This window comes from the organism of the source record quoted next, unplaced genomic scaffold (assembly GCF_019419815.1).
Source record: "Pyrus x bretschneideri cultivar Hongxiangsu unplaced genomic scaffold, Pyrus_bretschneideri_v1 Contig145, whole genome shotgun sequence".
Taxonomy (NCBI): domain Eukaryota; kingdom Viridiplantae; phylum Streptophyta; class Magnoliopsida; order Rosales; family Rosaceae; genus Pyrus; species Pyrus x bretschneideri.
Window position 1 is genome coordinate 137,990 of NW_025999441.1, and position 69,452 is coordinate 207,441.

General features: G+C 36.0%; 4 protein-coding genes and 1 pseudogene across 4 annotated transcripts; 2 read left to right on the top strand and 3 right to left on the bottom strand.

Annotated features, from left to right (window-relative positions):
• Positions 1–2,449: 2,449 nt before the first annotated feature.
• Positions 2,450–3,677, top strand: LOC103936011 (F-box/kelch-repeat protein At3g06240-like). The gene has a single exon (XM_009345847.3). The coding sequence runs from the start codon at positions 2,475–2,477 to the stop codon at positions 3,675–3,677; it is 1,203 nt and encodes a 400-aa protein (XP_009344122.2). The 5' UTR covers positions 2,450–2,474.
• A 24,417-nt stretch (positions 3,678–28,094) lies between these two features.
• LOC103933349 (F-box/kelch-repeat protein At3g06240-like) lies at positions 28,095–29,285 on the bottom strand. Its single transcript, XM_048580117.1, has one exon. It carries the CDS (start codon positions 29,274–29,276, stop codon positions 28,095–28,097), a length of 1,182 nt encoding a protein of 393 aa, XP_048436074.1. The 5' UTR covers positions 29,277–29,285.
• Positions 29,286–37,983: 8,698 nt separating this feature from the next.
• On the bottom strand, positions 37,984–39,207 carry LOC103936013 (F-box/kelch-repeat protein At3g23880). Its single transcript, XM_009345849.3, has one exon. The coding sequence runs from the start codon at positions 39,205–39,207 to the stop codon at positions 38,002–38,004; it is 1,206 nt and encodes a 401-aa protein (XP_009344124.3). The 3' UTR covers positions 37,984–38,001.
• Positions 39,208–42,988: 3,781 nt separating this feature from the next.
• LOC125475395 lies at positions 42,989–44,171 on the top strand (annotated as a pseudogene).
• A 10,456-nt stretch (positions 44,172–54,627) lies between these two features.
• Positions 54,628–56,099, bottom strand: LOC103933351 (F-box/kelch-repeat protein At3g06240). Its single transcript, XM_018644018.2, has one exon. The coding sequence runs from the start codon at positions 56,097–56,099 to the stop codon at positions 54,912–54,914; it is 1,188 nt and encodes a 395-aa protein (XP_018499534.2). The 3' UTR covers positions 54,628–54,911.
• Between the last annotated feature and the right edge of the window lie 13,353 nt (positions 56,100–69,452).

Below are 69,452 nucleotides of genomic sequence, written 5' to 3' on the forward strand. Positions count from 1 at the left end.
TACGAGGGGTCATCTGTAAAATTTCTAGCAGCATTTCAAGATCACCGAGGGGTCCTGGGACCTCCCAAGTCCCTCTATAGATCCGTCTCTGAATATGGGAAAGAGTGATGTTATTCCCATCCCAATGTCTTATCTTTCCACCCTAAGGTTTGGCATGGGAAACAATTTGTCTACCTTAAACCCTAACTCATATTTTCATGTCCTTTCAATCAGAGAAAGTAAAAAATAGCAATGGACTTATAAGGTGACTTTTTCATTGAACAGGTAGAAGATGACGCTTTTATGGAAGAGGTAGAAGATTATGTTTCCATTGAAAATGTAGAAGAATAATTTGTGTGTAGGTCATTTGAATTTGTGCATCGTATTTTTAAATTTGTTGTTGTCGAATTCTTTTGAATTTGGATACCTCTGTCGTTTTCATTTGAATTTGCAGACTTTAGTGGTTTTCATTTACATATTATTTGTTATATTTTTTAAGAGACAATTTTATAATTTCATATGTATGTATATATTAAAGGTTATTTTGGGAATAATAGTGGGTGGGAAAATAACATTTTAATTTTTAACTTTTTATGGTGGGTGAGATTATAACGTGGTTGGGAAAATAAGACAATAGGATGGGTCTAGTAGCTCTCAAAAATAGCCCAACTTACTTATAAGTCCTTGCAAAGTTTCTCTTTTCATAGATATGGGACTCTTTAACCTTCACATACTCACATGCCCCTCACGTGTGGCGAATTTTCAAACCTAACCCGTGGACAACACAACTCCGGTGACGTGGATCACGTGTGGCCGTTGAGCTCACACTTGAGACAACCTGCTATGAGACCATAAATAGAATTGAGGTTCCTTCATAAAACCAATTGGCAATATAGAAATCCTTGCAAGGTTTCTTCTTTCACCAATTTGGGACTCTTCCACCTTATGTTTTTCTATAGAAAAAAAAAATACACGGAAAATCCTCTTACACTCTATTTGGATGAGGAAATTTAAGATTTTTAAGGAATTTTATAATGATGGAAATTGAAATGACGGAATTTTATTTTCTAGAATTTATGAATTTTATTGTTTGGTTAACCTAACAGAATAATAGAATTTGAATACGAAATTTGTTATTTTTAAGCTCTCACTCATATAAGTTGAGAAATGATATCTATTTACATGAAATTTAAACTTGAGAATTGGAGGTCCCAAATTCCAAGCTTTTTTTTTCCACGCGAAAATTTTAAATTTCTATGTTTATGAATCAAAACAATAGAATTGATGCATGTCAATTTATAAATTCTAATTTTTTTTCCGAAATTTCATACTTATTTCCCTCATTCAAGCATAGTGTTAAATGACTAAAATTGAAATAATCCTAGAATCAAGTTGATCTTGCCTCATTAGTCATTAGGAAGAGTCAGTTATATAACAATCCAACAAGAAGAAGACATCAGCCGTAGCTTCTGTCACAAAGTTTGCTTCTGGTAAATATGATGACATTCAATGGCAAATGAAAATGGTACCGATAACAACACCAAAAAGGACTTCAAAATCTCCCTCCACTTCCAAGTTGGTATATATAGATATATGGTCCATCTTATGTTGCCCTATTTCTTGTCAATTGTCATGCTTTTGTTTTAGATTTACCAAAGGGATTTCCTTACTGTAGATAGATATGCTAGAAGATGGCATTAAGAGGTTGTAACAACTTAATCACAAATTCAAATCTCATTTGGAAGATAATACTTTCGAAGATGGTTTATTACTAAAGAGATGGTGAAAACTTGGGGCTAGTTTAGTTATACTTTTGAAAATACTTTTCCAGTAATCAGATATAATAATTAGTGTAAAATGTATTTGGCTAGTAATTTAAAAAGAATTAATTTTGAAAATGAAGAACACAATATTTAAGAAAATCCATTAACAAGCCGAGCTCAAAACAAGTTTTTCACGTCATGTACATAAGTAAGAGTGCGAGTTATATAACAAATTCTTACGAAAAGCCTATGAGTATTCTATAAGAAAATGACAAATAGGATTTTTTTATTTATTTTATAATTTAAGAATGCTTTTGGTTATTTAATTTGAAAATGATTTATGAGAAATAAAACATTGAAAATGTGTCTAATATCAAAATCTAAAAGAAAAGATTAGGGTCCCATTCCTCAATTTTTTTTGTTTTATCAATTTAATGTAGAATTAAAAAGTAAAATTTGAATGGTTAGTTTTGTATCAAATAAAATAAAAAATAGTAAAATTTGAACATAAGATCCTCCATAAAACTCGAAACTGACTCGATCACTCCTAGTTTTTATAGCTATATATGTTGTGGTCTTGGAACTCCAAGTTTATTTAGTACTGTTGAAATTGAATCTCGATCTACCAGGTCTTAGGGACTTGTAGTTTGATTTAGTCTGGCTCTCAAATTGGTGGTTTTCTTTCCTCTGTATATATACGTGTGAAGAATTCTTGTGGAGCAAATTGCCAAAATGTCCCAAGTGCGTGAAAGTGAAACTCCTGAAGATAGGGTGGTCGAAACACTATCTAGGTTGCCGCCCAAGTCTCTGATGCGATTCAAATGCATACGCAAGTCTTGGTGCACTCTCATCAATACTCCAAGTTTTGTTGCCAAACACCTCAACAATTCTATGAACAACAAACTATCGACCTCCACTTGCATCCTTCTCAACCGTTGTCAGAATCGTGTTTTCCCGGATAGAAGTTGGAAACCAGAAGTTTTCTGGTCCATGATTAATCTTTCCATTGATAGTGATGATCACAACCTTCATTATGATGTTGAGGACGTCAATATACCGTGTCCATTGGAAGGCCATGATTTCGTAGAGATTGGTGGCTATTGCAATGGGATTGTCTGTGTACTAGCATGGAAAACTCTTCATTGGATATATGTTATTTTATGCAATCCTGCAACTGGGGAATTTAGGCAACTTCCCCATTCATGCCTTCTTCAACCTTCCCGTTCTAGGAGAAAATTTCAGTTGAACACGATCTCTACATTATTGGGATTTGGTTATGATTGCAAAGCTAAAGAATACAAGGTCGTGCAAGTTATTGAAAATTGTGAGTATTCAGATGCTGAGCAATACGATTATCATCGTATTGCTCTTCCTCACACGGCTGAGGTATATACCACGACTGCTAACTCTTGGAGAGAGATCAAGATTGATATATCAAGTGAAACCTATTGTTATACTTGTTCAGTGTACTTGAATGGATTTTGTTATTGGATTGCAACCGATGAAGAAAATTTCATACTTTCATTTGATTTAGGTGAAGAGATATTTCATAGAATACAATTGCCTTCTAGAAGAGAATCTGATTTTCAGTTTTCTAATCTTTTTCTGTGTAATAAATCGATTGCTTCTTTTGGCTCTTGTTACAATCCAAGTGATGAGGATTCTACATTATATGAAATATGGGTAATGGACGATTATGACGGAGTTAAAAGTTCATGGACAAAACTCCTAACCTTTGGACCCTTAAAAGGCATTGAAAATCTATTTACATTTTGGAAAACAGATGAGCTTCTTATGGAAACCTCTGGTGGAACAGCTAGCTCTTATAATTCCAGTACCGGAAATCTCAACTATCTTCATATTCCTCCTATTCTCAATCAAGTTAGAGCTTTTAAAGCTCTAATTTATGTGGAAAGTATTGTTCCAATCAAGTGAGTTGAGGGCAAATCAAGTTCCATTTTCTCCTATATATTTGAATGCATAATATAATATATATAGATGGAACTTTGTTTTGTTGAGACCATATCCACAGTAGTAGTACTCATAGCCTAGCACTGTTCTAAATCTCATCTTCTGTTACATTTAACTTTCATATATGAATTTTTACTGTCCCCCGTCCTGTATGGTTTTATTTTATTTTATTGATCAATTGAATGTCTTTGTTTGGTCTTCTAAACTCAAACCGTAGACATAACAATGTGTCTTTTTTTTTTTTTTTTTTGTTAAATTGCTACAACTCGTACTTTTGGTTTTAAAAATCAATAGCTTAATTAATAGTAGTAATTGATAACAATGTCAAAGAACTAGAAATGATGAACTCAGAAAACCAAAAATTGATACTAGCTTACAGAAATGAATATTGAGAGAGAGAGAGAGAGAGAGAGAGAGAGAGAGAGAGAGAGAGAGATGAAAGAACTATTTGTATTGATTTGTGAATGAATGAATGAATTGCACCATTTGTGTTTACAGTGCTATATGAAGAGTCGATGTTATACTATATATTTCACCGTAATCTTAGTATTAATTTATTGGTGAGCAAGAGCCTTATATTATGCTTCTGTTAAGCTCTTTGAAACTGAACTTTGCTTTTTGGATTGCCAAAACACTGGATTATTTCCCAAATACACTACATATCTTGTAATTGATCTTCTTGTATTAAGATCAGCTGTCCAATTTGCATCTAAAAATGTAGTCAATGTTGTTACTGTATCAATAGATCCCATTATGCAATTTTTGTTGTAGATACCTCAACATTCTCTTTACTACTCCATAATGCATTTTTGTACGAGAATTCATAAACTGGCACAGTATATTCACATCATATGAAATATCTGGTCTAGTGAAGGTCAAGTACTGCAATGATCCCGCAATGGTCCTATAAAGAGAAGTATTTGATATTATGGGACCATTCAAATTCAACATCTAATCATGTGGTTTACAAGGATTGGAGGCATGATTAAATGAATCCATACCTGCCTTGTGGATCAAATCTTTTATATACTTTAACTGGTTAACAAATATAACACCACTTGGTTTATATAAAATCTGTAACCCCTAGAAAGTATGTCAATTGTCCCATATCCTTGAGTTCAAAAACTTCAGACAATTCATCAATCATTTTCTGCACTTTAAGAGAGTTAGACCCTATGAGTATGATATCATCAACATGTAGGAGAAGAATGACTGTCACTGCCATCTTTCTTGTTGAACAAGCTTGTATCAGAAGTTGAAGAATGAAATTACATAGCTGCTAAGTACGATTTGAATTTTGAATTCCATGTCCTTGGAGCTTGCTTTAAACCATATAGAGACTTGATGAGTTTACACACATGAATAGGATGAGATGCATCTACAAACCCCTATTTTTGTTTCATATAAATTTCTTCTTGCTCACCATGCAGAAATGCATTTTTTATATTAAGCTAAGTTTCCAATGGTTAATTGCAGCTAGAGCTAACAATATTCTCACAGTGGTATGTCTAACCATTGGACTAAAAGTGTCAAAGTAATTAGTACCTTGCATGCTCTTGAGGTAATCCTTGATCCACAAGCTTTGCCTTATATCTGGAAGCACTACCATCAAGATTTTTCTTCACTTTATAAACCTATTTGCTACCAACAATGGATCTATCATTAGAAGAGGTGACTAAAACCTATGTTCCTTGACTTCTGAGAGAATCATATTTTTCTTGCATAGCTTGTTGCCATTGTGTCCTTGAAGCAACTTTTTTGAATGTAGATGGTTCTAAGACATCAATAATTTCATATATAAAAGTATACCTAACAAATTGATCTTCTTCAGTTAACTACAGAGACTGTAACTTAAGAAAAGAAGCTATGAAAGCATTGCAGTCCTTTTTCTGAATAATGTCACTCTTAATCTTATTACCATTTGATGCATAAAACTAGAAGTATTCATATTAGTAGAGATGTTAGTGCCAATGGTGATTCATTTTGTGATGAGATAGCTGCTTGAAAGGATAAACATCCTCATCATGAATAACATGTGTTGAAATGATGAATTTACCACTGTGAATATCATAACCTATTAATCTTTTATATCCCACTACAGAACCCAGAAAAACATACTGACTTGACCTTGGTTGAAGTTTGTTGTCATTGTAAGGTCTGAGATAAGGGTATATTGCAGTCCCAAAAACTTCAAGACAATGAATTGTAGGATTTTCACCAAATAGTAACTAATAAGTGATCTGTTTTCCAGAGTTTGACATGGCATCCTATTTAACAAGAATGCTGCATATGAACAGGCGTGATACCAAACTAGCTCGAAAATGAGCTTCTGTCATTAAACTTGCTGTTTCAACAAGATACCTATGCTTTCTCTCAGCAAGTCCATTTTGCTGAGGTTGTGAGGACATGATACCTGATGTATGATACCCTTATGATCCAAGAAATTCTTCATCATTTTATTCAGATACTCCCCACCTCCATCATATTGTAGACATTTAATTTAAGTATTAAGCTGAGTAATGACAAAAGCATGAAACTTGGCAAAAATTTGGAACACATCTGATTTATTTATCATTGGGAAAATCCATATAAATTTGAGTAATCATTTACAAAACTCACATAATACATATACCCTTCTATAGATTTCTAAAGAGGTGGACCTTATACATCTGATTGTATCTTTTCAAACATGAATGTTTTCCTAACTTATTTTTACAGAAAATGACAATTTACACATTTTACCATAAATTTGAGAGGCAAGAATCACTACTAACTGATACACCTACATTCTTCAACATTATAAATAATACTTCCTCAAATAGAGGCCCAAACTTTTAATGCCAACTTTTAAGGCTAAATTGAGACTCTTACTTTCTTTCCAAGAAATGCAGCATAATTATCTAACTTTGCAACAAATGAACTTTTGAACACTTAAACTGGTATCTTGAACAATATGCCTATTATTACTCTTTCCTTCGTACAAAATCACCCGAGTTGCCTTGTCTTGTATAAAAAAACACTAAATCATAACACATGAACCAACAACCATCATCTCTACATAGTTTCTTAACTAATAACAAAATCATTGCAAAATGAAGAACATACAACACATTATTTAATACAAATGTATGATTATCTATAATAAGTTTGGATATACCATTATTCTTGACATTCAAACTTTTACATTGCCCATGGTAATTTTAGCTTCACCATTATAAGGAGTGACATGTTAAGATGTTCAAGATTTGTTGTCCATGGACATTCTAAGCCATTTGAGTTGTATTGGATGATTGAGTTGCCATTCCAATAGATGACTAAGTGAGTGATGGAGGTGGAGGAGACCCATGATAGGAATACTTATTCTTATGATGGCATTGTAGAGCAGTATGGCTTTTCTTTCCACATATTTAACAAACAGTTGGCTTTCTAGTAGCTTGATCATTATCAGTCTTGTAAAAACAATTTGGTGCAATGTGTGACTTCTTTGAGATACATTCAGGAGAACCAGAAGACTTTTAATTTGTATTCTCATTTTAGTTGCTTCATTACTTAAATCCACTTCCACTAGAAAAATTATTAGAACTACCATATTGATTCTGAGACCGCTTGGTGTTATTATTAGACCCATTAGATCCATTACAATCATAGAACCATGTTTCCAAAGTTGGAATAAGTTCTTGAGTTATTGTTGTTTCCATTGAACCTTATGTTATTGAAATTTAATCTCTGTTGTAATTGAAAAGGTCTTCCACCATTTCCAACAAACCCAAACCCACCATTGAAACCTCCATGAAATCTTTGTGAGTTGGAACTCTCTCGTTGCAAAAAATTCTAGTAACCACCTTGAATACCTTGTGCATTTGATGATTCACTATTTATATACATGGCATACATTAACCCAGCAAGACTATTCTGAGCTATGAAATCTTTCAAAGAGATGGATGTTTCCCTTGCAAGAATGACGGTCTTTATGACTTCAAATTCTGGTGGTAATCCTGACAGCACATCAATCATCAAACCATTCTCAGTGATTTTCTCCCATGTAGATACCAACTCATTCCTAATAACCTTCAATCTCAGTAAGAATTTGTCCACTGAATCAGACATTTTTTGTGCAGTGTGAAATTCAGTCTTTAACTAATTTATCCTCACAATAAAAACAGAGGCAAATCTTTCTTGTAAACTCTCTTAACCCTCTTGAGCAGTCATGTAGCCTATCATATGATCCTTGCTTCATCAGTTAATGTAGCAATGAGCAAACTCAGCAAAACCATATCTTTCTAAATCCATTGCTTATAGGCCTATGTAATTTCTTTTGTGACACCACTTTCATGAGTTATTACAATACTTTAGTGGACACTGGGTTCCCCATTGAAGTAATCGAACAAATCATACCTTCTAATAACTGATTGAAACTGGTAACTCCACTTTACAAAGTTATCTTCTTGCAATTTGACTATGATCATACCAAGTAACCCCTCAATCTTGACTGAATTCACAGCCATTGTAATGGATACAAAACAAACACTTATGACCTAAATCTTAATTAACAGAGAGTATAACATCACTTTTGGCTTTGGCCTTTTATGAAGTGACAAGAATCAACAATCTTGAACAATGAAGAGCATTTCAACAATCATCAGGAATTGGCATCGACCTTTTTAATTCCTCATAACAATCACATACATCATTACACAAAAAACAAGAATTGGCATCGGCCTTTTTAACTCCTCACAACAATCATATACCTCATTTACACATACAATCAAATAGATCATGTACACAAAATTCAAGAATTTTGATGAATCGAAGAATGAAAATACCAGCAACCCAAAAGAACGAACTTATATGCCAAAAAAATTTCAGCGATCGCAAACTGAACCTTCAATACGAGAAAACTCAAGGGAAAAGCTGGCGAAAGACTGTCCTAGGCGATTGATATCATGATAACAATATCAAAGAACCAAAAATGATGAACTCTGAAAACCAGAAATTGATACTAGCTTTCAGAAATGAATATTGAGAGAGAGAAATGAATAAACTGTTTGTATTAAAGTATGAATGAATGAGTTACACAGTCTATGTTTACACTACTATATATCAAGCACATAGCTTGGCTAGCAAGCTGTCTAACTAACTAACCAACTAACTTATTGATACATCATCCAATCCTTTGTAACCATAAAGCTGAGCTAGCATATTTTCTATTAAGTTGAACAGTGAACTGGCAATCCATTTGACAGTGAGTTGGCTGTCAATCAATCCATTATATTCAATAGTAATGTATTCTTGTATGACACGAAGGAGGACAAATCCATTAAGGGACCTGGATGGTCCTGAGACCACCCGAACCTTGGCTAAGTGGTTGTGAGGCCCTCCAAGGACCACCTAAGTTTGGGCTGTGAAGGAGAAGCCTGCAACATGATCTGATCATATTTTCATTTATTTTAATCATATGGTTCCTTGGATTTTGTATATTTGAATGGATTAAATGCAAAATGTCTTGACCTTATTTATTTTTTGTGTACTTTTATATCTTAATTTGCATTGTTTCGGCAAAAATATAATCTTAAATGGTGGTCGCGTGATCCGATAATTTTGCTGTTTGGCCGACCTTCCATCAAATCCACAGTTGCCTTTAGTGCTTCCAATATGGTACACTTCAATTTCTGTGCTTAATCACTTTACTTTCTATTTACATTATGATCGTCAGCTGATATTCGCAAACTAGTATGCTTTGTGGTTATACAGCCTTACAATCTCTACATTGCACTTCACTATATCATATGGATTCGAAGCTGCTGCAAGGTACCACTCTCATCATGTTATTTTTAAGTGCATTTTGTATTTTAGATCAATATACGTATGACTCCTCAAGAAATATTTGAACACCCCTCAAGACTGCTCGAGTAGCGCTCAAACCTAAATAGGATTGCATATTAATAGTGTGTTTTAATGCTAAGGGCCTGGAGGTAATAACTGAAGTAAACCTAAACATCAACTTTTTTTATAGTATTTGGGTGTCGAAAGAATTATGAGCTGGAAATCCATAAGCAGCTTGAATGGCTATATGTGACACGCCTGACTCCAATATCTTCCAAAAACTAGGGTAGGCACCTGATGGCCGACACCCGAAGGTGACGAAGCCATACTAACATGCAAGAGAACTACGAAGAAAGAACGAACATAAATAAAACTCGTAAATTTAACTGTAATGAATATGAAATTGTGGGACATGTTCAGAGCATACAACTAATCCAAAACATTGTAAAAGGAATATTATAAAACTGTACGAACAAAGGAATGGGTCCTACGCTGAGAGAACTTGAAGATACAATGCGGGAATGCCTTGACACCGAGATTGTACACCTCGATTCTAAGTCCTAAGGAGGGCGTAAAACAAAACATGAGTGGACCAAGTTTATATATAAGTAATACTAAAAACAGTTATTCATCAACGTACTAACCCCTAGGTTTAGAAAACTCATACAACATAATAAGTAATAAGTTTTCAGAAAACCCTAGCATGCCATAAAACATTTCATAAAACATATATCATATATAGTGTGCTTAGTAGTTGTATCATCATTCACCCGAAGACCTTTAACCACCCAACCGAAGTCATATATAAGTATCGTTCCCCCGAAGGCCCTTCATCACTTGACTGAAGCCATATATAAGTATCATTTGCCCCAAAGCCTTTCATCATTTGCCCAAAGGCCCTTCATTAGCCGACTGAATCCATATATAAGTATCATTCACCCGAAGGCACATAGTATGAATAACCACTAAGTAAGCACAAAAAATCATGAACTTAATCTTTCCAAAGTATATCTCATCGGAGCTCAATAGCTCAAACATCATATCATAAATCCATAGGAGCGTTCTAGCTCAAAACATCATCACCATGTTCATAAGTATATATAATCATAAATATTTCAACAAAGGCGTAAATTCAATAAAGCATGATATTTCATAAAGTGTAAATCCGATTTACTCATAGATGTTCCATAAAACGTAGTCATAAAATCATGTTTTTCATGTATGCATTTCTAATCATAAAATCATGCATTTTGGAAAGGGTCCACTCACAGATACTCCACCATCAAAGAGTCGTGCAAACTAGAGAAGACGAAAACGCCACAAACAAATGCACCTAAGCACATAAATGGAGAACTTAATTAAACTATACTAAAATGATTGAATTTGGAAAACGGATGTCGTAAACGGATTCAGGTCGTCGAAAAACCTAAGGGGGGACCTCGGGTACCCTACACGCCGCTGCATGAGTTGTCATGGGATGGCGGCCCGGGAGGCCACGCACCACCGCACGCGCCAAGTTTAGTCCTTGGAAAGTTGGCCGGAAAGTTGTCGGCATCACCGTGGATGGTAGTAGAGCACAGTACCTCTGGTGAAGGCGCATGTGGTCTATGCACCGGCCATGGCAGTGCCCATGCACGGACTGACATAAGAACCCAAACGCTGACCTGGAAACTGAAAACCGGTCCAGGTCAGGTAGAACCCATGTTGGATCTAGGTTTTGGGTCGCTGAGTTAGGCTTGGTTACTCAGTTGGGTTTTGGGCTGAGTTCGAATCTAATTTTAAATTTAGGTTTTGGGTTTAGGTCGGGTCGACCCAGTTTCAGGTTGTAGGTCGGCCAAAATCTAAGCAGAGCTTCTAGAGCTCCGTTCGAGCTCATTTTTTCACCATTTTCGACGTACAAGCTATGAAAATGAAGCTAAGAAAGAGAAGAAGATATTTGTACCAATTTGGAGCCGTGTGGTGGCCGAAGTTGGCTAAAAAATGGCTTGGAAGTTTCGAGTTCTCTTTTAAAAATTAGGAAAGTCTCCCTGAGTTGTTTTCTATCACAAAACATCAACAAGGCATACCTATAGTTTTTAAAACCAACCAAGACGTTGAAAAGGAAGAAGAAGCAATGGTATTTCGAGTCTAACGTAGTCAAGAAAAGGTAGAACTTGCCGGAGTTCCCCATTGCACCATCTCGGTGCTTGTCGAGGAAGAAGTGAGAGATAGAAGTAAAGAGTGAGGGAAAGGCCAACATGGCGATGGTTCGTGACTAGCCTAAGGTTATGGTGGGTGTGCTCGCAGCTTCGGCGAGGGTGGTGTGAACTCAGTTTGTAGAGAATGAGAGAAAGAGATAGCTGGGGGAGTTTAAGAGAGAGAGCTGTGAGACTTTTAGATGGAATACACGGAGAGAGGGAGAGGACAAGAAGGAGGGGGCCAGGGACAAAACCAAAAGAGTGGGCCCCCCTTGAGCATACCAATTAAGACCATAAAGCAAACATGACAAAATATCTCCCAATCAAAGTGAATTTACAAATTTGCCCTTGACATTCTGTAAACTTCAAGACGAGTCTTTACAATCTACCCCCGTTAAGAAAATTTCATCCCTGAAATTTGAAATAACTTGCTATACATAAAAAAAAAACTCGAAGATAGGAAGAAGAATATATATATATATATAAAAGAAATCAATTCAGAGCGGTTGCATCAAAGAGAATATGCCACACCATCGCAATCAGGTTGCAATGATTCATTTTTCATGTCTGCAAGCTCATAACTTTTTCCCCCATCAGTATAAAAGTAAAATCATACTTTATAAAGATAGAAAGTCGAAAATATATAATAACATAAGGTCAAAAATATGTACGCATAAGAAGATAACGTCAAAATAGATATGTACTAACATAGAAGCTGAAAACTCGTATTGAACTTAAAACTGAAAGTGGAAAAGACTCACCCAAACATTTGTAACGTCAAAAATACAAATATATATAATTATAATAAAGTATCTTAAAATACTTGCACTAAGAATTAAAACCGAAAATGAAAATGGGTCTCGCCCAAGCATTCGTAACGCCATGTACCCCAAAAATAGTTGTTTGTGTCTTTGGGTTGAGCCCAAACAATAACTAATCAGTATCAACTACCGTAGACAGGTCTACCTGCCCACTTTCTTAACGAACCCAACGAATAAGCCATTGATATTATAGTCTGTAGCCCGCAATATCGATAACACATTGTTGTCTCGATAAACAAGTAGTAATTTCCGAAGTGCACAAAATTATCATTTTGTCCAACTCCAAGGTGACATCATCTGAAGCATACAGTTTCCCATATCGAATTTAGATCCTTCAAATACCAGTTTCACAATACTTTTCTATCTAACAAGTGTTGCCGGTAGAATCTCTCATACTACGTCTCAAATAGTGCCATACCCAAATCAAAATTAAAAACTATCGTCGTAAACAACTCCAAAAGAGATCAGTGCAAATTCAAATCATGTCGAAACCATAAAACGAATAAACATAACACGTCCTCCAAGGTCTAGAAAGCTCGTTTAGCCTGTCTAACAGTTTGAGAATGAAATGCAGTATTGGACAATAACTTAGTACCTATGGCCTTCAAGAAAGCTTCACAAGACTTAGAAGTGAAATGTGCATCATGATAAGGTACAATAATGACAGCACGCCTTATAACCGAATAATGTGATTCACAAAGCCTAACTGAGCTGATTCATTGAAAATTTCTCTCGAATTTAGCAAATGGCTCTACCGAGAAGGCTAACAGAACACTCAAGAATTTAAGGGTCAAAACAAGTCCAACAAATCTAAAGTATAAGATAACTGGACTTAATGCGTAGCTTTGATGCAAGAACTCGTGTATGTACCTAACTTGATTGTGTGGTGGCAAGTTGAGATGGTTAAGCGTGGACTCGACTCGATCGGTACTTTAAAATAATCTGATAGGTTGTAGCTTAGACCTTTTTCCCATTCCAGTATTCACAACAACTATTACAACGATAATCTCAGGGATATTCAATCACTAGTAATAATGATTCACTCAATAGGGTGATAATAAGTGATTAAATGACTAATGGTCTCAGCTAAAATTTTCGAATCTCAATGGTTTTCTTGAACAGTCTATTTTCTTAGAAATGATACGAAGTGTTTTAGGGTAAACATGAACTCGCAGTTGACTAGAATGCCTTCTAGTACCAGGAGGTGAATCTGGGATTACGGTTGAAATTGATGTTAATCGAGACGTCGGTCTAACAAAGTCTAAACTGAAGAATTATGCCAAGTGATTGAAGTATAGTCCTCACAGGCTGGTAGATAAAATGACGAGTGAGTTGATTACCAAATACTGAAACGTCGTCATAGTCTCCATGTGTATAAGGTGGTTTGTACAAGAAATCTATGGTGACATTCACCAATTTCCATTCACATCCTCAGTGGGTCCCCAATAACCCAAGAAAGACAACCATGGGAACTTTTTCCCACCTCCAAACAGGAATAAAAAGAAATTGAGATAAGCCTGATGGCTTCCATCTCATAGCTTTCACTTACCAGTAAATCAGACGCTACTCACATATTCATCGATATCCCATTCATACAATACCAATAATAAAATGGACGAAAACAGTGGTACAATTTAGTACTGCCAGCATGCATGGCATACATTGAAATTTGAGCTTCATAAAGAATTTTCCTTTTTCATAGCTTCCTTACCCTTAAGCAAGAACAATTTTTTTCTTATCAATAGAGTTCTAACTCCTCAGACTTTCAAATCCCTTCTCATGTCATCCGAAAATACTCACTGTGGATCGGATGCCAAAGTAAAGCCAATTCCTCGAAGAGAAAATGATAGTGGGACATGGATAGCTCGGATAGAGGTAAGCTGTCCATGGGATTTCTGACTAACAACATCAGCTATGACATTTACCTGACCAAGATGGTACTCAAAAGTGCAAACAAGATCACCGATGAGTTCCATCCACCACTCCCATCTCAAACTTAACTCATTTTGTGTGAAAACACACTATAACTTCTTTGGTCAGAAAGGATGCAATACTTTTTGCTGTAGAGAAAATATTGCCAAATTTTACAGCAAGGGAAATTGTTACTAGCTCTAGGTCATGAATAAGATAATTCCTTCCGTGAGGTTTGAGATGTTTGGGAGCATAGGCGATGACCTTCCCATGCTACATTAGAAAACAACCCAAATATGAGAAGGATGTAAAACCAGCGGCTTAAAACTCACCACTAACGTCAAGAAAAGCAGGGACGGAAGCATGAGTAAGACGATGTTCCAAACACCAAAAATTTATGTTCCCAACCTTCGTACCACAAAATTTCTACGAAGAAAGGGTGTCATTAGATTTTCAAGTATGACGATAACCATTGGCTCAAGGTAAAAGATAAGGTGGTTCACTTCATACGGTTCTAACCGTCAAGAGGCACATGCATTACTTGGTCATGTTGCATCAGCGTGTACCCAAACATTCAATAAAACATCACCGTAACATTCAAAATTTATCGATATCATCAAAAAGTGTAAAAACAATGATCAAGTGTGATAATACTTCTGTTGTCAAAAACTTCATTCACCTCCAACATCTGAAACAAGATTGACTTGTTACCTAGCCAGAAATTAATAGCACAAAGAATCGTTAACTGCCGACAGAAAATGACAAGACCAAAGATATTTCATATTTCACAACACCTTGTGAGGATTTCAATTTCCAACGGTCGCAACCTTTTCGGAAATTGATAAGAATGACATCTGCTACAAAGGAGTCTCCCAAGAAAAGTATCTACTCTAAACAAAAACAACGTTCGAAGAATTTAGTGTACATCTAACTGTCGAAATTTAATGATCTTGACCACATTGTTGGAGTAAGCAAGAAGGTTACCGATAGAACAATTGCCGAGATTTGTTCTAAGGGTCCACATAAATTTCCTCAACCAGAATGACAAATTCGAGAACATTGGTTCGATCCTACCAAACTAACACTTGTTAAACTATGCTTACAACTGGTGCTTCCTTACTTTCTCCAACATAAACTTCAGATATTTCAAGAAATTTCCATATAGATATGACTATGCTCGCCAATCCTAGGGAACGCATATCACAGAGTAATATCATCGTTTTAGATCTTCAACTAGTCTTATCCAAACTTTATCCCACTAAGATTTTTCTGTTTCACAACACTTCTATGTAGATCTGACTTAGCCCGCCATTCCTAGGACACGCATGTCACATAGTAACATAACATTTTTGGACCATCAGCTGGTCTTAACTAGACTTTCTCTTACTGAGATTTTTCTATTTCACGTCACTTCAATGTAAATTCGACTCTGCCTGCCATTCCTAGGGAACGCATGTCGCAGAGTATCGATCCATTGTTGAAAGTCGTCCAACAATCCATTTCGTCACCGATGAGGCATAATCTCGACATGAAATTTGTACTTCAAACAGAATGTGACAATTCAGATAGGAAAAGGTTTGCATAACTGCATAGAATGGTACCAAATCCGGAAGTTGTGACATCCAGATGATTTCAAGGTCGACACACTACAACAGTAATCGAAGATCCTAAGTATGCTCTTAACAATCCATGCTCTAATACCAAATTGACACGCCCGACCCCGATATCTTCCAAACACCAGGGTAGGCACGTGCTGGCTGACACCCGAATGTGACGAAGCCATACTAACATGCAAGAGAACTATGAAGAAAGAACGAATATAAATAAAACTCATAAATTTAACTATAATGAATATGCAATTATGGAACCTGTTCAGAGCATACAACTAATCCAGAACATTGTAAAAGGAATATTATAAAACTATACGAACAAAGAAATGGGTCCTACGCCAAGATGACTCGAAGATACGATGTGGGAATGCCTTGACGCCTGGATTGTACACCTTGATTCTAAGTCTTGAGGGGGGCACAAAACAAAACATGAATGGACCAAGTTTATATACAAGTAATACTAAAACAATCTTTCATCAACGTACTGACCCCCAGGTTTAGAAAACTCATATAGCATAATAAGTAATAAGTTTTTCGAAAACCCTCGCATGCCATAAAACCTTTTATATCATATATGGTGTGCTTAATAGTGGTATCATCATTCTCTAGAAGGCCCTTAATCACCCAACCGAAGCCATATTTAAGTATCATTCCCCCGAAGACCCTTCATCACCTGACCAAAGCCATATATAAATATCATTCGTGCAAAAGCTCTTCATCACCTGACCAAAACCATATATAAGTATCATGTGCCCAAAGGCACATAGTATGAATAACCACTAAGTAAGCACAAAAAATCATGAACATAGTCTTTCCAAAATATATCTCATTGGAGCCCAATAACTCAAACATCATATCATAAATCCATAGGAGTGTTCTAGCACAAAACATCATCACCATGTTCATAAATATATATAAGCATAAATATTTCAAAGAATATAAATTCAATAAAGCATGATATTTCATAAAGCGTAAATCTGATTTACTTATAAACATTTCATAAAACGTAGTCATAAAATCATGCCTTTCATGTATGCATTTCTAATAACAAAATCATGCATTTTGGAAATGGTCCACTCACAGATACTCCGCAGTCGACAAAACCAAAAGGGTGGGCCCCCCTTGGGCACACCAATTAAGACCAAAAAGCAAACATGACAAAATATCTCCCAATCAAAGTGAATTTACAAAATTGCCCTCAACGTTCTGTAAACTCCGGGACGGGTCGTTACAATATGGGCCACAATGTTTCTATCACTCTATGAGGCAATTATTATGAGCACAACTGTCTTCTACCGCTGCTACGTTTTGGGGCATGTTTTTAGTAGTGATAAGCCAGTCGTGGATTACATTACGGTCATGGCACCTCTGATTTGTATCTCAGTATTTATGGATAGCTGACAAGCTATTTTTTCAGGTACATTCCATCATATGTTTTCTCATAGATATGCTTGTTTATTGGGTGCAAGTAATGCTACATGGATTGCCTATGTATACAAAAAGTGTTTTTTTTGCCATGCTTTTTGAAGAAGTACCAACCAAGTGTTCATTCGAAAATCTCTCGCAAACATAAAGCAGTTATGCTCGAAGCACTTTTTATAAGAAGTATAACAAAAAATAACTAAAAATTGTTGAGAATGAATGGGAGGAGAGACCTTACATGTGCTCATAAGTAAGTTGAGCTACTATCCATATTGCCAATTAGTTCTATAGTGGAACCTTAACTTTTTTCAGGAATCCAAATGCTTTGAAATATTACTTTCTAGTGCTTCCAGAAGATAGCTAAATATGGTCTTCATAACTCATAAACATTGCTAGTTATTTATGTCAAACGCTTCCAAACATGTTTTGATTATTTGAAAGTGGTTTTTGCAATTCCAAACATACCCTAACTTGGGACACAAATATATAGGAAAAGTGTCACAATCCTATGCTTTGGATTGTTAGGTAGTTAGGAGCTTACTTGGCTATTAAGTTTCCTAGTTACTATAAATAGTAGTAAAGTCACAAGTGTAAATATCTTCAGAAATATCCATCTTTCTCTCTAGTATCGCTTCAACTTCCATTACTGCAACTCTGAGTTTTCTTCATTTCTTCACTATTGTTGGATTGTTAATATGGTATCTAGCTCAAGTTTGTCTGTTACTTGGGATGTGAGGTGAAATAGGCTGATTTCTGAAGGATATCTGAGCTTTGTGATCTGCATCAATGCGGTAGGATCTTCAATTTCTTATCAGTGATCAATCTCAAGTGTGATTTTTCCTGAATTTGAGTTGAATTTGGCTAAATGATTCCAAAATATTTCAGTGTTTTGATGATTTTTTTAACGCACGAAGCTGATTCTTATTTGTTTGATAGTTGAGTGTGAAAACTTGCATCTTGAAATTTGTTAAAGGCAAGAAGATTTAAATCTGTGAAGTTGCGAAATCTTTGCGCAAAGTTTTGAATTTGATTGATTATTAGCTATAGAATCTTGAATCTCGAAACTTTTTTTTTTTTTTTTTTTGTGATTTGATCTGAAAAATTGAAAATTCGATTGTATATGTTTGAGATTTCTTGAAGAGTATCTGATTACTATTTCATTGATAATACAAATGGCTTCTACACCTCTTCGAATTGATGGTATACTAGGCATGGTCACTATCCGTTTGCAAGATGATAACTTTGCAAAGTGATCATTTCAATTTCAATCTATGCTAGAAGGATAAGTTTTGTTTGACTATTTTGAGGGTGCAAATGTTTGTCCTCCAAAATATGTGATATCTCTAGAAAGTGGGTTTACCAAAGAACTTACTCAGGCATATCGTGACTAGATCAAAACTGATAAAGCATTGTTAGGTCTGTTAATTGCTACACTTGGTGATGAAATAATTGAATATGTTGTTGGTAGCAAGACTGCATATGAAGCATGAACTTAGCTATCTGATCGTTATGCCACTGTATCTCGAGCCAAAATTAATCACTTGAAGACTGAACTTCATACCATTAAGAAAGGAGATGATTCAATTGAGAAGTACCTTATTCTATTGAAAAATCTAAAGGATCAGTTACTTGTTGCTGGCTGAAAGCATATAAGATAATGATCTTATTGTTGCTGCACTAGCAGGGTTACCTTCTGAATATAACATGAAGAGGACTGTAAACGTTGATAGAGAATCTCCTATAACTCTTAAAGAGTTTCATGCATAGCCACTCAGTGCAAAGAAGATAGTTGGAGAACTTCAAACCTTTATGCAATTTCCAATGACTGGAATGTTTTGTCAAGGGGAATCCTCTATTGCTGGAGCTAATATACAATTTCATCAAGGTGAATCATCTATAATAGGAGCAAGCAGACAACTCTACCACGGACATGTCTTTCCAGGAAATTTTCAAGGTGGACAACAATCAAATAAATGATATGGTTTTGTTGGACAGTCTCAAAGATTCAATGGAAATAGAAATGGCCCTTCTAGAGATCACTTTACTCAAGGAAAAATATACCTCAACAGTTTCATTCTCAAAGAGACAATGGAGGATACAATGGTCCTAGATACAACTCAAGGCCAAGGTTTTGATGGAGGCAATGGAGAAAATTTTGGAAATAAAGATGGATCTTTATGGGGTTCATAGAATGGAAAGGGCAGAGGTCTAACATAATTCCGGAGTGTCAAATATGTAGCAAGAGAATGCACACTACTCCTAACTGCTACTCATGAACGAACAAATGCCTGCATCTGTGGCAAACAAGGACATGTTGTACTCAGTTGCTTTCATAGGAGCAATAATACCTTTGAGGGAGCACAACCACTAGTAACTATCAATGTAATGAATGCACAAGCTTCACCAGATTGCAAAACCAGTCAAGCATGGCTAATGGATAGTGGAGCAACCTACCATATAGCAAGAGATATGGCAGATCTGAGCTTAATTACACCATTTGAGGGGATCAAAAGATAACTGTTAGAAGTGGAGAGTGTCTTCCTGTGAAGAATACTGGTTTTTCCTTAATTCAAACTTCTTCAAAACCTTTACATCTCCATACTGTCTTGCATGTTCCGGAACTTGCTGCTAGTCTTTTATCTATTTACATTTTGTGTAGGGATAACAAATCTTATGTAATCCTTGATGAGTATAATTTTTGGGTGTAGGACAAAGCAACAAAGACAATTCTCATGAGATGAAAGAATAGTGGAGGCCTGTATTACATCTCCAAACAGTTGTTCTTCAAGTATAATGAACTGCTGCAGTCTACACCAAAAATTTTTCTGGGACAGTTAATAAAGGCATTTTTGTGGCATCATAGGCTTGGGAATCCTACTAATGAAGTTAAATAGTATGCTTTCGAATTCCAAGATTACTTACACATGTGATATAAATAAACATATTTGTAGTTCCTGTTTGAATGGTAAAATGTCTAGACAAGTCTTTGAACCAAGAAATCATGAGTCTGTAAAACCTTTTGAAAGAATTGGTAGTGGTGTGTGGGGACCATCATCTGTTGTATCCATTGATGTGACAAGCCATGTTTAGGCCTACTCACCCTTATTCTTGGCTCCTCTAGGATTTTAGTGGTAGAGTTCATGTGATGACGAGGATTTCTGGCAAAAGCTAATATGAATGATGTTTCTCATTACGGTATAAATGCTATTAACCCAGTGATAAGGGCTCGACCCCGCTCATATGCTTACTCTAGTATTAGTTACTTTAGGTTTTAATTTACTCGCACTTTCCACAACACCATCACTTTACGGCCGTTTCACCTTTCAGACTATATGCCTGCGAATTCGTCCATAGGTCAAATTGGATATGTAATTATTGGAATAATTGTTGGAGACTCAAATGATGGATATGCAAGCATGATAACTTATATGTTGTTGTCGATCAGCATAGCTTGATGTGGGTGTCCAGGTGGACATGGTGGACATACTGGATCGAGATATTTCCACTTTTATAAGAATATAATTGAAGATAAAAAAAAGTTAATAAATTAAAATTTGTATTAATAAATTCAAAATATTTAGTGGGCGATACTGAATAAAAATATACATTAAATATTAAAACAAGAGTGCTGATAAACCCACCTCATTATCTTATTTCTTCACCCACATTTTAATGAAAATATTAGAGACACGTTTATCCTTCTAGAAAAAGACTTTTAAACCCTACCCATTTTCTCTCCCTCACTGTCTCTCTCTCTTTGTCTCCAGTTTTCTCTCTTTTGTTTCATCTCTCTCCTCGGCTTCAACCGCCACGACCGAGCCACGACTCAAGTTGTTGTTGTTCTAGTACTTTCATTGTAGCCTCATTGTAGGCTTCCTTTGCCCTTGTGTCATTTTTTCACTAAAATTCATTTCATGTTCTAATACTCAGATACAATTAAAACTTGAAGATGAGGTAGGTTTGAAAGGTTGGCGAGGTTGAAAATAGAGGCGGAAGCGGGAAAGGGATGGGATGATAAGGGGGATGAAGCTTAGTTGTCCTTCACGGGCTACTCTTTCTTCCCTACGTTGTCCTCTTACTCACAACCTTGGCTACCAATTAACAGATTTTGCTGCTAAAGGAAGTTGAGGGAAGGATTGGGGTGCAAAAAGTACAATGAAGAGGTGGTGATGTGATATAAGGCTATTTTAGGAACAATAGTGGGTGCGGAAATGAGATTTTAGTTTTTAAATTTTTTATAGTGGGTGAATTATAATATGGGTGGGAATATAAGACAATGGGGTGGGTCTATCATCATTCTAAAGCAAAAACGGAATTTGAATTTGAATTAAATACACATCAAATGACTAGAATCAAATATGTAACCTACCACATGTTTTAATAAAACTTCAATATTTTTTAAGTCAATCTTTTCACTGGAAATACGATCACATAATCACTTTTTATCTAAGTTTACCCCAATTTTTATCTACACTCCATTAAGAATTTAAATTTAAACCTTTTCTAATTTCACCATGTTTCTTCTAAAATTACCCTCAACGACCAGCACCACAAACACCCTAACGCTGCCTCCCATGAATCACTAATTTCTGAATTTCACTATAGTCCAACATCTTTTTGTCTCTTCTGTACTATTCGATATAAACCAACATGTTGGTTCTGAATAAAACTCTTCTTTTGTCTTTTGACACAATTAAAAGTTATTTATTTATTTTATTTTATTTTTTATTTTTTAAGTAAACCTAAGTGATGGGGTTATATATATATATATATATATATATATGAAAATGGTCATCTGGAGGGATGCAATTGATCCTAAATACTGTGCTGACTGTTTGAATTGGCGGGGGCAGCCTATGAACTTCGTTTCGTTGTGATCGCTGCAAAGAGTGACCTCAACCAATTCAGTCATCCCGGCCCAGTCTTAGTTGTTTAATAAAAAGGCTACTCTTATCACATTTTCATACCACCTCTCTAATGGAGATGGGACACACATGTGTTGGTGGTCCTCCCCCTATTAGAGAGGTGGTACAAATGTAGTATGAAAAGTGTGGTATGTGTAGCATGACTCGTTGAATTGGCACTTGAGTTTTTGTACCTTATTTGGTACCTTTGTGTATAGCATTTTCAGTGCAAACCGCCTCAAGGGACAGTCGAAGGCCACCAACCAGAAATTGCAATTACTACTAGTGCCAAATGACTAATCTACCATTGCTCAAGCTTAGCGAGATGATTGAGGTTGCTTCTTCTGCACTGCCTATAAATAGAGCAAGAGGCCTTCACTATCTATTGGGACACATAATCCTCACACAACCTGCCCCTGAAAGCGAGTGGTGAACTCTTGTTACCACAAGGGGCCTTAGTCAAGCCTTAAATAGGCCCTTAGGCTCTCTTGTAAAAACAATGAGTTTGTTTAGGCATGCCACTGTTGGCCAATATAAACGGATTGTTTTTTTTTTTTTTTTTTTTTTTTTTTTGAAGTTGTTTAGTGTGCCATTTGCCTGCACCGCAAGGAATTGGCCTTCGTCTTAAGAGCAACTCCACCCCTAAAAACTTTGCACCAGCACCCAGTCCATTTATCCACTTCAGTGAACAGTAATAGGCCAAAGCACCTCCACCCCTAAAAAAATGTGCTGGCACCTAGTCTAAAAATGCGCTGGCACAAACGATCTCCACCCCTACAAAGTGCGCTGACACCTAGTCCATTTAAAATATTAATAATTTTTTTATAAAATAATAAATTAAAAAAATAGTTTTAATTTCGGATAGGATTTTTAACCAATCTCGTCATGCCACGTGTCATTATCCGAACATACTATTTTGTGAATAAATTTCCGCTAAGATTTTCAACCAATCCTGACAAGCCACGTGTCACTTCCTGTTTACAATAATATAGGCAAGATTTCGATAAGATTTTCAAGCAATCTTGTCACGCCACGTGTCATTATCCGAACGTATTATTTTGTGGATAGATTTCTGATAAGATTTTCAACCAATCCCGACACGCCACGTGTCACTTCCTGTTTACAATAATTTAGACAAGGTTTCAATAAGATTTTCAACCAATCACGTCGTGCCACGTGACATTGTCCAGAACCTTATCTTTTCTTTTTTTGTCCATATAAACCCTACATCCCCACATCCATCCTCACACTGAACTCAATCATTTTTTTTAGCTCAGAATCCTTCTTTATCGTTTTCAAATCTTGAGTTCTTACAATGTCTTCTTTAAGGAGAGTGTATAAACAGTTGCAAGAGCAGCAGAAAAGGTTGTTGGCACAATAGGAAGAATTGGTTAATCTTGACGAAGGTGGAGGTGGAGATGAGGCATTCGCAATGGAGGAGGATGAGGATGATCACCATAGAAGGCGGAGGGCCTCACATTCCTGCTGTATCATAGAAGCTGTGGGTCAAATAGCCAAACCCAGACATGCGGCAAACATCGATAGAAGAAGGGAAAGACAAGGTAAAGATCTCTTGGAAGATTATTTATTCCCAACAGTGTTTCCCTGATCATGTTTTTAGACATCGTTTTAGAATGCAACGAAGTTTGTTCGATAAAATCGTGAGTGCTATTTGCAACCATGATCCATACTTTGTGCAAAAAGAGGATGTTTTTCATGTTCTAGGTTTTCTTCCTGAGCAAAAAATTACAGCTGCCTTGCGAATGCTTGCATATGGAGCATCTGCATATTAAGCGGATAAGATCGCAAGGATGTGAAAAACAAATGTCCTGGAGTCCTTGATGCGGTTTTGCTCTGCAATTGAAGCCCTCTACACTAATGAGTACCTTCGGAAACCCACGCCAAGGGACATGCGAAGGCTTCTAAGGAAGGGTGAGATGCAAGTCTTCCCTGGCATGATTGGAAGCATCGACTGCATGCACTGGACTTGGAAAAACTGTTCAAGTGCGTGGCAAGGAGCTTATTGGGACAGAAAAGGAGCCAAAAACATCATTTTGGAAGCAATGGCTTCATTTGATACATGGATTTGGCATGCTTTTTTTGGTGTTCCAGGAACTCAGAATGACCTAAATTTCCTTGCCCAATCTCCAGTGTTTGACGAACTGCTACAAGGAAATGGGCCGAGATGCACATATTAGGTTAATGGTAATAAATACGAGGGACCATACTACCTTGCAAATGGCATTTACCCAAGGTGGTCAACATTTGTCAAAACAGTACCATATCCACAGAGTGAAAAAGAAAAACACTTCGCAAAGTGTCAAGAAGGGTGTAGGAAGGATGTCGAGCGTTATTTTGGTATCTTGCAAGCTCGTTGGGCGATTGTCAGGGCTACAGTTAGAATATTTAATGTCGAGGCTCTTCGATCCATCATGATGACGTGTATTATTCTCCACAACATGATTGTTGAAGACGAGTATGATTATGATGCCGTCGATGAATACGAGCTGGATCCGATGAACAACTCAAGAACACAAATCTACTATGCTCATGACCAGACCGAATATCCCGTGCAACACGAGCTATTGGAACAGGATGGACGTTATAATGAATTGATCGTTTAGCGGTACACTTCATTGCAAGAGCTATACTGGCACGTAATCTGCCAGAATGACTTGATTGACCACCAGTGGGGATTGCACGAAGGTGAAGATAATTAAAATAAGGCTTGTCGTTGAAGAATAAAATGTATTGTTTTTTAAGTAATCTTATTTAGTGTGTGTGTTTTTTTTTTTTTTAAGTTTATATGGTAAGGTTATGTAATTTTATTTGGTGTTTTTTTTAAAAGTTTATTTGGTAAGTTTATGTAGTCTTATTTGATGTGTTTAAATAAAGTACAAAAAATAAATATGAAATTAAATAAATTTCTAAAAATAAATAAGAAATTACAATAAGAAATTAAATAAAGTTCTAAAAATAAATAAGAAATTACATAAGAAATTAAATAAAGTTCTAAAAATAATAACAAATTACATAACAAATTAAATAAAGTACTACAAATAAATACGAAATTATACAAAGTCTGTGGAGTTAGGATATGTGGTGCTAGGATCTTCGTTGCTAGGATTTCTATAGCTAGAACCCTTTCAACTTGTTTTGGCATCTCTTCCATGCCTCCTTTGCACAACATCTCTTTTTTCCAATGTCCAAAAATATTTTGAATTCGGAGACAGTCCTACTAGAGACTTGTTCATAGTGTCACGATCTGCTTGAGCCATCATTTCTTCTCTAAGCATCTTATTCTCTCGATGAAGTGCTTCTCTAATAATCTTGTTCTCTCGATTAACTATTTCTCTTTGTCACTTAGCCGCCGCATCACGAGCCTCAGTAGCTGCTATTATTGCTGCCACAGCAGTAGCTTTTTCCTCATCTCTAGCCATTTCCCACGCCATGTTCAGTTCACCATGGCGAGCAAGTTCCTCCATATATTTAATGTAGTCATTTTTGGAAGAATTACCTTTTTTCTTTGATGCCTTTTTACCTTGAGTCCTGAGGGACTGACGAGTTGGTTAGGTCTCCGGCACTTCTTCAGGCGTCCCTTCAGTGTCTTCAAATGTGTTGGATTCTGGTTCGGGCGTGTCTGCTTTTGGCGAACTGTGTAGACCCATACCGTGCATGACAACTTCTGGACCGGTTGCCACAATTTTGTATCTAAGGCAATCTTTGACAATTTGCCAACATTCCCATTTGTTGAATGATTTGTTACGGTTCTTTATATTGTAGAATGCTTGTGCTTGTATTGTCTATAAAAATATGGGATAAGATAGTATTAAAAAATACGGGTGTAACACAAATAAATAAATTAAAATATTGATGCGCGTGGAATGCATATAAATTACATAAGAAATTACATAAAAATTACATAAGAAATTAAATAAATTAAAATATTGACGTGGGTGGAATGCATATAAATAAATAAAAATATTGTTACCTGATCCGCTAAACTTGTCCCACTACTCAGATTACCGGAAGCATAAGAGATGGCATTTTTCCAACAAGTAAAGGATGCGTTGAGTTTTTTCCAACGACCTTGAAGACCTAGATTAGATCTAGCATCTTTTTCATGTACATCGCAAAACACTTTCGTAATTTTGCTCCACATTTCTCGCTTATCCATCTCATTACCCGTAATCGGGTCATGAGTAGTATGAACCTAACATTCACATAACATAACATCTTCAATGAGCTTCCACGAAAGTCATTTTTTTTCTTCAAAGTGTACAAAATATTCAAATGTAGAAAGTGTAGAAAGTGTAGAAAATATTGAAACGTGGTGTAAGGTGGAAGATGAGGGTTAGGTATTTATAAAAAAAAAAATTTAATTAATTTTTTAAAATTTTTCTGTATTTTAAAAAAAAATTAATAATTTTTAATTAAATTTTTAATGTTGTTAATTAATCTAGACCGTTGGATTTGAAAAATATTCAAATCCAACAGCCAACGAGCTGCCACGTGGCCAGCGGTCAAAATTCTGACCGTTGGGCCTTTTTTTTTTGTTTTATTTTTTTTGGGTGAAAAAAACGTGGACCGTTGATCTGTGATTGGACGGTCCATTTTAAAAGTCAAATTTAAATTTTTTTTACCATTGGAAATCCAACGGTCTACAAAAACTAGCTGTTGGAAATCCAATGACACTAAGGAGGGCCACATAGCCCTAATCTGGGTGAACACAAGTTGGCTGACAAGCGGGCCCCGCCGCCTGCACCCTTGTCTCCTACTCGCGCCCAGTCACGAGTGTGCTGCACGCACCAGCCAAATAGGCCGGCCTCTGGGTCTGTCCGAAATGGGCCGGTTGTTGTCTGGCTTGGGTTGGGTGCCAGGTTGTTTTGCCGGCTGGAGCACTTTGACAGGGTGCTGGGCTATTCCACCTCCAGTGGAATTGCTCTAAAGGAATGTTATCTTGGAGGAGTTAAATCCATACTTAGGTCCTTTTATGTGCCTTGAAAACAAGGAGTTTATCATTTTCTTGTGCTAAACACCCAAAAAAAAAAAAATAAATAAATAAAAAACCCAGGATCGCAAATTGATCAAAAAGAGATTTTGAGCCAGTGAACAGCCTTTGAGTACTGGGGGAATGCAGGACAGTAAAGCAAAATGAATAAACAAAGGGATATATCAGCAAATATTCAAGAAACATTGATAACTAAGCGAAACATAAAGACAATAGCGTGAAAGTAAGTAACAAATACGAGCCATCGAGCAAGTTTTTAACGTAGTCGGGCAAGTTCTTCTAGTTGTGGGCAATGTACTAACAAAGGGCTTTTTTTTTTTTTTTTAAAAAAAAAAACAAAGAAAATCAATAAATCAAAATGAAAGTAGCAAAACTAAAAATACAAGAGAATGTCTTGGTTACAGAGGGAATGCTTGAAAAGTAAGCGGCAAAGCTTTAAAGAAGTCTTTTGATTTGCGTTGAGCGTCTCTTTATCTAATCCCCTTGCCGCCTTTTATAGAAGCCTTTTTTCTTCAAAATTAAGTCCTTGTAACTCGGTTCATTCCCTTTTCTTCAATTGTGATGTGATGTTTGTCAGAGGATTAGTCCTTATTTGGATACTCGAGCTCGGATCCTCTCCGATTTACAAGTTTTTCCACGGAAACTAAAGTGTTATACCATGCATCCAAATTAAATAGGAGACAATGGAACTTTGTCCTCAACTTACTTGATTGGAACAATAGTTTCCACATAAATAAGAGCTTCGAAATCTATAACCTCACTGACAGTAAGAGGAATATGAATATACTTGAGATTTCGGGTACTACAATTATAAGAGGTGGCTCTTCCATCGGAGGCAAGCATAAGAAGCTCGTCACTTTTCCAAAATGTCAATGGTTGCTTAATGCCTTGTAAGGGTCCAACGGTTAGGAGTTTTGTCCATGAACTCTTAACTCCGTCATAGTCGTCCATTACCCATATTTCACATGATTGAGAATCCTCACTTGGATCAAAACGAGAGCAAAAGGAAACAAGGGATTCATTACGAAGAAAAATATAATCAAAACTAAACCCGGATTCTCTACTAGTAGGGAATTGTATTATACGAAGTATCTCATTACCTAAATCAAATGAAAGTATGTATTCCTTGCCATCCGTTGCATACAAATAAAAAAATCCCTTCAAGTACACTGAACAAGACCAGGAATAAGTTTTTCTTGATATATCAATCTTGATCTCTTTCCAAGAGTTGGAAGCCATGGTATATACCTCAGCCGTGTGAGGAAGAGCAATCCGATGATAATATGTTTGCTCATCATCTGAATACTCGCAATTTTCTATAATTCGCACAACCTTGTATTGTTTAGCTTTGCAATCATAGCCAAATCCCATTGCTTGAAAGGTTGTTTCCAATTCGAATTTTCCCTTGGGATGGGGTAGAAGAAGGCAAGAATCGGGAAGTTGCCTGAATTCCCTAATTCCAGGATTGCATAAAACAACATTTTTCCCTGTTATTACACAGACAATCCCATTGCAACAACCGTGAATCAGTACTGGGTGATGGTCTTCCATTGGAAACGGAATGTTTAGCTCCTCAACATCATAATGAAGGTTGTGCTTATCACTATCAATGGAAAGATTAATAATGGACCATAAAATTTCATATTTCCAACTCTCGTCTGGGAAAATGTGAGCCTGAGAACGATTGAGAACGATAGAAGTTGAGGACGAGAGGTTATTGTCCATGGAATTGCTAAGGTGTTTGGCCACAAAACTTGGACTCTTGATGAGAGTGCACCAAGACTTGCGTATGCATTTGAATCGCATCAGAGACTTAGGCGGCAACCTGGACAGGATTTCGACCACCTTATCTTCAGGAGTTTCATTTTCATGCACCTGGGACATTTTGGCAGTTTTGCTCCACTGGAATTCTTCACACGTATATATATACACAGGAAAGAACACCAGTTTGAGTGACAAACTAAATTAAACCCCAAGTCCCTAAGGCCTGGTAGATCAAAGTTCGATTATTAAACATATCACCACATAAGATGCCAAAATCTAACAGTACTAAATAAACTTGGAGTTCCATAACCACAACGTATATAGCTATCAAAGAAAAGATGGGCGATCCACAGTTGGCGTTTTTTGAGTTTTCCAAAGAAAACAAGGGTGATCCATTTAGTTTCGAGTTTTATGGAGAATCGTATGTTCAAATTTACTATTTTTAATATATTATTTTTTATTGATACAAAAATAACCATTCGGGTATTACATTTTAATTCTACATTAGATTAACTAAGGAAGAAAAATTCACATGATACCCCTACATGGGCCCGCATGTAACATGATTTTAATTAACTAAGAAAAGAAAATTCACAAATTCATGCAAGAGTTTTAGTTAATCAAGTAAAAAAATTTCATTAAAAATACAATCACATAACCACTTTTCATCTAAGTTTACCCCAATTTTTAATTACACCCCCAATTTCTGAACTTCATTATAGACCGACATCTTTTTTTCTATTCTGTATTATTCAATAGAAACCAAAATGTTGGTTTTGATTAAAACTCTTCTTTTGTCTTTTGACGCAATTAAAATTAAAAAAAATAAAAAAATAAAAAAAACGTAAGTGGTTGGATAAACTTAGGTGAGAAGTTGTGTTCATTTAGAACTCACAACTAATTTAATATATATGAAAATGGTCATCTGGAGGTATGCAAGCGACCGTACTGCATATACAAGCAGCAGTACTAGCTAGGCCCGCTCTTAATACTGGATACCTTTGGCGGGACATAAATATTGTGCTGATTGCTTGTGTGGGCGGGGGCAGAAATATCCTAAAAATTCTGGAGACGACATATAGACTTTTTCTAAAGAAAACAAAAATGCCCTTATTAAATGAGTAAGGTGCACAAATATTCTCATGCGTAATTCAACATCTATGGAGGCTTAACCAGCAAACTACAACATCACCAAGCTCAAATCTTTGTTTTAGAATTCTGATCATGGTAAATGTAATTGTTGCTAAGTGTGAAGACAGTTGCTTAAGTTATATGAAGATTACACGCTATGTTAGTGATGAGTCCCAGGTGGAAAACTATTGGGAAGGTCTCAAAAGCCTTTTTTAACAAATACATGCAGGCTCTGAGACTAAAGGGTTAAATAAGATTAGATACATGTTCCGACTGAATAACTAAACTAGGATTTGGGAGATTGACTAAGAGCAAAACCTGAGATTTAGCAGAAATTTCATAGAAGCATCAAGAAGAGAAGCAGCATTGGAGCTCTATGGTTGTTCAGGTTATCATTTGGACATTAGGATTGAATTAGAATTGAGAACCCTTTAAATTCAAGCCATATTAGGGTAGAGGAGAATGAAATTTCACTTTGAGGGGACTAGACGTGAAAAAAATCCTCCGTTTCTAATCCGACTGTTTTGAAAGGGATTGGAATGGATAAGTTTTCGACTGAGTAATCCATCTTCTACCTGCAAGTTGAATTTTTTATTTCTTCCATCAACAAACGTTAAAAATTGTACCCATTCATGTCCAATACTATCCTCTATACCAAATGAGGCCTATTTAAGTTCATTAATTTGACATTTAACTTTTGCATTCACTACTACAGAAAACATCTTTCGTGAGAAAACAAGTTCATCGTGCAAAGCCGTCGTGCTAAATTTGGGGCGACGAAACCTTCATCGCCTAGAACTCGTCACGCAAAGGTTGAGAAGCAAACAATTGTGCAACAAAGGAGAAAGCTTTGTCACGGAAGACCTTTTCACGACGCGAACTAGCGACAAAGGTACTCTTCGCACTAAAGTTTAAGTGAAGAAGGAATGTCGTCAAGTCAAGTTTAAGGTTATGACAGAGCATCGTTGTGTTTAACTTTAGGCGATGACAAGGCTTCTTTAGGTAACACATTGTGCGGGGACGGGGCTTCGTCGGATAAAGGGATGCAACAAATTTGTCCTATCATATTCGGTTTTCAAGTTTTTTTTAATTTTTTTATTTATAAATACGTCGTCATTCCAACTTTCTTGCGACGAAAGAGTTCCAAGCTTTAAATCTTAGGTGACGAACGTTGTTCAATGTGCAAAAATTTTTAAATAATCTTTATGAAATTGCAGATTAATTAATTTTTTTGTTAAATTACATATTTTAATTTATTTAAAAGACAAAAAGAATAATTAGATTAATTATTATTTATATTATATGTATATGTACGTACAAGCCAAAAAAAATATCCTAATACAAAAAATAAAAGAATAAAAAAATAAAAAACATTAAAAGCCAGTGGTCGGGGTTTGTTGAGTCGAATGGCTGGGTATGTGCTGTATGGAATGGCTGGGAACTTGATAACTGAGCTAGCTGGGAAGCTGAGGATGGCATGGGAAACTGAAAGCCGGACAATTGGAGGGCATATAAGATTTGGGACATCTGATGGCCTTGGACCACAAGCTACTGCTTCAGGTCATTAACTTGTGTCGTCAACGTGGCAACCTGTCCCAAGGTCTGCCCGGAAGAAGATGAGGCAGCAGTATCATGGCGTCGAGCATTCTTCATCCTCTGATAATCCCTACTAGACCTACAACTGAGTGTCTGATCCAGAGTCTCAGCCATGATCTTAAGACTATCCTCGGTCAGAATTATGTCCTCGATAAGGGTGTCCAAGGAAAGCTGTTATGCTTATCCACCATAGTAGAATGTAATAAGAAAATACATATTAATATTTTAATATTTATAAATGTAAGAATAATAACAATTACATAAACTTATATGCAATTGCTTAGTTGTCTAATTGTCGGGTCGAACATAAACTTCCTTGAACATGTCGGTCTTCTAGAACTTAGAACCCTCCTAAAGAAAGAGTTAAAAAAAATTTTATTAGTCCTAATAGAAATTAATATGTATTACAATTTAAAAAGGGAATTGTTATTGGCACTCCAAAAATCTCATTCTACACTCCAAACTTTCTATATTTGGAAAGAAAAATACACTTGTGAAGAGTGTAGAATGAGATTTTTGGAATGCCAATAACATTTCCTTTTAAAAATGATATACTTTTACCTGACATTGTTTCTCCAACATATAGGAGAAGGGCCTCGAATTAAAGTAGCAGAGAAGTTTCTTCTTCGACCTATTGATCATGTTGCCAAAGTCAAGTTAGTGAATGATTTTAGACTCAAGCAGTGGGTAAGAGAATTAAACTATTTAGATTGCGTTACCAGAGATGAACCCTAGATGGGTTTATTTATACCGTGGGGAGGAGGACCTATTTAGGATAAAATCATTGTTCTAAGCCAGGAGAATCCTAGAGGATATCTAGAAGTAGATATTGCACCCTCTTAGGAGTTGTGATTACTTGTGGTGCACGCTAATTCTGATATTGTAAGAACTCTAAGACTTAGAGGATATGATTATGTCCATATCCAGATCAGATCGCATGTCTTATAGAACAAACATGGTCATCTAGTGGAGTTCCTAGGACACAGCCTATTGCCTCGAGGTAAAGTTATGATGTCTCCGCTACTCTATATGATACAACTCTTCCTAGAACTGGTTAGTCCATGACTGGACTTCTAAGGCAACTGTATTTGAATCAGCTTTACTCCGGCCCTGGAAATCATAGTCCCATAATTGCCCCTAACTATTTGCCTGAGATGCAACCTATTCCCCTTGAGGATGGATTGTTATCCAAAGACCATGCATTTCAGAGTAAGCTGAAATATGTAACGTTGCGAGCTAGTCCTATTCATTAAAAGGGGTAATTGAGTTGTTCTTGGTTTTCCTCATGCATCCATCTGAATTTAACCATCATGATGATGCATGCCTCTGTTTTGCATGCATACTTCTCATTGATTAGCCTTGATTCTGCCTAGATTGATCTCTAGGCTGGCAACTCTTCATTTTCAATGATTTAAGTAGCCCCCTTAGGTCACTATTCCCTTCATTCTTCTATCTTGTGTGCCATAAAACCTGTTTTCACCTTAAACTACCTCTCCAATCCTAGTTTTCCGCTTGGTTTTTCGTTGAAGAAAATTCTAATCCCAGAAAGTCATGTTGTGTAAAGTAATTTTCACCACGTTCTCAGGAATGCTGATAAGCTCATATTTATATATATTTTATATCAAATTCACTTGTCTTTTCTTAGTTAGTTCCTTATATTTTTGAGTTATTTACTTTGTTTTTGTGTTTTGTAGGATTTGTCAAGCAAAGAAAAGAAAAATAGCACAAGTGAGATTTTAAGTAACAAATTCGTCAAAACTGTATGTGCAGGTCAGCTGATTTTGGAAGCAAGTTGCGGACAGCTCAGAATGAATTAGAGAATGAGCCTTACATGCTTGGAAAGCTACGGATGTCTATTTTCTGGAGCATTTCGATGGATTTTTAATATCATTTTTCTAGAAGAAGTTATGGCCGTTTTAACACTGAAAGGTTCCTAAGAGGCTGAGCAGTTTGTAACTGACAAGAAAGCATTGAAAGCAATAAATCCAATAAAACTAGTAGCCAAAACTGATGCAATCAAGAACAAACCAGCTGACACCTATTCAAATATCAGAGGAAATGGAATTAAAAGTGAGGATTAAGAGGGAGTTATTGGCATAAAGGCTACCCAAGGAGTTACAATTGTTTTACCATTTCCTCTCACTTATTGTCATCACTAAATGGCTACTAGTGGGTGAGTTAAGGAGAAGAAAATGATGCAGCAAGAATTGGTTTAAAAGTAGTGTTGGGGAAGGAAGGAAAGAGGAGAGCCTTAGTCGATTTCTTTCGGTTCTATTTTCTCAAACTCATGTCTATCTTTTGTTTTAACTTAAGGATTGTGTAACTAAATTTTTAGTAGTTAGGGGTTGTTTGAAGCCCCGAATATGATTGCAAGTTTGTTATGACATTTCATTTGAATTACTTTTATGAATGGATGAAAATTGATTCACTACTTGTCTCATTGATGAATTTTTTATGTGTTTTCTACGGATGCATACTTAGTAAGCATATCTAGGATTCTAACGCTATGAATATGTGTGTGCCTGCCCTTGTCAAATGAGGACCTACATATGTTCTAGAGTAATACTTGTTAATTGCGATTAACATGTGAACCAATTTCTAGGATAAGTAAGACAACGCCAGTACTTATGATGCCTTGTGATGACTCAAACTCTTTTCGTTCTTAATGATTTCTACTTGTTAAATATATGAACACACCCTTCTAGATTGCATGTTAGGGACTAAGTTAAGTTGAAAACGCCATTCTCTTAACATACTACATAAGAAAGAGTAATAGGTTGGGTTCTAACATTGAGCCAACTTGAGCATCTTCATCTAAAAATGAAAGGAATTTGAATGAAACATAACATGTTTGCATGATTATTTGGTGGTGGATAGCAATTCCACTAACTTGTTTTTCTTAATTTGTGAACTACTTAAAAATCTGTCTCTGTCTTGTTTTTGTTCGATTTCATTTAAATATCAAATCAACTCCAAAAATCCCAAAAACTTGTGTGAGTATAGCTCTGTGTGTCTAGTATATGCACATAAAATTTCATAGACTTTAAATAAGTGTAAGCCGGTCTAATAATTATTTTTCAGTGGCTGGTTAGTAGGGACAGCAGCCCAGTTTTTGTGACATTTTAAATAGTTAGATAAAACAATCTTCCGCGGGAAAGACCCTTATTTTCATATGCTACAATTGACAAATATTATTGTTAATAAGGAAAATTAATAGGACATTTGTATGCTACTTTGTGGTGTGCTTTTAATCCTATCAAATGCCTTCTTGCTTCTTGCAACTTGTTCTATAATATGCCCACTTCTTGTAACTTGTTCTATAACGTTCATCCCTTGTAGCACTCTTCATCCAGTCTTCGATGAAGGATAGGATCTACACGAACTGCGAAGATTCGCTGGAAGGTCCTACATCGCCGCTTTCTTCCTCATCTGTTCCTCACTGATGGTGATTGTGATGGTTCTTTGTTCAAACATTCACCTATATGGCACTCATGTGGCTTAAGTGTTGAAATCACACTAGAGTACCCATCACCAACCTTCTTCCTTGCTAGACATGTAGTGCAGAATTTGCACTGGAGTCCAATCCATTTGAGATGATGAGATGTTTTTGTGGCTTTGATAATAAACATGCATTTGTGCACACCAAACTATTGTACTAATTTGATCTCCTTTGTAATTTTGATAATAAACATGCATTTATGTAAGGATATTCCTATCTTTACGATTAGGAGCATTTTCCCTTTAGCTTATGCTACTTGACTAGGCTTTTACAAGGCACCTATTCTGGGCTGGTGTTACCCTTATATAAGTCACATAGGCGTTTAAATTGGCTTTGCATCCAACTCACCATTTTCCTTAGACTATATATGGTTTTTTGGCCCATATTGGGTTTTACCATAACAGGATTTTGTGAGACTTATTTCAATAAGGAAGTTCCCTGCTTGAGACTAACGTGTTCTCAGATCAATACTGACGAGGCGGTTTCCCCAACTTTGTCAAACGTTATGTTACATCTACTTGAGTATTTACACATTCACGGAGAAGTGTTATGAATATTATTTAGTATGTGACTGTGTAAATCCTAGTTAGGTTTGGATTCTAGATTATCCATTATTCTAGCGATTCTTTCCTTATAGGATTGTACTTACTTGGAGGACAAGGTCATCCTCTCCTCTTGGTTTACTATAAATAAAGGCACTGCCATAGAGAGAATCACAAAATCCCAAAGCATTCTACAATTTCTCCACTTTCTCTATTGATGTCGCACCGTCTCTCTCTCTCTCTCTCTCATATAAAATACGCCACAAAACTTTTGAAATTCACAAGGCTTTTTGGCCAAATGATCTTGGAGTGACATAACTCCTCACTTTAATCCTTGATTATATAAAATGATAGAAGTGGCCTTGAGTTTGACCGCTGTAAATCATTTTAGTCATTCTATGAAAAATTCGTCAATATCCTCAAGTCAAGTGGTTCATTTGACAAAAATACCCTTAAAATGGTGGTCACGTGGTTGTTCACGTGACAATTTAACAAGGATATCAATAGATTTTTCGCAAATGAACCAAAATAATTTATGGTGGATAAACTCAGGGACTAGTTTTATCAGTTTTCATTGTTAGTGACCAAAATAAGAAGTTATGTTAATCTCATAGATCATTTTTGGCTAAAACGGCAGTTATAACTGTTGCTATTTGCAACAACAATTTCTTATTAAGGCTTTAGGGTTGAGTTTTAATCTAAAAATCAATTAGATATAGGAGAATTAGTCCATTGCTAAACATTTCATGTGGGTCATTTCTTCGTATTCTCATATCTTAGTGCAGTAATATTAGATGGTGGATACACTCATTATTTTCCTTGATGATTTTAAAATTATGAAATCATAAAATGCGTGTCGCTTCTTGCTGCTCAAAATGATACTTTTCATCAAATCTAGCTTCTTATAATTTTTGTTGTTTTATTGATGAGGGGTTACGGGCATAGTTAGTAAATTCACATATTATACACGAATTTACATATTTTGAAAAAAAAATCTTCCATTTTCTATACACGTTTTAATGTTATGTTAAATTGCACGTTTTTTTTTTTTAAGTCAAACGTACAATACAAGTTTTTAAACATGTAAATGCATATTCTTCATGTTTAATACCAGTTATTGTCACATATTTTTTAATAATACATATAATTCACGTAATCAACACGTATTCTTAACTTAATATAATTATTTAATTAATTTAAATAAATACATAAATATTAAAATTAAAAAAGTAGCTGAATTTTTCAAAGTAAAGTCTTAGCAAAGTTGTTGAATAATACATGTACATATCTTTCACATATTATACCTATTCCGTATTTTACAAACTACCATTAGACCATCTCCAATGGTTGGGCTAAAAGCCAAATATTTTAGCCCGGAAAATTTAGCTTTTAGCCTAGAAACAGATTTTCTGCTCCAACCGTTCTAGCCTAAAATTTTAGCTCGGGATTATTAAAGAATAAACTTAGGCTATTTTTTTTGTTAAATTAAGTTTTAAAAAAAATAAATAAATATGTAAACTATCGTAAATTAATTTTATGAACATTTTAATCTAAAAAAATTTAAATTCCGATATATATTGGGTGAAGTCCACTCCGATTTCAGGGCTAAATTTTGAGGGGAATTTGGCCTTGGTTTAGCATTTAGCATTTAGCTCAAAATTTTCCCTTGGGTTGGATTGGGTTTGGGGGGGAAATTTTGGGAGATAATTTGACTTTTAGCCCACCATTGGAGTTGATCTTAGGGGCTAAAAGGCTATAAATATTCTGCGTAAATTTTTTAGAATCCCGAATTTTATTTATAAAAGTTTGCACTTCTACGCTGGAAGGTTTAACTTTATTATGCTAAATGAGTCAAAAAATCTGAATTGTTATTATTAATTAACTCTAAAGAAAATAGTTATCATACACTTCCAAATAGAATAACATTACAAAATGTGAAACGCACAAAAACTAAAGGCAGCCCATGATCAGCATAAATAGTACAAAGGCCACAAAGCAATTAAATTAAACGATGCAAACGCAAGCCTTATATCATGAATACAAATTAAATATGAAGAAGTGGAATTTTGCACTCAACTCACTTGAGTGAAACAATACTTTTCACATAAATAAGAGCTTGGAAATCTACAACTCTATTGAGAACCGGAGGAATATGAAGATATTTGAGATTTCCAGTACTAGAATTATAAGAGGTGGCTCTTCCATCGGAGGCAAGCATAAGAAGCTCGTCATTTTTCCAAAATGTCAATGGCTTCCCAATGGCTTGTAAGGGTCCAATGATTAGTAGTTTTGTCCATGAACTCTTTACTCCGTCATAGTCGTGCATTACCCATATTTCACATGATTCAGACTTCTCACTTTGATCGTAACGAGAGCAAAACGAAGCAAGGGATTCATTACAAAGAAAGATATAATAAAACTTAAAACCGGATTCTCTTCTAGAAGGCAATTGTATTCTATGAAATATATCATCACCTAAATCAAATGAAAGTATGTATTCCTCACCATCCGTTGCATACCAATAACAAAGTCCCTTCAAGTACACTTGACAAGAACAAGAATAAGTTTTAGTTGATATATCAATCTTGATCTCTCTCCAAGAGTTAGCAGCCGTGGTGTATACCTCAGCCGTGTGAGGAAGAGGAATACGATGATAATATGTTCGCTCATCATCTGAATACTCAGAATTTTCTATAATTTGCACAACCTTGTATTCTTTAGCTTTGCAATCATAGCCAAATCCTAATGCTCGAAAGACCGTTTCCAATTCGAATTTTCCCTTGGGACGGGAAGGTAGAAGAAGGCATGAACTGGGAAGTCGCATGAATTCCCTCGTTGTAGGATTGCATAAAAGAATAATTTTACCTGCTGTTACACAAACAATCCCATTGCAATAACCGAGAATCAATACGTAATCATGATCTTCCAACGGAAATGGTATATTTAGGTCCTCAACATCATAATGAAAGTTGTGCTCATCACTATCAATAGAAAGATTAATCATGGACCAGAAAACTTCTTGTTTCCAACTATTGTCTGGGAAGACATGAGTCTGAGAACGGTTGAGAAGGATACAAGTGGAGGATGAGAATTTGTTGTCCACAGAATTGCTGAGCTGTTGGGCCACAAAACTTGGACTATTGATGAGAGTGCACCAAGACTTGCGTATACATTTGAATCGCATCAGAGATTTGGGCGACAACCTGGACAAGATTTCGACTACCCTGTCTTCAAGAGTTTCACTTTCATGCACCTGGGACATTTTGGCAGTTTTGTTCCACATGAATTCTTCACACATATATATACACAGGAAAAAACACCACAAGTTTGAGAAAACTAAATCAAACTCCGAGTCTTTAAGGCCTGGTAGGTCAAGGTTCAATTACTAAACATATTACTACTAAGATGCTAATATCCAACTGTACTAAATTAACTTGGAATTCCATGACCACAACATATATAGCTAGCTATCAAAGAAAAAAGAAGCGATCTAGTAAGTTTCGAGTTTTATGGTGGACCATAGGTTTAAATTTTACTATATTTACTTTTTTTTTTGTTTTTTTTAATGATACACAAATAACCACTGAAATTTTACGTTTTAATTCTACATTGAGTTAACTAAGAAAGGAAAATTCACATAATCATACACAAGTTAATAAATTAAGCCATTTTTTCATTAGAAATACAATCACATAACCCCTTTTCATCTAAATTTACCCCAATTTCTATTTATACTTTGTAAAAAAGAAGAAACCACTTTGGAGATTTCAAATTTTCAAGAGGCATGTGCACCAATTTCTATTTATACTTTGTAAAAAAGAAGAAACCACTTTGGAGATTTCAGATTTTTAAGAGGCATCTGCACATATGGAACATTAGAACTACTAGGGCGTGGCCGAAGTGTGATCCAGTTCACCTAGTGGCCCAAACCCCAACCACCCCACCCCACACCCCCCCCCTTCCCTTCTCCTTAATTTTTTAGAAAAACTAATGAAAAGAGATTGAAAACTTTAAGTTTTAATGATATGGACAAAATAAAGGGTAAAGTGAATAGTACCAAGTTTGACTTTTTAGTGTAAAAATATAGTTTTTCGTTAAAGTGAACAATACCGTGGGTTTTTTTGTTAAAACTCCCTACTTTTTTAGTTTATATTTTTGCACAATTTTCCATGTAATTTGGATTAATTCTTAATTAAATAAATGAAAGTATATTTTTTTTCATGTGACCGATTCAATTAATTTATTTTTAGGTATGTTTAGTGGGAAAGTTAGTTGTCAAACATACAATGCAACTACAAACACCATATTGTGTGAACATCATTATTTTACTAATTTCATACCTAAAAATGCACCTCTAAAGGCCTTTTCAAGTCTATCCAACTTGAATAAGGGATACAACACCACCCATATCATGTTGTCCAATGGTACTAAAATAACCTTTAAAGGCCTTTTTTTTCTTTGAATATCAATAAAATTTTCCTTGTACCGTCAAGGTTCAATGTAAAAAAAGAGTTAATTAACACTTGGGTCTCTGATAAGGAAGTTGATCGTGGATTGTCAATAAGCCTGGAATTGAATCTTCCTTGGTCGGGTCAGAGCGCAAGCTAATGGTTTTGGCTATTGTACTCTCACCGTCTAAATTTTCTTTCTATTAATGTACTAAAAAAATTACACAACTTAATATATGGTATTTGAAACTATCTACTAAATTAACAAGATACATTATTATTATACAGAAATAGGTAGAGAGCTAGAGACCCTTTGGTGGCTAGTTCAAAGAGCTTTCCATGGAAGGAGAAAATGAAAACTCCAATCACAGCATCAGTCAGCACATATAAATTCTTAGCCTTCTTCAAGATCCCCACCCAGAGCTTGCTGAAAGTAATCTGCCTATGCACTGGGTTCTCGATCCTCTTCATTTGAACGTACTATATACCTTTGAGAGTCTTTTGATAGTAAGAGTAGGGGCCTTATCGTTCAGGTGCATATATATCCTCCTCCAGTGGCCAAGCCAGGATTTGCTGAGGGAAGGGGTGAAATTTAAAAGAGTACAAGGTTCAATCGAAGCATCACATTAGAGAATGCAAAGTTTTGGATCAATATTCATAGCAGAAATAGTCTCTCTACCAAAGCAGTTGTAAGCAATAATATCAAAGTCAATGTAAGAAGCTTAAATTGGTTGGGATTAGATCCTAAAAAAATGTTAGGCACTAGTCAAACAGCGGACTGAGACCTAGCAAGCCTAGGCGAGATCTAAGTAGGAGCCTAGATGGATTTAAATTATTGTAAAATAAGCCTTAAACAATATTTACATTGGTTTTAAAAAGTAATACAATATTTATAGATATTATGAGAGTTTAAGATAAATATGGTAGGAGCCTTAAAAAAGAAAATAAAAATACATACAAGAATAAAAAAATTAAAAAAAGGAGAAAAATGAGTTAACAAACCACAAAAAAGAGGTGGGATCAGAAGAGAAAAAAAAGGGACAATAATTGGGTACTCTCTAGTGAGTACCCATTATACTGAACTCATGAAGTGGCCCAATAAAAGTATAATCCACTTGTCATATCTAAAATCTCCCAAAACACTTACTGCCTTTGTTACCAAACACTCATCATCTTCCTCCTCCCAACTTCTATTTTTCAATCAATTCCAACCCTCTTCCCAGCGACTGCAACCCCAATCTTCTCCAGCGAAACCATCTTCTCCCTCCCCTCTGCTATGGCTCTTCATCACCACACCCTAAATAAAACAAAGAACCAATATCCTTTGTTTGCCATGAATTCTCACTAGCCAAACACCACCCTCAAACCTTTCACCCACCAAATACCAGTGGGGACCACGGCAGAACCATGGGAAATCTGGGTTGAACGAGGAGACAAAAGTGGTGTTGACGAAGGAAAGCGGTTGGAGAAGGAGACGGCAACCCAATTTTTTTTTTCAAATATGGATAAACAACCAAATTTCATTGCAACCTGCCACCAATCCTTATCTCCTCCGGCTACCCACCTCCACTCACTCTTTTCTACAGGAAGACCGATTCGTCATCCTTCTCTTGAACGACGGCTATTGCTGAAGACTGTTTCCTGCGCAGTAGCAGAAACCAGACTACCGAAGCGGGAATTCTCATTTTCGACGAGAACGGAGGGGCTAAAGGAGCGCTTCTAGTTGTGTTTTCCGGCAAAGGGAAGGGAGGCCGCCACTCCTCGTCCTCACGTATCTTCGCCACTGTCCTCCTCCTTCATCAGCTAGTCAATGATATTAAATGAAATATATATTTTTTTTAATTTGTGGTACGGTTCAGTTTCAGTTGGGTTTCCAATGTTCAAAACCGAAACCAAATTGTTTTTTCATACTGTAGTTTGGTTTCAAACCAATACCATTTCAGAACCGCAAAAACCGAACCTTTTTCTAAGTTCACCACTGCATCGTCCTTATTTAGAAAAAGGTGAAAAAATTCATTTTAATGGAGCGTGGATAGAAATTAGGGTGAACTTAAATGCAAAGTGGTGTTTAAATAGAAAAGTTCTTAGTTGTAATAAGGAAGCAGTCATGTGATTGTCTTTCTAATGAAAAAATAGCTTAACTAATTAAAATTCGTGTGAATATATGAATTTTCCTTTGTTAGTTAATTGAAATCATGTGATGTTACATGTTCACCCATATATGAATATCATGCTCACCTCATCTATATAATGTAGACTTGTAAAGTAAAATTTGAATGGTTTTATATGAATAAAAAAATAAAAAATAAATAGTAAATTGAACGTATGAGTTTCCATAAAAATTGCAACTGACTAAATCGCCCATGTTTTCCTTAAAAAACTCGCCAAATCTGGATTGGCCTTGTTTTCTTCAATAGCTAAATATGATGTGGTTATGGAACTTCAAGTTTATTTAGTACTAATTGGGCATATGATGTGGTAATATGTTTAATAATTGAACCTCGATCTACCAGGCTTTAGGGACTTGGAGTTTGATTTAGTTTGTGTCTTAAACTTTCGTGTTCTTTACTGTGTATATATACGAGTGAAGAATTCATGTGGAACAAAACTACAGGAATGTCCTAGATGCGGAAAAGTGAAACTCCTGAAGATAAGGTGGTCGAAATCCTGTCGAGGTTGCCGCCCAAGTCTCTCATGCGATTCAAATGCATACACAAGTCTTGGTGCACTCTCATCAAAAGTTCAAGTTTAGTGGTCAAACACCTCAGCAATTCTATGGACAACAAACTCTCAACCTCCACTTGTATCCTTCTCAACCGTTCTGAAATGCCCGTTTTCCCGGACAACAGTTGGAAATATGAAGTTTTATGGTCCAGGATTAATCTTTCCATTGATAGTGATGAGCACAACCTTCAATATAATGTTGAGGACCTAAATATACCGTTTCCAATGGAATACCATCATCCTGTATTGAGTCACGGTTATTGCGATGGTATTTTCTGTGTAATTACAGGGAAAAATGTTGTTTTATGGAATCCTGCAATTGGGGAATTCAGACAACTTCCGATTCATGCCTTCTTCTACCTTCCCCTCCTGATGGAAAATTCGAATTGGAAACGACCTTTCGGGCATTGGGATTTGGCTATGATTGCAAAGCTAAAGAATACGAGGTTGTGCGAATTATAGAAAATTGTGAATATTCTGATGACAAGCAAACATATCATCATCGTATTTCTCTTCCTTACACTGCTGAGGTATACTATACAACGACTGGTAACTCTTGGAAAGAGATCATTGATGTATCAAGTAATGCCTATCCATGTTCTTGTTCAGTGTACTTGAAGGGATTTTGTTATTGGTTTGCAACAGATGGCGAGGAATACATACTTTCATTTGACTTAGGAGATGAGATATTTAACAGAACACAATTGCCTTCCAGGAGAGAATCCGGTTTAAGTTTTATAGTCTTTTTCTGTATAATGAATCAGTCACTTCTTATTGTTCTCATTACGATCCAAGCGAGCATTCTAAATTATTTGAAATATGGGTGATGGACGACTATGATGGAGTGAAGAGTTCATGGAAGAAACTCCTAACTGTTGGACCCCTTAAAGGCATTCGTTATCCATTGACACTGTGGAAGGGTGACGAACTTCTTATGCTTGCCTCCGACGAAAGAGCCACCTCCTATAATTCTAGTGCCGGAAATCTCAAGTATCTTCATATTCCTCCTATTATCGATGAGGTCATAGATTTCAAAGCTCTTATTTATGTGAAAAGTATGGTTCCAATTAAGTGAGTTAATGCTACAGTTCCATTTTCTCCTATTTAATTTGTATGTATGTGTTGACCCTAAAAGCTATTTTGGGCCCAAACAGTAAGATATAAGGCTTGAGTTTGTACCTTCTAATTTTGCTTTCCATCCTTTGTACTATTTTTGCTTATTGGCTACCTTTAGTTTTCGGGCTTTCCAAATTTTGTAATATTATTCTATTTCAAAGTGTATGATAACTATTCTTCTACGATTAATTAATTAACAATAACAATTCCAATATGTTCGTTTCTAAAAAAAAAAAAAAAAAAATCCATTATATTTTTCTTTTTTCTTCTGAATTCCCTTCTTAAAAACTTAATAAGTTTTTCCTCATTTAACATAATCAAGTTACAGGCCCTTTATGCAAAGGGGTTCCTATTTTTTTGGTTTTTTTTATAAAAATGGGAATTAGGTGTGGGTCCACTTCAAATCGAATTTTAACGATCCGAACCGTCTATTTTATAAGTCTCGATTCATAGATCATCCTTACAAAAATTCAATTCAATCCAAAACCATTTGCCTATTTAATTATCAAGATCAAATTTCATTGTTTCTTATATAACAAAGTATTCGTTCATTTCTTTGAATCCAATTAGATGTCTTAAATATTTTCGATTTGGCTAATATTTTGCAAGGATGTTCTATGAGGTATAACTTGAAAAATAGACGGTTCGGATCGTTAAAATTCAATGTGGTGTGGATCCCGCAATTAATCCCCATTTTTATAAATAAAAAACAAAAATAGGGATCCCTTCCCTTAAAGGTTTCCTATATAAATTTCAGGATGCTAAAAGAAATTTAGGCAAAAAGAATATTTATAGCCTTTTAGCCCCTAACCATAGTTAGTAAAATATGGAGCTGATATAGTATGTGAAAATACGTACGTGTATTATTCCGCAATTTTGCTAAAACATTACTTAGAAAACAAGAAAATCTTGCCAAATTCTTCTACTGTTCCTCATCAAACTTATTCCAATATATATGCTGGTTGGGAATTGCTACTAGGCACCCACTATTTCTTGCTATAAAAAGGCTGCTAAAGGGTTACACAACAAATGCAAGAGTGAGTCATTTAGGGTTTTGGCAAAATCTCCCATCTCCAAAGGAATCCTACGACCTCTAATTAATTCGTTGTCTTCCTTCTCTTCGACAATATCCTCCGCCCTTCACAACCATAAGAATAATATAGAAAGAAATAATAATAAATAAATAAAATAAAAATAATTTACTCTCTCAGAGAATGAATCTCAAACAATCCGTCAGCAAACTAACCGACGTCACACAGCGAATTACAAACCTTCTGCTTATCACTCAAGGCAAGGAGGAGAACATGGTGTATTCGCTGTTGGCCATTTATATAGGTTGTGCTGAGTTTGATAGCATCTGGATCAAACAATCCAACCGAGAACTAATTGATCTCGTCCCTCTGGTTTTGGTCGATGGATCTCCTGGCGGAGGTCCAAGCTTATCCTTTGCCATTGGCCTTTGAGTCGAAAAGCCTGTCCCCCCTCAAGCCTTCTTTCAAACAAGTGGTGTACACTGTTTACAAGAAAAGTCACAACAAACTCGATTGCAAGAATAGGGCTGAAGAAGCGAATCCCAAAGTCAATTTCTGGTAGTCTTGGCACTCGTATTGTATTTTTCATGTTCGTGTCATTATCATGTTATACCCGATATCTTATCAAGTCTTGTTGTGTAATATTTATTAAAGAAAACGAGTAATATAATCCAATCCTAAATCGACTTATTAATATTATTAGGTAATATGACTCATTACCCATTAAAAAAAATATTTTTTAAATAAATAAATAATGAAAATGAAAAACATAATTTGACATAAAAATAGAAAATATAATACTAAATTAGTATATGCATACCACGTTGTCACTAAATATTACTCTAAAACATAAAAAATAAAAAAATAAAAATAAATAAAAAATAAAAATTTTGTCTTTCAAGTATTATGTACTCCAAAATTAGAGCGTAATGAAAAAAATATTAATACATTACTATAAAATACCAAAAATGTTCAAGGATAGCAAAATGAAGGGAGTTGCGTTTCAAGATTCAGGAACCTTGCTTGTTTATGTAACGTTTCACATTTTTTAGACTTGTACATTAAGGATTATGAATTTTGTTTATTTTGAACTCCCTTAAAAATACTATTCATGAGGGTTTGTATGGTTTTAAAATTCAAATGATGTTGTACCCATACTCATAGTGTAGAGGATGCGAGCACGAGCCTTTGCATCTTTTTTTTTCTTTCACATTTTTTGCACTTATAAATTAATTATTATAATTATTTTAATATGTTTGGTATTTTTAAACTACTTGATACTTTTATTTTAATGTGTTTTATAATTTTTTTAATCTCACTTTTGCCTATTGTATACTAAATATTATTAAATAAAACTTAATTTTTTTTAATTTATATAGAATATTAATACAATAATACATATTTAATATTTAATATACAATATATACGTATACACTATTACTATTGTATTTATAGAAAGTTTTTTTAGTAGTTTGAAAAATTAAATCATCAAAATAACTTTTTTTCTTAACGTGTCGAAACAGATTATCCGTGTATCACTTTTTGTGTAAACCTGTTAAGGACCAATTATTAATGGGTTCTTATTGTGAGACCCAATAACGACCCAATTAGTTATCGTGTTGACTCGAAACCCATTATTTTCGTGTCATTTACGTGTCTTGTTAACCAGTTGTGTAAGAAATTGTCAGGTCTAATTTGTGGGCCAAAAAGAGACTAATGGAGTTATTAAGGAGGCTCTTCCGCCAAATTCAATTGACCATTTCACCAGAGTTATCTTTGCAAATGCATTAAACTTAAAAGGAATTTGGGATCAAGGTCACAGTTTTGATACATCACAAACAAAAAAGTATTACTTTTACCTTCACAATGAAGATAGGAGACTACCACCGGTTAGGACACTTTTCATGACAAGCAATGCGAAGCAATTTGCAAGAGCCGTTCATGTGTTAAAAGATTTAAAGCTTACTTATAAATTGGGGTCAGACGGGACACGGATTTTCTCAATGTATTTGTTACTTCCAGATGCAATAGATGGACTATGACACACTCCAACCCCAATAACACAAGTTATGAAGTTGTAATGTGCTGACCGACACTAAATTGACTATATGACCCCATCCGGAGATGACATCACAAGCCAACTCAATGATGATGCCATAGTAAGATATTTATGATATGTAAGAATTTAAATCAAAAGATGTTCATTAAAATAATAAATCCAAAGCTGCTACATAAGTACTTATCATCCTCCCCACTTAGGGACACAAATTATCTCGGGTTTGACCCCATTATTAATCACATCACATCAGAGCAGCTAGAAGTTTCACACAACAATAAATACAACAAAGTGCAGTGCTATGCATAATCAAAAGTGTGATCATGCAATTATTATTACAACATAGATAAAACTACATTAAAGGAGCCATCACCCAAAATCCAAAGGATGAAAGCTTCACTGCCAAGCCCACTCGTCCCCATTGATGTTCTTCTTAGTCTCGTTGTGTCCGGAAGGTGTCAATAAAACAAAACATGAGTGGACCAATTTTATCATAGTTATGAAATCATCATTTAAACATAATAACTAAGGTTGGGTTCGATACAAAACAGTTCGATTCATTTTTTTCGATTCAGCTTTTTTTGGTTTGGTTTTGGATTGGTTTCGGGTTTTTTTTCTTTTTTTTTTTTTAAGGAAAAAATTGAAACATATAATCATCCGAACATTAACACACCACAAGTCTGTAATGACATCGTCATGCTAACATGGTAAGCCAAAACTCAGAACAGGGATCAAAAGACTATCTATTATGCACAATTTTATCCAACACAGGATTGTTGCTTCAGTTCCCAACCAAAAGAAGGAAAAGAAATTAGCAAAACCCATGAAATTGAAAAGCTGTAGAACCTATGAAATTGAAAATAAAATCTGCAAAACCAATGAAATTGAAAAGAAAATTTGTAGAACATGAGAGAAATTACCATGAGAGTAACCTTGCAAAGGAATTCATGGGTCGAGACTCAGAAAGATCGAAAAATCTGGATTAGAATCTTTTGATTTGGAGGGGTTTCCGATTCGAAAAGGGCGAGGGGAAATCACGATTTGGAAGAAGAAATTCACGAGGAGAACCTGAGAAAAGGGAGAGAAAGAGAGCCTGATTTGGAGTAAGAGAGGAAGAAAATAAGAAAGAAGAGCATAGAGGTGCAAGAACTCAACGGTGGGAGAAAGAGAGAAAGGCTGAGAAGTTAGAATAAAGAGGAGATGAAATGGGAGAAAATTGGATGGCTAGGGTTTTGTGTTTAGAAATATTAGAAAGAATTAAATATCCATAATCAGTATATATGTTTTACTAATTTGATTATAGCAACACAAAACTTGTTGTCAAGTTGGTTCGAAACATCTAGCCTCTAGATTTTGAGTATTTGTATACGCTTTATATAAATAATATATATTAAATAATTAAATATAAATCAGTTCGGCTCAGTCTGGTCTAGTTTATGGACCACCAAAACCGAAACCGAACCAACCTATTTCAGTTTGGTTCACTTAGTTCGGTTTGTTTTTTTTTTTCAGTTTGGTTTTTTCAGCTTATGTTTGGTGTTTGTCTCGGTTTTTTTTTTTTCAGTTTTCGGTTTTTTAAACTCATCCCTAATAATAACCCCTGTTTTGAAAACATATATAGCAAAAAACTATATAATATAATACTACCATAATAGTAAAGTCTCATTCATCAATATCAACGAAAAACCATCAAGTCAAGTCCAGATATCATACCTTCCGTCAATCAATCATGCTAGCATCCAACATAAGTATAGCAAGCAGGAAATATACTAGCTCAACTAGATGATCTCAATACCAGTAATAATCATCAACCCTAGCATCCACTAGGACAAATATAACCTGCAAACAAAACGGCTAAAGATAGTTATACGACACGTCACATGATGACTATGTGGTGAAAATAGATCACGAATGATCTAAAGATATTATCAATATCATCTTTAGTCTTGTCTAAGACTAACATAATAATATGCATCCACATATTAAGCATAAAAGCATGTACATATATATAAGGTAAAAACATTTGGTTTTTCGAAAGGGTCCACTCACAGGTAAGTAGAGCGTCCCTTGCAAATAGGCTCATTGCATGTATCCTTTTGATCCTCAATTAACCATGTGAATATCAATGTAAGCTAAGATAAGCTTAAACCATCATATAAATGGAACGTTGTCCAATTCAACCATTTAGGCTTCGAATTTGCACAAACAGAGGGCACCACGTGATTTAGAACACCAAAAAACCTAGGGTTAGGTCGGGTCTATCACATGCCGCCACGCGCTGCCATACTTCGGCCATGCGTCACCACGCACTGGGAAACACGCACCACCATGGGCTACCGTCTTCGGCAATAGCACCATGGTTCGGCAAGTAGGCATCGCACTCGTCGGCGACAGTGCCACATGCTGGTGCAATTAGGGTTTAAAACAGTTAATGAAATATACCTTTGCTGTTAGAAGATTCTATTAAAATTAATAGAATCTCAATCCCTGCAGTCAAAGTTAACGGTAACTGTCACAAGTTACCATCACCGGTCACCAGTGCTTTGCCAAAATCTACAATGGGAACCCAGAACACGATTAGGGCATCCCGAGCACGATTTCAACGTATTTCAACGTGAAAATTACCAATTAATGTCCCAAAAATGGTCTAGAAGCTTACGCAAACTTGATTTAGGAGGAGGAGAGGTCGAATCCACCTCGGATTCAACGGTTGAGATTTGGCTAGGTTCTCCGGATTCTAGAAATGATGAACAGAGAGCATGCAAGTCAAATATTAATGACTTCAAGCCCAAAACTCACATGCAAGAAGATATTTAAGTACCTAGGGTTATTTCCTGGTGGGTCCGTGCACCACCAGTCAAAAACTCATCAGAGTTTGCCGGGAGAAGAACACCAGAATCTGTACAAGTTGCACAGGGGGATAAGAGGGGTTAAAACCCTTGGTTCGAACAGGAAATGGCATAAACTTCATCCCAAAACAGATTAAAACTCAACTAAGACACATTTAGGTCGAAATCTTACCTGAGATTCACATTGGAAAGCTCGAGGCTCTCAAAACTCACGAGTTCAAATCCTTCCCCGTCATTGATCACACATGCGGTATCACTTATTAGTGTTTGATTTCTGGATTGAGTTTCTTCAATGGAATGATGAATGCAGAAATGTATAGAGAGAAAAAGATTAGAGAACCATGGAAGCTACAATGCTCATTGGATTACATTCTCTCCAAGCAAGGAACTCAGAGAGCATATATTACCATTAGAGAAGTGAGTAACACACTCACTCTCTCACATCATTACAACCCAATCACAACCATCCATTCTTAAGTCATCATATAAGATGCTTACACCTGTCATGATCTATGAGTCATCACAATCTAATCTAGGTGCCATATGGGGTATGATCCAAAGGCTCACATTACATCTTACAACTTGCATATAATAATACCAACATAGCAAATACATTTATACACCAATACTCCCTTCTAAATGTTTTTCTGATTTCACTTCAATGGAATGATGAATGCAGAAATGTATAGAGAGAAAAAATTAGAGAACCATGGAAGCTACAATGCTCATTGGATTCCATTCTCTCCAAGCAAGGAACTCAGAGAGCATATATTACCATTAGAGAAGTGAGTAACACACTCACTCTCTCACATCATTACAACCCAATCACAACCATCCATTCTTAAGTCATCATATAAGATGCTTACACCTATCATGATCTATGACTCATCACAATCTAATCTAGATGCCATATGGAATATGATCCAAAGGCTCACATTACATCTTACAACTTGCATATAATAAAACCAACATAGCAAATACATTTATACACCAATATCACTAGACTCCTTAGGCCATGGTGATGCAGGAAATGAAGGTTTTGCGGCACAATTTGGTGATGGAGAATGGTGAAGGTGATGGTGTTGTCTCACGGAGCAAGAGAGAACGAATAGATAAAGAGAGAGAGCTCGCGACTTAGAGAGAGAATGAGAGTATTTGAAGGGAAAGAGAGGGACTGAGAGTTGGGTAATCCCACTTAACCCATGTTAAGTGAAATTATGAAGTTGCCCCCCTAATTGTTTTTAATTACAAAATGGACCCTCAAGGTCTCGATCCGTAATTCAATTTCGACATAAAACTTACATACGAAAATAAAGATTATAAAACTTAAGAAAGCACAGGATATAATTCTCGAATCGAGGTTCGATAAATTAGTTTAGACACCAACTCAGAGACAAAATAGTCATTTTACACATCTCAAGAATAAAATACAATGTTTTGAAGTACGGGTTGTAACAGACTACCAGCATTGATTAAGAGAAATTGTTCTAAATCTGGTTTCTTAGATCACCGTAGTCCCTCAAATCGTGTTGAAGTCGGTGATTTAGAATTCCAAAGTTCAAGTTTTCCTCTGACTTTGAAGATTCTGTAACTCCAAAGGATTTAGGGTTGTTGCCTTTCGAAGTTACAGAGGAGTTAATTTGACAGAGATGGTATAAACCCTTATGTTTCTGCCATATTTTAGGGCATAAATCCAACAATCATAGACTTGCACTAAATCCAATGATCACAATGATGCACACCCATACTGTCTAGATGTCAACCAAGTTGCTTATGTGTCATCGCCTTGGTGAATGGGTCCGCTGTGTTTTCTGCAGTGTCAGGTCATTGTACTTGAACATTCTTCTATTTCGCAAGTTCTCTAATCTTGTGAAAATGCTTTTCGATGTGTTTGGATGAATTATGAAACATTTGTTCCATAGCTTGAGCTATTACACCATTGTCGTTACAGTACAAAAGAACTGGTGAAGCAATGGTAGAAACTAATCAAAGCTCTGTAACGAACTTCTTGATCAAAACAGCCTCACGACTAGCATTTGAAGCATCTTTGGTTGAAAATTAAAGCACAGTGCATTTCTACTTGTGACTCCTCCAGCTGCCAGCTCCTCCATTCAAAATGAAGACACATCCAAGTGTGGACTTACACTTTGCAGATCCTGTGTGGTTGAAATCAGCGTATCCATTCACAAGTAATTCCTATTCAACGTTTCCTACATAACCAACATAAAATACTTTAAGTACTTAACGATTGCCTTTACAACTTCCTAAGGTATTTTTATTTTTTATTTTTTATTTTTAATATTTTAATTTTAATTTAATTTGTTAATTTTTTGCTCTGCAAAGTTAATTGTTTGTGCAACGAAATATTTTGTCATACAAGGTTTAGTTTTTATTTTTTATTTTGTATTTCTTATATTTTTATTTAATTATATTACTTGTCTGCACCACAAAATATTTGATAGCACAATATTTTTCAATTTTTACTTTTATAATTTAATTTAATTGTCTGGCTTTATATATTTTAATTACTTTAGTTTAAATTGACATATTTAAATAAAATTACAAAATATATATTATATTAAAAATGTATATAGAGATTAACAAAATACAATAATAAAATCCTATTACAAATCTATTGTGGTGGTAGTTGTCGGGGATATGGTCTGATGGCATCCTAATCCTCGCCTTCTCAACTTCCGCCTCCAAAGTCCTGACAATTCCTTGCGAAAAAACAAACATTGTCAAATAACAAAAAAAAAACAACATAAAATAATACCAAAAAGCAGCATAACCTCCCATAAAATCGGCTTACCTCAAATCTGATCCAAACTCCACTGCTTACCCCATACCTGACCCCAAATCCAAAATCAACTCTAAAAACACATAATAATGAAAAAAAATTGTAAAATTGAGGAAGAAATTAGGGGAAAAAAATTTTTTTTGTCAAGATTAAGAGTGATTGAGAGATAGAGATGGAGAGAGTGAGAAGAGATAGTGAGACAGAGAGAGAGGAGAGAGTGAGACAAAGAGGGATAAAGTGAGTGAGAGTGAGAGATAGAGAGGGAGAGAAGAGAGAGGGAGAGATAGAGAGGGAGAGCGAATAGATTAAGTGTCAGTGAGAGGAGATAGTAGTATGAGAGAGGGCTAGATTTGGGGAAAGGGAAAGAGAGAGGAGAGGTAAGAGAAAATTGTGGAGGAGTTAATTGGTTTTAGACCATATAACATTTTCCTATGAATGATACGAATTGCGCAACGAAGGCTTGGTTGTGCAAAGTCTTAAAAGAGTTTTCCTACATCCCATTTTTGGTGGCCACCCAAAATTTTAGGGTTTTGTGCGACGAATGATTGTCAACACAAAGTTTTTTTTTTTTATTTTATTTTTATTTTTAAATCCGCATCCCATTTTTCGGCACTCGCCCAAATTTAAGATTTTGCACAATAAAATATTGGGATCTCGTCGTGGAAAGTTTATAAACATAAATTTTATTATACAATTTAAATTAAAAAAAATTGGATTTAGGCGATGAAATATTAATATTCGTTGCGCAAATTTAAAAAAAAAACAAAAAGAAAATACTTTTATTTTATAATTTAAAATATAAATAAAATAAAATAAGGTAGGTGGCAGAATGTTGATATTCATCGAGCAAAGCTTCTAAAAAAATATAAAATAAAGCAAATAATTTTCTTTTTTTTTTAAAAAAAAAAAAACAAGAAGAAAATTATATTAAAGCGAAAACCCTCGAGCACAACTGTTCCCTACAGTATCAAAATGAAGAGCATGTAGAGCAAAAGAATGAATACCGTGATCCCAAATATATGATAGTTAGTAATAAGAAGGACATGGTGAGCGAAGGCATCAGCAACAAATTAGCCTCTCTAAAAATATGTTTCCAATCAATGCTAGCAAATTTGGTCGCCGTCCAATTTATATCTTCAATAATTGGAACCCGATTCCACAACGCCGCACCACAATCCAACATTGACTGCAAAACCAACCTAGAGTCACCTTCAACCATAATCTTTGCAAAGCCTTTCTTCTGAGCAAAAAGAATCCCCTCTCTAAGAGCCCTGGCCTCTACTTCAGAAATAGTGGTACCATCAAGATTTGAAGCTCCACCTCCAACGGGCTACCCATTATGGTTCTTTAACACAAAACCCACGGTCGCCTTGTCCCCCAACACCGAACCGTCAAAGTTAAGCATATTATAATTCTAATCCGGTGGATGTCATTTAATAATTATGGAAATATCATTTGTATTCCTTGTAGAACTTATACAATTGGCTTTAAGATATTGCTCACCCAAAGATATAGAAACTTGACTTGGAATAGGCAAAATATTCTTAAACACGTACCATGTTATTACGATCATTCCAAATTTGCCAACCAAAAGTAAATACAAGCTTAAATCACTAGCAACTTCCTTATCAAGCCATGTTAGCACTTAACAGAAAAATTGACGAAGGTCTGACATTGCAACAAATTCGTAAGATGAGGTATGACATTGTAATTTTTAAAATATAAGGTATAAGATTGTGATTTGATGTACAATTAAGGTAATTTTATGTAATTTATCCACAAAGTTATTATGTAATTTCTAAGAGTGGAACTTCCGAATAAAAAAAAAAAAAACACAAAAACATAAGGGAATTGGCAGCCCATGATAAGCAAACATAATACAAAAGGCCCCAAAGAAAAATTAGAAGATGTAAACTCAAGCCTATACAAATTAAATAGGAGAAAATGGAACTTTGCCCTCAACTCAGTTGACTGGAACAATACTTTCCACATAAATAAGAGCTTGTAAATCTATAACCTCATTCATAATAGGAGGAATAAGAAGATACTTGAGATTTCCAGTACTTGAATTATAAGAGGTGACTCTTCTATCTGAGGTAACCATAAGAAACTCGTCACTTTTCCAAAATGTCAATGGATTCTCATTGTGCTTAAAGGGTCCAATGGCTAGAAGTTTTGTCCATGAACTCTTAACTCCGTGATAGTCGTCCATTACCCATATTTCAAATATTTCAAATAATCTAGAATTGCCACTTGGACCGTAAAGAGAGCAAAAACAAGCGAGGGATTCATTATACAGAAAAAGATTACAAAACTGCAAACTGGATTCTCTCCCAAGAGGCATTTGTATTCTATGAAATATCTCATCACTTAAATCAAATGAAAGTATGAATTCCTCGCCATCATTTGCAATCCAATAACAAAATCCCTTCAAGTACACTGGACAAGAATCAAGATAGCTTTTACTTGATATATCAATCTTTATCTCTTTCCAAGAGTTAGCAGTCGTGGTATATACCTGAGCCGTATGAGGAAGATCAATACGATGGTAATATGTTCGTTCAGCATCTGAATACTCACAATTTTCTGTAATTCGCACAACCTTGTATTCTTTAGCTTTGCAATCATAGCCGAATCCCAATCCTCCAAAGCTCGTCTCCAATTGGAATTTTATGTTGGGAAGGGGTAGAAGGAGGCAATCGGGAAGTTGCCTGAATTCCCCAATTGCAGGATTGCATAAAACAACATTTTTCCCTGTTATTACACAGACAATCCCATTGCAATGACCGTGAATCACTACAGGATGATGGTCTTCCATGGGAAACGGTATATTTAGGTCCTCAACATCATAATGAAGGTTGTGCTCATCACTATCAATGGAAAGACTAATCATGGACCAAAAAACTTCATATTTCCAACTGTTGTCTGGGAAAACGGGCATCTGAGAACGGTTGAGAAGGATACAAGTGTTGGACGAGCGTTTGTTGTCCACGGAATTGTTGAGGTGTTTGGCCACAAAACTTGGACCATTGATGAGAGTGCACCAAGACTTGCGTATGCATTTGAATCGCATCAGAGACTTGGATGGCAACCTGGACAAAATTTCGACCACCTTATCTTCAGGAGTTTCACTTTCATGCACCTGAGACATTTCGGCAGTTTGGTTCCACAAGAAATCTTCACATGTATATATACATAGGAAAAGAACACCACCAGTTTGAGAGACAAGCTAAATAAAACTTCAGGTCGTTAAGGCCTGGTAGATCGAGGTCCAATTATTAAACATATTACCACATAAGACGCCAAAATTCAACAGTACTAAATAAACTTGGAGTTCCACAACCACAACATATTTAGCTATAGAAAACATGGGTGACCCAGTCACTTTCGAGTTTTTTGGAGGATCATAAATTCAAATTTTACTATTGTCAATTTTTTTTATTGATTAAAAATAACCATTCGAATTTTGTCTTTTAGTTTTACATTAAATTGATAAGACGATGAGCATGATATCCGTATAGCCAGCATATAACATCACACAATTTTAATTAACTAAGAAAAATTCATGTATTCACTCAAATTTTAATTAATTAAGCTAATTTTTTCATTAGAAATATAATCACATAACTATATCCTTATTACAACCAAGACTTCTATTTAAACACCATTTCGCAAATAAGTTTACCCCAATTTCCATCTAAGTGCCGTTAAAATTAAAAAATTAAACCTTTCCTAAGTTCATTACATTTCTTCCAAAATACCGTCAAACATGAACACATCATGCACAAACACCCCAACGCAGCCTCCCACGCACCCCCAATTTTTGAACTTCCAACAGTGGAAGACAAGGGCACAAATAGCCTAAAACTCAAAAACATTGCTCCACTGGTCCAAAAATTGAAGGGCAATCAATAGGCCCCACTGTACCCAACTTAGTAGTAAGTTAAGGCAAGATTTTTTTTTTCTTACCATCTTTAGCTGACAAAAGGCCACACGCAAAGAAATGGTTTTAGTTGGCTTTAGCCAAAAGGAGGAGACGTCAAATTAAACTTGGGCAAACAACTACATAGTTAAACTTGGATAAACAAAGTTTCATATAACTTTTATGCAATCGTATGTTCAAAAAAATATTAAAATATGTTTAAAACTCGAGACGAAAATTGGAGGAAGACTGGAATGAGTGTTAACAGAGAGCATGAGGATGGTATGAAGGGAAGTAAGAGTGTTAAGGAATGTGGCTCTGCTGCTGAGGATGCTGTCGCATCCATTATGGCGGCGGAAGCTGTGATGAGTTTACCTAGGCCTAAAGTGGGGAGTCTAAAGTCTGAGGAAGCGTATCCGAGAGGAGGTTGCTGAAGCAGAAGGGAGTCACAAGAGATTGACAGATGAAGTGCATCACTTGGAACTGTAGGGGTCTAGGGAGACCTGATTTTAACTGTATTATAGTTTTGTGTACTTCAATTAAACTGGACCTTTTTTGCTTGTTTGAAATGAAGATGTCTTTAGATAAGGTCCATTGTTGGTTTCAATGATTTTTCAGCTTCTAGATAGTCAAGTGGGGTTCATGTCTTGTGCTCACATAAAGTGGTTTCTATTAAAATTAGTGAAATTGAACTTATAACAGTTTGACAATCCATTGAATGGAGGGAATAAGATTGTGATTTGTGCTATGGGAAATAAATTATCCATAAGCATCAATGTTAGAACATTTAGGTTCTAAGGCATGGCATACATGAAAAACTTCGGGATTCCACGGTGTATTGTTTTATGAAAATTTCGGGTTTCAAAGGCACTAAATTCGAAACTGCATGTTCGAGTTTAGTTATGTACTTCTGGTCCATAAAAAGGAGGTTCTTGCAAGAACATAGAATACAAGGTACTGATTTAAGTGCAATGGATTTGGGTTGCTTCAGGAACTCAAGTTAAGCGCTTTGGGACTATAAAAGGATGTCATCGGTTCAAAGAAGAACAATATATTATCGAATCGTTAATGTATAAAAGTGATCTGCAGGCCGATAATTTGAGATTTCTTGTTAGATTAATAGACTGCTAGTTACTTTTAATTAATTCAATAGATCGGGACCATACGAGATTGATCGTGGAAGCAAATAATTATAGACAGGCATATTAGATTCGATTGGTGATGGGCCAAGTGACAAGTGTATTATAACTTAATTAGCGTTAATTAAAATATCTCAAATATTAAATGGGTTTGGTTATAAAGCAGGAATGCCAAAAATTGGCATTGGGTTGAAAAAAAAATGCAGACCAGCTGGGCTGGCTATAGTGCACGGCTACAGGCCTTTTGGGTCACGGGGAGGCTGCAAGCCTCTGAGCCGTGGGTCTGGGGTGAGCCCAGCAGCAAGAGTTGTTGGAATTAGGCCGAAACAAGCGCAGGGAGCAGGTCCAGCACTTCGCTGGCCTGGGTGGGTGTACGGCGGCTGGATTCGATTTTTGGTCGGGCCAAGTGGACCCTAGTAGCACAGGGGCTAATGGAAACAGGCTGGCATGTGGTGAAGCGCAGCAAGTTTCGGGCTTGTTGCAAGTAGGCCAAGATGAATGGACAAGCCCAGCAAGTATCGAGCTTACTAGTTTTGGGCCAGAGGCACAGGGAATAGGTTCAGCATAAGTAGCAGGCCTGCTGGAGTGGGTTGTGGGCTGCAGGCCCCTGAAAACCCTAAACCAAGCCTAGGGCCTATTTGTCCGTGGCGCGCAGCAAGCCCATGGGGATGCTGCATGTGGTCAAAAGCGTCTGGACGACGTCATCCAAGGTGGTGGCGTGACTGCAGGCCAGCCAACTAGGCTCAGTGGTACCAGCGGCGGCGCGACTGTGAGTCGCAGCTTATGCCGCAAAAAAACCCAAGCTTTAATTTTAATTTTTTTCGACTCTAGGGTTTGAAAAATCTTATTGTTTCTAATTTCTTTATATTCTTTGACTCACAAATTTCATATAGCAAAAATTGCGTAATGCATGAAATATATATATATATATATTTTTTTTTCAAATATATGAAACATATATATTGGAAAGTAAATGTAAATGTAAAGGGTTCATACATATGGGGAATGTTTTCATGCTTCATAGAATTGTAGAAGATCCTTCTTAGAATTGCATCTCCAATACGTTGCATCACGTTCAATAAAGAAAAATTAAATTGAATCAATAGCATGTAGATCAATTCAATAAAATAATAAATTAATCATAAAAAGAATGATTAAAACATAATACTCATTTGATTGAAAATCAAACTTTTTTTAACGCAGCATCACGAGCGTGCTGATAACTTGTTGTAAGCCTATACTGATAACTTGTTGTAAGCCTAATTTACTGAATCATTATAAAGGACATAGAGAGTGCTGCGGCAATAGAGAGAAGAGCGAGATGCGTAATTGTGAGATGTGTGTTATCTCATCTTATTGTGCCTTTATTTATAGTAGTAGGGAATGTGAATTCCTTACTCCAATAGGATTACAATTCTAATAGGATAATGTCTAGTCTAAGATACAAAGTACAATCCCACAAGGATAACCCAGATATGATAAGATTTACATTATCGCATTCTTAATTTAATAGAATTGCAACATTATGCAATTTTTCTATTAAATAATCAAATTCATATGCAAATTTTCTACTAACAAAAGAAAAAATTTCTTATACACAATACTGCCGAATGACACATATATATAACACCAGTAGTTTATGCTCTGCACGAAAAACGGATGGAAAAATAAATTTAATTGGCCGCTTTGATTTTAAAGTGAAAATGAAATGAAACTATGATTCAAGTCTTAACCCAAATTAATTTTATCTTCATAAACTGATGTTAAAGCAAAGAACGAGTAAAATAATACGACGATTTTCAACACTCCGCTTTCTCCCATGCCACCCATTTTTACTGAGAAATAAACTTCTTTGAGCAATTTTGAGGAAGCACTCTATCCATATACATATTTGCTCTAGAGCGTGACTCCAATTAGAGTCTCGAAATTTCGTGCAAGAGTCTAATAGGTGGAGCGAATAGTGATTCCGACTAGTATCCTCTGAAATTTTAATATGTAACCCTTATCTAAGAAATAACATACAGAATGTAAATCACCTAGTTTGTGGTGTGTCTATGAAGGCGCGGATGGTAATACATAAATAATGTAAAATCCAATGAGGAGATATGGTTTGCTGAGCGAAATATAACTTTTCAAGAAGTTTAGAGAAAATGTATGCATCACGTGAATATGCGAAAATTGAGAGGGTAATGAGAGGTAAAAATAGAAGTGGATAGCATCACCCTTAAAATGATCATTGCTCTTGCAAATGGCTCGCATGTGAAGTTAGCATTCCCAAATGGGTTAAGTAGTATCACCCCCCAAGTCTTAAATGGTCCGAGTTCAAAAACACTTGTATGGAGTTATCTTAGAACGAGCCATTATCCCAAATCGATTAGAAGCAAAAGAGGAATGAAACTCGGATACTACAAGTACCTTATGATACTTCAGCTGCAACTAAAGTACTAGTGACCAGAATATGTGGGTACGCGCGCATGTCTGTTGTTGTTTAGTGTGATGCTTAAAATTTGAGATTCAATAAGGTGAAAGACGGGAACCACATTGCACCGGAGTATGATTCTCTCCCCTTCTATTACCGTCATCTTCCATCTCCTCCTCCCACACTCTTATTTTTCTCTTTTTCTCTATATAAGAAATTCAATACAAAATGTAGACGTAGCATAATTATAACCATTTAAATAGAAGAGGATGGAAGGGGTGACAAGAAATGTCCAACAACTGGGTTGCATGGTGTGCAGCAATATGATCGAAAGTTTTATTCTACATATATCAACTGACTGCCAACTATCTCATCTATTTATTTATGAGAGGAAACTAGCAAAAGAATTAGTGATGTCCTCCACCACCATATAGGCACTTGAATTCCCCCCACAGCGCTCCTAACTCCAGCTTCACCGTAATGCTTGCTTCTTATCATTACCTGACATAGTTGTACTTGAAATTTAAGAAACAATATTATAAATGTGGAAAGAAAATTGAGCAAGATAATGTACTTCATATGAGACAGTGGCATCGTCAAATGCAATGGCACACCTAGATTTGTACAGCTGCTTCCTCTTTGATATAAAATTAGAGCACCAACTAAATTTTAGTGAGTATATACACACTCCTAAAAGCGAGCCAGAAGTTTTGGTACGTTACTAATTACAAGAGTTGTGCTTGGATAGCACCAAACCAAATGGAACCAACTCAAGCTAACTCACAAGAAATATATTAAATGAAATGTAAGAACATAAACAGAAATAGACACCAAGCTTTTAACGAGATTCCTTAACAGTCAGTGTAACTGAAGTACATTCTCGGAGCAGTAGGAGCTCACCCAATAATCCACTATCAATCAAATGGGAGTGTTTACAAAGTTTTTGGCAATCTCACAACCCAAAACCTCAATACACCCAATAGCTCTCACACACATTAAACAAATAGAGAAAAAAATATAGTAAATAATTTCTTCTCTATACAAAACAAAGCTAATACAATAATTACAAGTTTGATTGAGTGATTGCTAACAAATGAGGAGCAACAACTCTTCCTCCTTCTCACAAATGGGTCTGCGGCAGTAACCTCTTTTTTCTCTCTGCTGTGCTTCAAACAAAGGCGGCATCGACAGCCTTATAAAGAACCCTAGCGACCCCATGGCTTTTCAAAATTGGGCTAAATAAAAGGCCCACTTAATGGGCTATTGGTTCAATAAGTGGCCCACTACAATTTGGCCACCAATTCAACAATCTCCACCTCGGCCAAATTCCGAAAGTGCCATGACAAGCCAAACTAACATAATCAACAATCAACACACAAAAAAAACCACTCTCAAATACTAGCAAGACAACCACTCATGCCAAGCCAAATGCTCTTAAACTCCTACTGCTCAACGCCTTTATATAGGCAAAATTTGAGCCAAGTCAAGCAATGAACAAACTTGGCTACACTAATAACCTTAGTCAACATATTAGCAAGTTTGTCTTGTCGGAATCTTCTAGAGAATGATCCCTCCTTCACCAACGACTTCATGCACAAAGTGATAACACACATCTATGTGCTTGGTCCTCGCATGATAAACATGATACTTAGCCAAATAAATGGCCTTCTGACTATCACAATGCACCTCCACCTACTTTTGATCAACCCCCAAATCTCTAATAAGTCCATGTATCTAAATAGCCTCCTTTATAACTTGAGCAACTGCCATATATTCGACCTTTGTAGTAGACAAGGCACAGACAACTGCAAAATGGACCTCTAACAAACTAGTCCTTTAGCCATAGTAAACACATAGCCCGTAGTAGACGTCCTTTTATCTAAATCACCTGCATAATCTGAATCAACATAACCAACTGCAAAGTTGCCAATACCAGAGTCATCCCTCTCAAAGCATAAACCAACATCTCGAGTACCATGGAGATACCTCAATATCCACTTAGCTGCATACCAATGTTCATTACCAGGATTGTGCATATAACAACTCATCATACCAATTGCATGAGCAATATCTGATTTAGAGCATACCATTGCCTACATCAAACTACCAATCAAATTTGCATTTGGAATATTTTTCATTTACAACTTCTCTTTATCAATTTTAGGACATTGTAGAGAACTCAATTTAAAATGAGGAGCCAAAGAGGTACTAACCGGTTTGGTTAAATCATGAACTCCAAACCTTCGAATCAACTTCTCAATGTATTGCCTTTGATTCAAGCATACCAAACCCTTCTGTCTATTTCAAGTGGTATTCATGCCAAGGATCTTTTTCGCTTCACCAAGATCCTTCATCTCGAACTCATTCTTCTTTTACTTCTTCAATTTTTCAATCTCTTCAACATTCTTTGAGGCAACCAACATATCATCAACATATATAAAAAAATAAACGAAGTACCCATCTAGCAACTTCTTGAAGTACACATAATGATCATAATGGCTTCTAGAATAATTTTGGCCTCTTATAAATTTATCAAACCTCAAATGCCATTGTCTTGGAGATTGCTTCAAGCCATAAAGTGATTTCTTCAACTTGCAAAACAAATTCTAATTCCCTTTCACTTTATACCCATCCGGTTGACACATATAGATTTTTTCATTCAAATTACCATGTAGGAAAGCCATCTTCACATCAAGTTGCACAAACTCAGGATCATATTGTGCAACAAGAGCTAACATAATACAAATTAAGGAGTGCTTCACAACTGGAGAAAAGATTTTATTGTAGTCAATGCCCACTTTTGTGCGTACCCTTTAGCAACTAGTCTTGCTTTAAATCTTACATTGCTTTTCTCATCAACACCTTCCTTCTTGGCATACTCCCATTTGCAATCAATAGCTTTCTTACCTTTAGGCAATTTAGCTAACTCCTAAGTCTTGTTCTTCAAGAGTGAATTCATCTCGTCACCCATGACATTGCACACTTATCCTTTTCTTCACTCTCAATGGCTTCCTCAAAATTGGATGGAGTCTCATAAGTGATAATTGGAAGAGCAAAAGCAACATAATAAATATACCGATTTGGCTTGGTAATATGTCTCTTTCCTCTTTTCTTGGCAAAAGACTTTTGAGGTGAAACTTGCTCTTCATCTTGAAAAGTGTCAACTTCAACTTCTTCAACATCCTCATGGTCTCCCACTTCTACACTTGTAGTGGCTTCGACATCAGCGAAAATAAGATTTGAAGTACTAGAGGCAACTTTCTCAAGCTCCACCTTTTGGACATCTTTCACATTCTTTGAACATACTTTCTTCATTAAATGTCACATCTATACTGCTTACAAGTTTCTTCATCTTCGGGCACCACAACCTGTAACTTTTGACACCATTACTAAAACCAACAAAGATAGCCTTTTTGGCTCTAGAATCAAGTTTATTTTCAGTTACATGAAAATAAGCAGTTATACAAAAAAAAAAAAAAAAAAAAAAACGAATATGAATCAGAAGAAGGTTTTCCAGTCCATACTTTCATTGGTGTCTTACCTTGAACAACAATTGAGGGTAAGCGGTTGATAATGTGACATGCATAAGTAACTACCTTTACTCAAAATGACTTACTCAAACTCGACTAAGACACCATACATCCAACCTTCTTAAGCAAGGTTTGATTCAATATTTCTGCAACTCCATTTTGTTGTGAAGTTCCCCTAACATTGAAATGTCTCACAATCCCTTCCTCTTTGCAAATTTTAAAGAAATGGTCCAATGTGTATTCTCCACCATTATCCGATCTCAAAATTTTAATTTTCCTCCCAGTCTGGTTCTCAACCATTTTCTTCCGACCCAAGAAAATGCTCAACAACTCACTCTTATACTTCATAGTGTAGACTCAGGATCTTCTAAAATAATCATCAACAAAGGTCACTAACCAATGTCTATCACTTAAAGAGGGAGTCTTTGAAGGACCCCAAACATCTGAATGCATATAATTAAGAATGCCCTTCGTCTGGTGTACTCCAGTACCAAACTTCACTATAATTTGCTTCCCTAAGACACAATGCTCGCAGAAATCAAGCTTACAAGATGTGGCACCTTTTCGAAGACCTTGTTTCATAAGCCTTTATAGAGCACTCTCACCGGCATGGCCTAATCTCATATGCCACAGTCTAGTAGTATCTGAATCAAACTTGCCCATATTTTTCTGAGACTATTGACACTTCACCTGTCACAGTGCTTCTTTGCAACAGATACAAATGATGACATCGAGGAGCTTTCATCACAACGAGGAGCTTTCATCCCTTTCCAAGCTTTTTCTACCTTTAGAATTTCCTCTAGGTTGAGACTATGATTTTTTTCTTACTAGAGAAAGATCTCATCTCTGATGATCTATCTCTAACAAACAAAGCCTCAGAGGTATTATCATGATTTTTATCTATATGCCTCATTTCATAATTAATTAAGGCATTCGACACATTTTCAGATTTCAGTTTCTTTACTATGCATAATAGTGGTAACAAAATGCTCATAAGAGTCTGGCAAAGAATTCAACAATATTAAGGCCTTATCTTCATCCTTAATATCCTCATCTAAATTCATCAAATTGGTAATCAACTTATTAAAAGCATCAAGGTGTATAATCATTTTTGTACCCTCTTTATATTGGAAGTTGTAGATCTTTTTCTTCAAATGTAGTCAGTTCTCCACACTCTTCCTCGTACACTTGTCTTCTAATTATTGCCACAACATATATGCCAATGTCTCCCCCATCTTTGCAAGGCACCCTTGACCACACATTGCCACATTTCGAAATTGTTTGTACCATCAAATTTTTCCACTTCAAACTTTGCATTTTGCACTGTAGTTCTTGCAAACCCGAAGTTGCTTCCAAAAGGATTCTCATCTTGCCCGTCTGACATCTTTAGCAACTAGATGGTACCCAAGAGCAACCAATGCTTTGATACCAATTGTAGTGCTAGGATAGCACCAAACCAAATGGAACCAACTCAACCTAACCCACAAGAAATATATCAAATGAAAAGCAAGAACATAAATAGAAATAGACATCAAGATTTTAACGAGGTTCCTCAACATTCAGTGTAACTGGAGTATGTCCTTGGAGCAGTAGCAGCTCACTCAATAATCCACTATCAACCAAATGGGAGTGTTTACAAAGTATTTGGCAATCTCACAACCCAAAACCCCAATACACCCAATAGCTCTCACATGCAAAGAAACAAATAGGCAAGAAAATATAGTGAATAATTTCCTCTCTATACAAAGCTCAAAGCTAATACAGCAATTATAACTTTGAATGAGTGATTACTAACAAATGAGGAGCAACAACTCTTCCTCTTCACGTATGGGGTTATGGCAGTAGCCTTTTTTTTTATTCTCCGCTATGCTACAAATAGGCTTGGCAAATGGGTCATGTCTGTCGTGTTCGTGTAACATCTGTTATCTTAATAGGTTGTGTCGTGTGACACTTGTTATCTTAACGGGTCCTTAACAGGTCGAGTGGGGACCCGACCCATTATGATCCGTTAAGAAAAATATATTTTTTTCTTAAATTTGCACATATCACATTGCCACATAAATATTACTTCAAAACATTAAAACACATTTATCGTTTAAGTACTATAGCTACACTAAAAAATAAGAGCCTAATAAAAAAGCATCCATACACTACTATTCTATTACAAAATATTAAATGTGCAAGGATATGCAAAATGAAAGAGTTTTTGTTTTCAAGGTTATGAAGCCTGTGACAACCCGTACCTAATTTTACGTTTTTATTTATTTTAATCAAGGGAATTGACGAAAATGCCGTAGAGGCAAGGACTTTGGCTTCCGTTAACCATCATTTAGAGAAACGTATGACTTATTCTTTTAGCATATTTAAGTAGTACTCGTTGGTACGAACACATAGGTGAAAGCCATTTGCGAGTCCGGATTATAATGGTATAGTTACGAATATTTGAAGTTGGTTATTTAGAGTTAGTTAATTGGTTAAGGAGGACCAATTAGATAAAAGGTAGAAAAAGGGCAACAGCCCAATCAAAAATCAGAAGAAAAAAAAGAAAAAAGGGAAGAAAACTCCCAACTTTCCCGTGCACGCCACCACCGCGACCACTCAACTTCCAAGACCGATTCCGGCCAACTCTGGTGGAATTTCTCAACGCCACCACCACCATCTTGAAGCTCTCATTCCCCTCTATAAAATCCACCCAAGAACCACCTTGATTAACCTCTATATGTGGCAGTTTGAGGCCACGGAAGTTTAAGGTTCTCACGATGCTTCAGCTACCCTTTTTTATTTTTCCGGCAAAACGGCAAAGCGATGGTCGATGCCACCACTTGGGCTTTCTAGCCCATCATCTAGGAGCAAAACCCAACCAACCTTGACCCCGTTGGACCACAGTAGATGACGAATCGACACTGGGGAGCTTTGGGCACCCGCCGGCTTCATGGGCAAAATTGACCATCTTCCGTCCACTTTTGCGCTTTGTGGCAGGTATGAAAGTTTTTGCTCTTTGAGATCTTCATTTCTGTGAAATTTGAGAATTTTTAGAAATAGTGGAATTTTCCGGCAAACCGTGGCGGCCAACCACCACCCACGGCGGCGCGTGTGGCGATGCATGGGCCAAGACTCCACTTGAACTTCCTAGGCTAATTTTAAAGCCCCGAGTCCACATTTGACATCGGTTTAGTGAAATTATGATGTTTAATATAGTTTCATAGTTGACCACCTAGTTGGCCATTAAGAGGTCCTTGCATGAATTGACGACCCGACCGTTGAATCGTCACCAAATTTTAATAAATTATGGTATGTAATATTTAAGGATATTAGAAACTTACGGATTAGAAATCTGATGTACGGATCTTCCCAAATTGGATTTGTAAGTTCGTAAAATAAAACGTTGACTGCCATTTGAATTGGCAATTGGCGGAAAACCAACCGTTGAATCGTAATGAAACTTTAGTATTATGTTCTAGAAGCTTAATGTGGATCTTTAGAAGTTTCGGATCGAAAATCCAAGATGCGGATCTTTCAGATTGAGTTACGTAGGGTTGTGGACCCTACCATTGATCTTTGACCAAAGGTTGACTTTTGGTTAATGGATCTCAAATCATTCTAGAACGTCCTTGAGATGTGTTTTATGTAAGCTATGGGTTCTATGGATAAGAGTTCTGAAACGTGACTGAATAATTGTTCTAGGTGAGGATTGTTCGTTACGTCTCCATATTTATGCTTGGGAGTTGTAGCGCGGACCTAAGGTGAGTGGGTCTTTTCCCTTCTATTGTGTGTGTGTGTGTATATATATATATATGTATATAAGATTGACATCTCCACAAACGTTTATAAATTGAATATTTCATATAATTTATGTGAATGCTTTTGAGGACTAGTACGAACTATGAATGGCTTGATCCATGTTTAGGGTACGTAGGCAGTCTAACGAGACGTTAGATGTAGCCATATAATAAATGAGACTAAATAATTGAGACAATAACCTTGTTTGGGGAATTGAGCAATGTGAGGGACATTGGTGGAAAATGTGAGATTTAACCTTAGGTGGTTAAATGTTGGTCATAAATCGATGTGTGAAGAATCAAGAAACTAAAGTAAGGAAACAAAAGTAATGATTGTTAATTAAACTAGTGTCTAGTTGGGCTTAGCACCGATAATTATTCTCTAAAATAAATAGTTTGGAAGTGGGGCGTTATAGATTATGCATTTCACGCCATGTTGTATATATATTTGGAAACACTATGTTATGCTTGATTATTAGATTGCATTATGGCATATCCATATGTATATTATCTGCACATAATTATTGTGAATGCCTTGAAGTGCAAAGGTGAACGCACACAGGTAAGTTCAGGTGAGTTTATGGTACTAGTTCAAATGATGGAGTTATGGCATGACTACACATATGTTTTAGGCAACTCCAACATTGTCATACAGGTTTGCAATAATAGGCAACTCCGACCTTGTCATACAGGTTGCCCATAAGTCGTACATGTTGTATTAGATGCAGTTAGAGCTCATAAACCTGGAACCAGGATCCTCGCCGGATCCATTCCCTAGGGATCCTAGGGATCACGCAATCGTGTCCGTTCACCATATACCGTGCGGTCATAAATCATTTAAAATTTAAAATAATCCCTAAGATCCCTAGGGAATGGATTCGGCGAGGATCCTGGTTCATAAACTTGCACCTTGGTGTTAGTGCTCCAGCTCATGGTCAGGGCACAGTCTTTCACGTGATGCTCACCTCCCGTACCTTACACTCACCTTGGATCCAAGGTAGGTGCACAGTCCTATCATATAGACCACAATAGGTGGTTGCAACTCGTAGATGATCCGCGATTATTCGCACAGTCTTCACGTGATCGTAACACTTGAGCGTATTTATTTACACCCAATCCTGTCTTATAGACCACTTTAAGTGGTTCCGACTCGTGTGCAGGTATACTTATTAAGCTATTGGCTAGCATGTTATTGAGCTATTGGCTAGCATGTTGATGAGCTATTGACTAGCATGTTGATGATTTATTAGCTAGCATGGCTAGCATGTTGATGAGCCATTAGCTAGCATTCTATTGAGTTATTGGCTAACATGTTATTGAGCTATTTGCTAGCATGTTGATGAACTATTGACTAGCATGTTGATGAGCTATTGGCTAACATGTTATTGAGCTATTGGCTAGCATGTTGATAAGATATTGGCTAGCATGTTGATGAGCTATTGATTCAGTCATACAGGCCACGTGAGGTGACTCTAGCTAACATGTTGATGAGCTATTGGCTAGCATGTTCATGAGTTATTGGTTCAAATGTATAGGCCACAATATGTGGATCTGGCTGACATACCATTTCATATTGATTTATTTCATCTGGGTTACTTATTCTTGTTGAGATATTTGACACGGCATAGCTATTAGACTGTTATTTTGGTTATGATTTTGAGTTATAGTCATGCCTGTTATTTTCTGGGAAATTATACAGGTGTTATGGCGAGGGG

What these genes read in the sequence shown, in the direction of transcription:
- LOC103936011 (XM_009345847.3), top strand. Translation starts at nt 2,475, where the DNA reads ATGTCCCAAGTGCGTGAAAGTGAAACTCCTGAAGATAGGGTGGTCGAA.
- LOC103933349 (XM_048580117.1), bottom strand. Translation starts at nt 29,276, where the DNA reads ATGTCCCAGGTGCATGAAAATGAAACTCCTGAAGATAAGGTGGTCGAA.
- LOC103936013 (XM_009345849.3), bottom strand. Translation starts at nt 39,207, where the DNA reads ATGTGGAACAAAACTGCCAAAATGTCCCAGGTGCATGAAAGTGAAACT.
- LOC103933351 (XM_018644018.2), bottom strand. Translation starts at nt 56,099, where the DNA reads ATGTCTCAGGTGCATGAAAGTGAAACTCCTGAAGATAAGGTGGTCGAA.